Genomic DNA, 71,534 nt, shown 5'->3' on the forward strand with positions numbered 1-71,534 from the left:
AGCTCGAATATAAACGCGGACAATACAGACATAGGCGGGACAGGCGCTAACTTCCAACTTTATTTTAGAAAAAAATTACCGCGTTGAAAATATATAGGAACTGATCATCACTTTCAGTCGGTGAGCATACGCAAAGAGCACAATCAAGATAACACAAGGTGGAAAAGGAAAATAAGAAAAATACGGTGCTGAGGGAACACACACACAGAAAATGAGATAAGCCCTGTCAAACGAATTAGTTTTAAAGGCGCTTTATACGAAAGGTTTTTAATCTTTATTTCCTATACTTTGGTAGTTTCATTTTATTTTATATTTCTTATATTGCAGATATTTTTATTTTTCCCATTCTTTTTCTTTTTTTTTACTAGGCAGAAGTTTGCGCCTCTTCTTTCTAATTGGCTTTAATCTCTTACTACTCATATGGTTTCCCTTCGCCATTTGTCATCTTGTGCCTCTTCACCATATGTTGGTTTTAGCGTGGAGCCTTGTGCACTCCTGTTTTATTTTATTTTATCGCTTCTCTCATGATTGTTTAGTATGAGAGCCTAAAACACTTTTCTCATTTTTCTATTTTTCACTTATTCCTGATTCTTGTTTGGTTTCTTCGTTTTAGCCGTGTTAATTGTTGGGTTTTGATGTTTCGGGACATTTAGTATAAAGCGCTTTTAAAAGGCATTTGTTTCACAAAGCTTGCCTCACTTTTGTTTGTGTCCCCCTGGCGCTGAGCATTTCTTTTTCCACCTAGTGTTATCCTAGGTGTGCTCTTTGCGCATGCTCACCAACGGATAATGGCAAAATGTAGAAAGGTAGGCTTAAAAATCAATATGCAGAAGACTAAGGTAATGTTCAACAGCTTCGGGAAGGAACAGCAGTTTACGCTAGGTAGCGAAGCACTGGAAGTAGTAGGCGAATAGTATGTCTATTTAGGACAGGTAGTAACCGCAGATCCGGACCATGAAAAGGAAATAAGAAGAATATGATTGGGATGGAGCGCATTTGGCAAGCACTCGCAGATTATGACTAGCAGCTTACCGGTATCGCTCAAGAGGAAAGTATACAACAGTTGCATCTTGCCTGTACTCACCTATGGGGCTGAAACGTGGAGGCTGTTACGACCAAGCATCCGCATTTGCGCGCTCTATTGTTCGCCTGTGGGCATGGATAAGTGCTGTGAATATGTGGTGATGGCCCAATGGCTCTAAGTGAGCCTGTTTCCAGGAATCCTGTTTTGTAAGCCTGTTTTGCTTTGTGGACACTCTGCAAATGCCAAATTGACCCTGCCAAGAGAACGTCTGGAAAAACACAAAGAAACGTCCCCCTGCGGGAAATGCAGGAAGTGCTTTCTTTCTTTTGTTCACCCTTCCAGTCGATAAGCCCTATCGTCCAGTGAGGAATGCCTACTTTCCAAAGGAGACGACAGAGTGACATGTCCGCTGACGTGCAGGACAAGAAAGGAGCATGACGCATACAGCCATTAAGTGATTTCCCAGGAATGCAGGAAAGATTTGCAATTGTCGAAAACGGACAATGCTGGGAGCGGATGCGGCGCCACGTGCACTCGGGTTTCTGAGAAGTAAAACCACTTGTCAGAACCAGCCTGTGGTTTCTTTGCCGAAGAATAGAAATGTACCTCCTCTCCTCGCCGTTCCCAAGCTTTTCCCGCCAACAAGTGATCACGCCCAACGAATGAATGCCGGACCAGTCAGTGCTTCAGACCATCAGTGCAGTGATGTGTTCGATTGGATGCCGATACCTGAGGGGCGTGCCCTGGATTTGGTTGGTCAGCATCTTCAGAGAGGGGCTGGACATAGGGGGTTTTAAGGACGCTGCAGAGCACGAAATGTCGCTCTGGGCCCTGGGTAAACGGCTCATCCAGTCGCTTCTCGCTATGAACTCTTAACGCTTGCCATTTTGCTGATGTACCCTTCTTTTTCGTGTAAATAATCTTGTAAATAAGTTTCTCAAAGTGCCATTAAACCTGCTTGTACATATTTCACCAACTTCGAAGATTCAATCCTACTTCAACCCCGAGTCTCTGCACGCTACCAAGTGAAGGCCGGATCGACGTAGCCCCAGCGTCACGACAACTGGTGACCAGCGTTGGGATCTGAATCTACAAGCCACAACATCTGATGACTGGAGGTGGGATCTGAATCTACAAGCCACAACATCTGATGACTGGAGGTGGGATCTGGATCTACAAGCTACAACATCTGGTGATTCGAGGTGGATCAGAATCTACAAGCCACATCTTGTGATCGGAGGTGGCATCTCAAGCAACAAGCAGGCGCAACAATCGGCCAACAAGAGAGCAGCTCGGAACATCGATCGCATGTGTGGGTGAGTGCTTGGCTTTTCTTCTGATGTGGACCAGGTTCTAGAACAGGGTTAGATTTTAGAACTGGTAAAAAGTGTTGAAACGCCTTTAGGTTTGGTAGTTTGCACGGTTGTTTTGGAAGTAGCCGACACTCGGAGCGATCATGGACCTACAAAAGCTGCAGAAACCGGAACTGTTGCAATTGTGTGAGGAATTGGGAATTGATACAAGAGGTTTGGCACGAAAACCTTTGATTATAAAGGCAATCACAGATTTGGGAGCCGATGATGAGGAGCTCAGTGAAGCATGGAACCTCATCGCCCAAAAAAAGGAGGAGCAGCTCAGACAGCAGAAAGAGCGGGAAAAAGAGGAAAAGAGGCGTGAGCGTGAACTTGAGAGGGAAAAAGAGGAAAGGGAGCGTGAACTTGAGAGGGAAAAAGAGGAAAGGGAGCACGAACGTGAGAAGCTTGAAAGAGAAGCAAAAAAGCTGGACCAAGAAATTGAGCTCCGGAAATTAGACTTAGAGTTGAGCAAGAGGTCGGGCAATTGTCCCCAGCTAGCGGTACCTCTTCTCAACAAGGAGGCAGATTTCAAGATGTCAAAGTACATGCAGCCATATGTGATATCAGGGGATATCGGTCTGTATCTGGCTAACTTTGAGCGAACCTGCGAAAAACTGTCCTTCCAGCGAGACACTTGGTCTCAGAGATTATTGACGGTTCTGCCCTGCGAGGCAGCGGAGGTTGTCGCGCGGCTAAGCAAGGCGGACGCGGACAACTACGAGAAGGTCAAAGCTTGCCTTCTGAGAAAGTATAGGCTTAGCGCCGAGGCGTTCAGACAACGTTTTCGGAACGCTACTAAGTCCAGGGACGAGAGTTACCCTGAATTCCTGTACAATTTAAGAGTAAATTTGGGCGAGTGGCTAAAGAGCACAGATTCCTACAGTGATAGGGACGCTGTAGTCGAGCGAATTCTTTTGGAGCAGTTTTATAACTGCCTCCCAGAAAAAGAAAGAAATTGGTTACAGGACCGAGGCGAAATTAAGTCGGCAACTGAAGCTGCCGAACTTATTGAGGAGTATGCTTCGCGCCGACAATTCAGCAACCCAGCAGTGGATAGGCCCCGCAATCCCAAGTTCAGTGTGAAAAACCGTCAGGAAAGGCACTTTGCTAGAGTTGGAAACGAAGAAATGAAGGTTTCTTCAGGCAGATTCCCTAGAAAGGACGGCAGTGAGAAAAGTGGGGAAGTGACCAACGTGCAGAACACAAAGAATAAGCTTGAGGCTAGGAAGCCGCTCACATGCTTTAGGTGTAATGAGCAGGGTCACATTGCCGTCAACTGCCGGAAAGAAAAGATTGCTTTCTCGTATGTCAGTGACTGCGATGAAAATATGCAGCTTTTAGAACCCTACCTGCATGACCTAGTAGTCAACGGGAAGCCTTGCAAGGTACTGCGCGATTCGGCCGCAACGATGGATGTTGTCCATCCGGCGTATGTGTCGCCTTCCGACTATACAGGACAGTGTGCATGGATCCGCCAGGTAGTGGAGGAACAGAGTGTGTGCTCGCCAATCGCGAACGTGGTCATCGAGGGCCCTTTCGGCAAGTTAACAACCGAGGCTGCCGTTTCAGGAAAGCTTCCTAAGTGCTATCCGTATTTGTTCTCCAACAAATCGGACATGCTACTGCGAAAGAGGGGCATCCTTTTCGGAGACAGAGTTGTGCAAGCCTTAACACGTTCAAAGGCGCGAGAACTAGCTACACTGCTCATTCCAGAAAAATCCACAGCGGAGGAAACGGCAGTTAAAACAGTGGTCGATGTAGAAGATAGCGGGTCAGAAAACTTTGAGAGCGAGGCATCTCAGATAAGTCAACATGAAAGTGAGCTTGATAAGACACGGAATGAGGACGTTCTTGAGAGTAACCTCTTGCCGCCGGTGTCTAGTAATCTCACGAGACTTCTAAGTGGAACCCGAGAGGACTTAGCTATGGAGCAAGCCAATGATCTCAGGAATAAGCTCGAAGTACAGTGGGAAGGACCTGATGAAGTCGTTGCAAAGCTTTCTAACACTAACTAGGAAGTGAAATTCCCCGGTAGGCGTAAAGAAGTGCGCATTTATCATTGCAATCTTATGAAGCCTTATGTGCAGAGGGAAGCCGTGGTAAATCTAACGTTAAACCTTCCCGAGGAGATGGGGGACAACTTGATTTGCCTCAGCGGAAAGGGAAGCAACGCTCAGGAGCTTCTAAAAAAGACGGAGCAGAGAGGAGAACTAAAGAAATCCCAGCTGTCCGATCTGGGCGAGATAATAACAGAGTTTGAGGCCTGCTTCGTGGACAGGCCAGGCAGAACTGATTTGACTGAGCACGATATTGAGCTGACTTCAGACGTGCCAGTGCGATCAAGGTGCTACCGATTTTCTCCAAGGCAAAGAGAAATTCTGGATAGGGAAGTAACTCGCATGCTGGAATTGGGAGTAATAAAACCCTCGGAAAGCGATTATGCTTCGCCTATGATCTTAGTAGAAGCTCCAGGTAAAGACCCTAGGCCTGTGGTAGACTACCGAAAGCTAAATTCTCTCACCAGGGATCAAGTGTATCCTATTCCGAATATTGAGGAGAGAGTAGAACAGGTCAGTACAGCGGCATATGTGACTACGCTGGACCTTACTCGAGGATACTGGCAAGTACCGCTCACTGAACGCGCCAGCAGATACGCGGCTTTCGTCACTCCGACGGGCAGCTACCAGCCAACAATGATGAGTTTCGGGCTCAAAAATGCTCCATTTTGTTTTTCCCGACTCATGGATAGGGTTTTAAAGGGGTGTGAAACATTCGCAGTGCCTTACTTAGATGACATTGCGGTTTTTTCCGACTCATGGGCGGACCATATGGTACATCTAAGAGCTGTACTGAGCCTTTTGCGTCAAGCTGGACTAACCGTAAAGGCCGAGAAATGTTGCCTGGCAAGGGCGACCGTGGACTACTTGGGTCACAATGTAGGTCAAGGTTTCAGGAAACCCAGCGAGATTAAGATTTCTGCGGTAGCAGACTACCCGCGGCCGAGCACGAAGACGGAAATTCGAGCATTCCTGGGTCTGACTGGGTACTACAATCACTACATCCCTAACTATTCAGCTTTGGCTAGCCCTCTGACCGACGCTCTCCGCAAGACAGAACCGACAAATGTAGTCTGGGACGAACAAAAGGAAGCCTCCTTCGTAAACCTGAAGGCTGTGCTGATTAGCCGTCCGGTATTGCGAGCTCCAGACTATGGCCGAGAATTCACGGTCCAGTGTGATGCCAGTGATCGAGGGTTAGGTGCTGTTCTCTGCCAGAGAGATGACGACGGTAATGAGCACCCCGTGCTCTACTTGAGCAGAAAACTGAGTTCTAGAGAGAGGGCTTATTGCGCGTCAGAGAAAGAATGCGTTTGCATTGTATGGGCCATTCAAAAATTGCAGTGCTATCTTGGAGGGGCCAAATTCACCGTAGAGACGGACCATTGTCCCCTGGCTTGGCTGCAAACTGCGACATCGAAGAACAGTCGCCTTCTTAGGTGGAGCTTGATTTTACAGCAGTACAATTTTGAAATAAGATACAAAAAGGGGAAGTTAAATGGGAATGCGGACGCGCTTAGCCGCTCTTTCTAAGCGGTCCGAGATGTTCCTCACCATGTATCCAAATTGATAATCAGGTTTTTTTTTTTTCGTGCGCTTGTATATGTGTGGCTATGTAAAGCAGCACGTTTGGTTTTCTAGGAATACGTGGGTCCTGAACGTCTTGAGAGTGGGCTTTTCTCGAACAACAATGGCAGTTTTCTTTTAACCTGGTCTCTTCAGACGGGAGCCGAGTGCTTGCTTCGACATGTGGTTGAGTTTCAGACAGCTCGAGCAATTTGGCCTACAACAATCAAGACAACGCGACAAGCAACAGCGAGCTTCAAGCGTTCACGTGCAGGCCATTAAGTCGTCTCTTCATGCAGCAGCTGGGACTGCTGCCCTCCGAGACTCTTCTGGCGGGGGAGGAGGCTGTTACGACCAAGCATCCGCATTTGCGCGCTCTATTGTTCGCCTGTGGGCATGGATAAGTGCTGTGAATATGTGGTGATGGTCCAATGGCTCTAAGTGAGCCTGTTTCCAGGAATCCTGTTTTGTAAGCCTGTTTTGCTTTGTGGACACTCTGCAAATGCCAAATTGACCCTGCCAAGAGAACGTCTGGAAAAACACAAAGAAACGTCCCCCTGCGGGAAATGCAGGAAGTGCTTTCTTTCTTTTGTTCACCCTTCCAGTCGATAAGCCCTATCGTCCAGTGAGGAATGCCTACTTTCCAAAGGAGACGACAGAGTGACATGTCCGCTGACGTGCAGGACAAGAAAGGAGCATGACGCATACAGCCATTAAGTGATTTCCCAGGAATGCAGGAAAGATTTGCAATTGTCGAAAACGGACAATGCTGGGAGCGGATGCGGCGCCACGTGCACTCGGGTTTCTGAGAAGTAAAACCACTTGTCAGAACCAGCCTGTGGTTTCTTTGCTGAAGAATAGAAATGTACCTCCTCTCCTCGCCGTTCCCAAGCTTTTCCCGCCAACAAGTGATCACGCCCAACGAATGAATGCCGGACCAGTCAGTGCTTCAGACCATCAGTGCAGTGATGTGTTCGATTGGATGCCGATACCTGAGGGGCGTGCCCTGGATTTGGTTGGTCAGCATCTTCAGAGAGGGGCTGGACATAGGGGGTTTTAAGGACGCTGCAGAGCACGAAATGTCGCTCTGGGCCCTGGGTAAACGGCTCATCCAGTCGCTTCTCGCTATGAACTCTTAACGCTTGTCATTTTGCTGATGTACCCTTCTTTTTCGTGTAAATAATCTTGTAAATAAGTTTCTCAAAGTGCCATTAAACCTGCTTGTACATATTTCACCAACTTCGAAGATTCAATCCTACTTCAACCCCGAGTCTCTGCACGCTACCAAGTGAAGGCCGGATCGACGTAGCCCCAGCGTCACGACAAGGCTAACCAAGAGAGTTCTACTTAAGTTGAGGACAATCCAGAGGGCTATGGAACGAAAAATGGTAGGGGTAACATTAAGAGATAGGAAGCGTGCAGAGTGGGTCAGAGAAATATCTCAAGTTACCGACATTCTAGTGGAAATTAAGAAGCAGAAATGGGCATGGGCAGGACATGTAGTGCGAAGAGAGGATAACTGATGGTCGCTTAGGGTAACAAACTGGATTCCAAGGGAAGGAAAGCGTAGCAGGGGCGGCAGAAAGTTAGGTGGGCGGATGAGGTTAAGAAGTTCGCAGGGGTCAAGTGGATGCAGCTAGCACAGAACCGGGTTAAGTGGAGAAATATGGGAGAGGCTTTCGCCCTGCAGTGGGTATAGTCAGGCTGATGATGATGATGACGACGATGATGGGGTTTGACGTCCGAAAGCGACTCAGGCTATAAAAGACGCCGTAGTGAAAAGCTCCGGAGATTTCGACCACTTGGGGTTCTTTAACATGCATTGAAATCGCACAACACACGAGCGCCTTGCTTTTCGCCTCGATCGAAAAGACACTGCCGCCGCCGGGATTCGATCACGCGTCCTTAGGCACTGTATAGGCGAGCGCCTTAACCACTGTGCTACCAGGGCGTTTTTTTTTTTTTTCAGGAAATGGGTCCAAAGGTTTTAGAAGGCTCAGAATGAAAAACCAACGTTTGATACTGCTAATTAAGAGAGCGTGCTATTGAACAATTAATTGCAATATTTGAAATAATGAAAATACGTTCAAAGTGTACTAACTGCTCCTCATGGAAAGTCATGAACGTTAGCTGATGCTTAGTATTGGTGTATGAAAAAAATATAAAAGAATAAATAACAACAGAAGTAATAAAAAGTGAAAAACATCGTTCGCGTGCGTGAAACACTGTTGCGTTATACCCCTAACGACGGAGATTAAGTGCTTTCAAATTTTTTGTTCTTCAGTGGAAATCTACAGGTTCATCTCTTCATGCCCATTTTTAGCAACACCATTTCACAGTGTTTCCTAATACTGCATGCGGCAAGCTTTTTATTCATCTATTCAGATCGATGTGGATCTCGCCTTGGGTTTATAGGATTTACCGTCCTCATGCAAGTCAGGAACCAGATTCCGACCACTTGGTGCTCTTTAACGTGCACCGACACACCCAATACATGAAAGCCTTGCTCTTCGCCCCTGCTGAAAAGTTGGCTCTGTGGCCGGGATCGAACCCGTGTCCCTGTGTTCAAAACTCGAGTGGCATAACCGCTGATCCATCGAGCAGGGGCCGGTGTGGATCTGTGCAAGCAGCCATTCTGATTGCAATTAGGCGCTTTATCACTTTATACCGCTTCATGTTGTACAGATTAAATTACAAAATACATTAAGCCGTAATCAAGCTCTTGCAGGAGGCGTCGAGCATTTTGGAGTAGGTAAAAAGTACGAGTAAACGAAACATGCATGGGGTTGCAAAATCCCCGATAGTGCTCTTTTATCGTTTACGGCAGTAAAGCTTCTTCAGCCATTCCATGTGCCTGTTTATATAGCGGTAGAGCTCACGTGAACACGGTGTACACATAGGCCCTAGTCTCGTGTGGCATCCGATCGTCGGCTGCAAAGGTCATCCCGATAGCGTAGGCAGCGTTCTTTGCTTGCTTCTAGCAAGCTCTTTAGATAAGGCTCGCCCCGAGATCTCGCCTTGTCTCGCTATTGAACGGCGCCACGCACATACCTGAATAACGTCGTCTCGCGCTATCAAGCGTCGGCAGTCGCACATTGTTTGTCCCTCGGCAGCAGCCAGCAGCGACGCCGCGACGACGATCCGCTCCAGGCGACAGCATTGGCGGCATGCGTTTTTCGTCGCCGTGTCTCCAGTTGTCACGCCGTCGTGGGCAACGCATAGTGGCATCCTTCTCGTAGACCGCTGAAATGCAACAGGACGCTAATAGGCCAGGCCCCCAGCCTACCGTCGCCGAAGGGCTACTCTCCGACAAAGACCCCAACCCTGACAATGGTGACGGGGATGGCGAAGCCAAAGACGTGTACGAGTGCGCCTTCGGCAAGCTCCGCATACCCCTGTTACAACGCCTAGTCACACCAAGATGCTTCCTGTTGCTTTTCTGCATCCTGGGCATCCTCCAGAGCGCCTACCGGACTTACTTCATCGGCGTCCAATCAACGGTGGAGCGGCGCTTCGCGATCCCGTCCAAGGCTATGGGGCTCGTGTTAACAGCCGAGAACATCAGCCCCGTGCTGGCTGTCATAGCCGGCTACTACGGTGGCGGTGAGAATTACAATCAGCCCCTGTGGCTCGTGTTCGGCATGCTGACGGTGGTGATGAGCTGTGGACTCTGTGTGCTACCGCACTTCGTGTTTGGCCCCGGGCTGCCGCTAGCGTTGTCGCGGTTCGAGCCCCAGGATGCGTCCACGCTTCCTGGTCGCATCGGGAGCGCGTTTTGCGGGCAGCCGAGGGATGACGAGGACTGCCTATCCAGCATCAACCTGGAAGGCGACATCACAATATTCATCATGTTCATAGCGAACCTGCTCAATGGCTTTGGGTCGGCCACCTTCTACGTGATTGGCATGGCTTTCATGGACGATAACGTTAGGAGGAAAGACTCTCCGCTGTACTTTGGTGAGTGCCAATGCGTTCTTTGGGCGTGAGGGCGGAATTATTTAGTACAGGGCGCTTGCTTGGCGCCTTTTTATTTGCTTAGATTTGCGTGTTCTCCGTGACCTGTCTGCTGATTGCAGCTAGTACCACCGAAGTGCTGTGCATAAAGTCTCCGTTCTAACCAATCTCTAAATATACCTGGTACGCGGAATGTACCCGCGTGTACAGGGAATAGCTGCTGCTGACCATTCTGCAGATGTCAGTGGTTTTCACAATGGCTACAGCTACTCGATGCCGCCCACGCTGGCCGCTGTGAACGGGCATTCAATGCAACATCGGTTTTTCGTTAGCCCATAGCTAATGTCTTTTCCAGACACAATTAACTTCCTTGAAGCGAACACACAAGACAGTGTGGCATGGAAACTAAGCATACATATGTTCGCATATTATTTTAAGCCAGAGCGTACAAAAACAAACTACGCTTGCTGTGACTCTAAATAACAGAAACCACAAGGATCAGTGAAAAGTTAATGGGATTAGTGCGGGGCAACATATAGGCCTCACATCTGGTATCGTCTTTTAACTATCCGAACAATGCAGGCTCTTTATTCATGATTCTGTAATAAGGGAGTAATAACTCAGTGGCATCCACCCAAGCGCAGCCATACGGGTACAAAGGAAAGCTATACAGCCTTCTCAGAAACTTCGTAGTTAAAATTCGCCCTGGTCCGGTGACCTAAGCGTCCCCTGAGGATTCCTAAGTGTTATCAGACCTAAGATCAATAGTCGTGACTGATTTAAGCGGACGCTTTGCGAACTTCCTTAAAATTATTTTTTGTTTATTACCGCCGTGAATTCTATTATTTTAACGATGGGAATACGGCACTTGTAAAGTAGTGCATCCAGCCATGACGCTTACAAAAACAAAGTCCTCTTCAGTGCAGTATTTTGCATATTTGATGTTTTACCGTATTGCATCCGAGACGTTTACTCCCTGATTGCGGAAACACTGCAAAATTACTTGAGGAAGCGTGAAATTGTCGTGGTTTTTAAAAATAAGCCCCCGCTTTTTTTGCTTGAAGCTGCGCATATAGCTCTTTCATTGATGCAATGTTTCATTACCGAAATGACGGATAATAACGCTGTTCCTTCTAATATTGAATTCTATTCGTAATGTCAGGACTGACTTGAAAGCATTTTCTCAGCGGAAAAAGAGGCAGGCCCACAGGTGGAAACACAACACAGTAGCGATATCTTTGTGTTTCTCCTCGCGGTCCTTGCTTTCTTGAGGTCAGAATCAGTATGCCTAAGTTGATAAAATTCTCGTTCTACTCGAAAAGCTCACGGACCACGGCTAACCAGTGACATCTGTCAAGAGACAAACGAGCGAGTTTCTTGAGAAATCAGCATAGAACTTTAATCAGCTGTGTTCATGGCGGCAATGGTATGGATAATCCTGACATTCGTTAGACTGGGGTGAACCTACAAAAAAAAAAATCTACAGCCTCTGCCTGTACCGCTATGCTACACACCCAAACCAATCGTGATACAAAATGAAGTGGTCTTAGAGGCAGATAACGAAGACAAAACTTGGAAATGCAAAGGAGGAGGGGGGGGGGGCTATATAAACTGAAGCAGCAGACGAGGGGAGCGGTCCCTAGAAGGATTCGCTAATTTCCCCTGGGAAGTAAGGGGATGGAGCGAGAACTGGGGAAGTGTTTTGGAATGAATTAAGCTAGTGCACTGTGGGAGTTAGGAGCGAATTGAGACAGCGTGGGAATTTTTGACCAATTATCCCAATTGGGCGAGCTCTTTATTATTATTATCCTTAGCCTCCAAGCAGGCTCCCAATGCCACTATACGTTCTCTGGATCTCCGACCTTTTGAAACAGGTTTTCTTAATTGAGAAAACAATTCGGGTTCCCTATCCCCTAATCATATTCCACAGTCGAGATGGCCTTAAAAGTGCTTAAGGATTTTATTTTTCATTCGAAGGGTAGTGCTTAATTAGAAGTAGCGTGTATTGAAATAGATATGTCGACACCTTTTTTAAGGCGAAAGCCTTTCTAGGCTCATGGAAACAAATCTCGTGCGCGAGAGTTGTGCGCGAGATTTGGGCGCCAGATCTGTGCGCAAGAATATTTCTTGTCTAGCGTTCCCGCCATCTGCAATGCTACACTTGAACGCGCGCCAAGGAACGCCACGCGCGATAGGAGCGATGGTGTACCGTTTAAACTCATCCTTTCTGGAGAAAGTGTGGCAGACACTGCAACTTTCCTTTCCTGTAAACCAATTATAATTATATGAAGCACCGCAAAGAACGCCGATAAGACGCAAATGATAGGAGAGGAAGGACAGGCTTTCGTCATTCTCCTCGTAGGAGACATCTAGTGACCATGTAATTATTTTTTTCTCTCGCTTGGATGCCAGAAGGTCGTTGTAGCGCTATCCACGTAAAAACGGTTGTAACCCTTCCTTTTCGACCACGACGTCACGAGTCTGAATCCATTTTTCTCTCATAAATACGCCCTTCGTTGTCCCACAAATGTAGAAAGAGCCAGATAATCAATTTTACTGAGAACAACAGCTGCTTAGAGCTGTCCTTATTGTCTCTTTACCCTGAGTATACACTCGGAAGGTATGCAAGCTGGAGTGTTTGAAAGAAGGAAGAAAAACTGAGATAAGATACGTACTGGACGGCACTGTCCGAGAAACAAGCGAGGCATAAATGACTGTACTCACGCCGTAATAAAATTTATATACGGAATGTGGGGTTAGTGACAAAAACAACTGAATTCATCGCTGTCTTTGCACGCACTTTATAGAGCTAAGTGCGAATTACACAGTGCATCGTTAATCCCGAAGCAGTGTTGGCTGTGAAGAAAAGAAGTACGTACATTTCTTCTCCAAATTCGCTTTGCGCTAAATTTGGACCGTCGATTAAAGCTGCTTGGGACACCACCAGCATGTGTTTTTTTTTTCTAATTTCCTGTCAGTTATCTCCACGATTAATTACTATTTCACATTGGCTAATGGAAATATCCTCTATGATTTCCATTTTGCCAGTGGCTGCTGGCTCCCTAATGTATCGCAACGTAGTCCCTCATTTACCTTGCTTTTCTTAGCTGATCAACATATAGCGCAAATGTTAATCCCGAAGCAAAATTAGAAAGGTCCCACTTTCCAGTTATCGTCAGCTCGTAGAATGTTAACTAGTGAAGTTAGGTTTATTCTTTTCTATCACACTGCCAGCAATACGTTTTCAAAACTTCTAGCGAATCCCATTACATTCTCCAGTAGGGGCGTATTTATGGACATGTTCATGGGTACGGAATAAAGGGGATGTGATTACGTTGGCACAATGCATTATTTCCCGTTTTGTTTTTTTTTTCTTCAGAAATAACAAGAATGTTGGCTTTTTTTTCATATCAAATTTCTCGTATGAGGAGGTGACAGGAAGGTATGGAGAGTCACGTCAACTTAACAGGTAACTTGCTTTTAACCTAACAGGTAACTTAACAGGCACTTCCCTTTTAAACCACCGTGTGGCAAAAGCTCACAGCGTTCTTCTCAGATACTATATAATGACGATGATGATGACTTTAATTTTATCAATTAAAATAGGGAGGCTGGAGAAACCAGACGGCCTGGAGCCCCTCAGTCTCTGCTGTCTCCGCGGTTGAGGCCACTACCGAAGCTTGAGCGACATGGCTAGGGCTGCGTATCAGTGCCCTCCACTGCTCCGTGGTGGGCCTATTAAAGGATGGGGTTGACATTTTTGGATATGGACCAGATTCACTGGTTCTTTGCAAATCTTACGTTCATTTGTGTAGCGAGTGCAGTAAATGTGGGTAGGGGACTGACAGCACAGATGCCGGGTCCTCGTCTTCCGCCAGCGCTCAATTTCGGTGGCGAGACCTGCGGTCGCTGGCTTATCGCGCTTGCTTTTGCAAGGCATAGCAGCGAGTGTCTCACCCGGTGCTTCCTCCAGCGAATGAGGGAGAGAAGGGCTCGGCTTGGCACAACAGCCTAAAACTGTTCTCCTGTGCTCTCCACTTGTGCCTGTAGGGAAGGACGAAAGAAAAATGCGACGCACCCGAGAGCGCGGCGCCGCGCTAAACTGCGGTCAAGCCCCGCTCTTTTCTGCTTATCGAAGTCGTGTCGTGGGAGATGCCCCCCTGCCGGAACACTATAAAAGCTCTCTTTCTCCTCACTACCTCCCTTTTCTTTGCTTCTCTCTACACCCTCCATCAGGGCTCACGCTTGCTTTCTTGTGCTCTTATCCTTAGGAAGCGCTGCTTTCAACAAAATATATAAATATAAAAAAAACACGACTACTTTGTTATTGTCGTTATCCGCTATCTCGCTTCCGCTGTCTGGAGAAACTTCTGCCGCGCCAGCTCCCCGCTTGCAGGAGCCATTCGCGCGCTCCGCACGTGGAAGCTCAGGCGAGAAACATAACGTGCAGTTTAAGGCCCTAGCATTAACTGGAGACGATGCCTTAGATAAATAAAATGATGTCCGGCTCCAAAGTTTCAGTATTTCAGTTAGTTGTGATGATAAAAAAAAATACAGCTAGCTGCCCACACAGTGACTCCTAGATCAAAGTTCGTGATCTTCTGTTGCAAATGAGAAACTGTTAATTATACGCGCCAGGTATACCTTGAACGGCTTTGTATGCGCGGCTATTTCGACGTTCATACCGTGTATTATACAAGACGCAGACTGATGATAAGTAGTTAGGGTTATTAAGCTGTTGAGCGTGCAAATCTGTGCACATTCCTTCTCAGTACGTCAACACTGAAAAACGTAGACCCTGCAACCTTTTTCGAGACTCTAAATGGCAAGTGGTTCACTCGTGGACTATGGTCTGTGCGTCGTTATGCACTGCCAACAATCTAGACCCTCTGAACGTGAGAAAAATTTTCACGTTCACACCGGCTTTCCAGCTTTCCACTGTCCCAGAGGACAGTGGAAAGCTAGAGGCCCCAGCGCTTTTGCACTGGTATAAGCGCACAGAAGAGTGTACAATCTCTGTCAAAAGTAAAGAGTTCAAGCGGCTTGCTTCTAAGCTACTTAATAGGGCTCTTTTAGCCCTCTTGGCAATCCTAACTTTCACCGGTGTGAAAGTGAAACTTTTAGTTGCATTCCACTGTCCTCTTGGACTCTAGTGGCACGGGCAGAGGCACATTATTTTATGTTTTTTTTTTTTTTGGGTAGCCTCAACATAATATATGTCCTCTGGGACTAAAGAGTGCATGGTTTCGTTTGGAGACATAGTGCTAACTTGAACCTACTTCACTTAGCGAGAGTTTGCGCACTGTTTGCCATGTAAGCCCGCAAGTTGAACTTTCACTGCATGTTCAGAGATCATTGCTCCCATTCTTTACTCGGATCTTTTTAGGCACAATGTTTGCTCTGCGCCTCTTTGGGCCGTCCATGGGTTTCTTCTTGGCTTCGTATTGCCTGTCCCACAACGAGATTCCATATGGTATGTATACGTCCACAAAAAAGTACTTGGCTAAGACTATCTGAAATGCTCTTGACCCGACTGTCTGCATTAAACATATCTTTTTTTTTTTTAGGGTGTACTGAACTGACCTAGCAGTACGCTGCGGTCATCCTGTGGGAGATATAATAAATATTTCGTGTGAGTGTGTGAGCCGATGTTAACGGTTAAGGCGATATCATTTGGAAGCCAAACATATCTTACCAGTGTGAGACCGGGAAGCTGGAAAACAAAATCATTTTCAAATGACAGCGTATGATTAGTTTACTGTGCAAGATAATGTAAAAAAAAAGCAGCATTTTGGCCGCCTCTTTTTACGTACTCTGCTTGCGCTGCACTGCTAGTGTGAAGTGCATTTTTTCCCCTTAATTTCGATTGAAAGTATGAAGGTATACAACCCACATAGTTAACGAGGTGCGGGTTATCAGAGCACACCACGATCTCCACTGCCTATCTTGCGAGAGACCACTACACATGGAAAGCGCGATGATGTGACCGTGTTTGCCATTTACATATTCAGGCTAAAAGTAGTACCGAACATTTTACTGGCTTTTACTGTCCAAAATTCTACCGACTTTTGTAACTGATTCCAGAAAGCACGAGTTACTGTTGCTTTAATATTTAATAGTTAAATGTTTACCTCTGTCCAAGAGTTTATAATTTTTTTTTCCTTTCACGTTCCTTTTTGGTCGTCCGTTGTGTGTTGTGGAAAACATGTAGGTAACACAAAACACGCCAGGTACAATTCTGTAGAAGTATATTTTCATCAGCTCCTTGTAAAAGCCTCTGCATTCTGTTCAGGCTGCGTGCTTTCCCTACAATACAGTAGAACCAGGATATCATATTCAGAGGGGGTCGAGAAATAGTTCGATATATCATTATTTCCATATAAAAATGGCGATAGATCAGCCTGACAGTACCCTGGAAGCATGTTTTCACGTCAGGGACGTGCTTCTTGCAGTGAAGTGCCGCCAAACGGTGTGTGGAAGCTCGTCGATCTATAGGCATTACAGTATAGCCTAACTTCCCTCGTATTGGAGCCACATCGCATTGTATTTTCGGAAGGAAACCATATTATAAGATGTGTAATTATTTTTACCTGTTCAATATAAATAAAGTAAGCGCTCGTTGAAATTAAGGTGCAGCAGGCTTCCTCATCGTCTTTGTAGCGAATAATGCCACGCGAAGGCCGTAGCTAGGCCGCAGCTAGGCCGCAGCTAGGACTTAGGTTGGTGTTGGGTTTGCCGCAGGACAGATTGCTGCGCGCTAATCTGGCGCGATATACAGAAGGCTACCTTCAAGTACATCCCACGTTCACTTCGCCACACGGCTTCATAGAGCTAAAGTTGCCAGCAGATGCTAGACGCCGCGCAGTTAACCCGTCTCCGTACAATACGTTAGAGCAGTACTCAGACGAGCGCCATATGAAACGCTGTGGCACCGCGTTCGATATATCGAACGGCCAGGATAATAAGAATTAGATCTACTGCGTGACTTTCCTATACACTTAGAAATGATTTTCAAGCAATCTGTGTTTTGGTATGTACAGTATTTGGAGATATCCCGGTTCGATATCCGAGCTCGAAAGTTAACTATTCCAAGCACAGGATAACAAGGATTACATATATCCTGCTACCAACGCGCCCTTGCATTCAATATGGGCTATATACGGTTGGTCTTTACTGCTACAGACATGAGCTCTCAACTGCAGATGCTAAATCGATGTAGTGTGAAAGCCATGGGATCATTTTTTTCGCGAAATATTTATTTAGTTTCAGTTGGCACGCGTCACTATTATGAAGGAGCCACTGCGTTTCGTGTGTGCACATAGGATAACAAATAAGCTTGACACCCACTTACAGTTCGTTCCCTGTTCGCGTTCTCCAGTGGATCCGGGTATCATGAAGAGGGACCCACGCTGGATCGGTGCTTGGTGGCTGGGATATGCTTTCATCGGCATCCTGGTCATTGTCTTCTCCATACCAATGCTGTTCTTGCCCAGGAAGATGTGGAAATCTAAACTGAGCGGCACGGACCACAGAGTCAGTCTAGCCACTGGTACAGCGGGTGTCGACACGGTCGGTTCGTACCTCTTGCTTCGGTTCATTTTTTCTTTAATAATGATGTAGCACCCCTACATACAACGTGAATACTTGTCAGATGAATTGCTAAGTGTTTACATGTGAGTCTCTGTTTAATTTCGTTTAATGTTTTGTGCCATCAACGCAGCGATGCGTTAAGTTTTAATGACAGGAAATGGACATCAAAGCTTAACTGAGGTTCACAGGTATATAGACACGAACACCAGAAAAGTACGGCTGGCAAAGAATGACGCTCGCTTTCAACAAAAATTACGAATTAATCGAGCATACGTGGGCAAACTTTGGTTACAATTGTTACAATTGGAGCTTACTTATCTGGCGCCTGCTAAATTGGAAAATTTCTGCTGCGAAGCGCATTGGGCACTTTTAACAGGGCATGACATGTCAAATAAATATTTGTTGCTTAATTCAGGATCTTTGTCTCTTATAGTTAGGTTTCTTTTTTGAGGCACGAATGTTTTAAGGTTTATTAAAACGAAATACAAATTAATCATAAGTGCATAAAAAAGTTAGTACGGTATAGGAGGTCTCAAATTAAGACTGTCTGAGGGACCTTCCATCAGGAATACATGAGTATAGATACACAAATGTGGCAGAGGATCTGCAAAAAGATATAATCATACTGAAACCTGTTAGTAAAATTTTCGGCAATGAAGCGTTTTCACAGCTGCGAATTCAAACTCATTGAGTTGGAAACAGCATCTAGTGTTGTCGGCACGGATCAATAAATTTTAAAAGTTTTTCTCATTCTAGTTTCTTTTGTTTCATGTATACAATAAAAATTTCTATAGTAGTAGGAATGCAAAGTCTTTAATATTCAGGTGAGCAATACTTCGTTTTCTGCCTTATTCAACTGCAAGCCCCAAGTCACGTTATCGCAGGACACTTTTAGAAAGGGCCTTAAGTGGTGACACCAGAATTACATTTCTAAATCTTTTACAGCAAACAAAAGTGCCGCTTTCTGTCAATATAACCTACTTGTAATGGGAAAGAAGCGTTCCGCTCATATAGCCCTAATTCAATTTAGCCTCAGTGTACCTTTGAAGAGATCGTAAAAGGCTTCAGCATATTGCCATACGCTTTTGAGGACTCACTCTGAATACGAGACCTTGGAACAAAACCCACAATTTGCGGTTAACTGATAAACATCGCCGTTTCAGGCCGGTTATTGTTCATCATGTAGTGACGGCTTCTGTAACTTCATGGTGCAGCCGTGACGTCATGGTGAAGAGAATGGACGCAGCCCGGCAATCCTAACAGTCCCGACTGTGCTCGTGCATGTCTTTCTGTCGGTAGTTCAGGAGTGACCCGTCATGTATTTCAGAAAACAAAGAAACGTTTTTTTTTATTATTTTTTTTCTGTAGTATTTTCGAGTTTAGAGGGAAGAGGAGGAGAATCACTTTTATTCGCCCCGAACCCTCCGTGGTAATCGAACTATTCAGTTCAAGCATTTGGCGTTGCTGGTGCCAGGATTGGAATACCTATCACTCCTATCTATAGTGTTTTCTCAACCTTGTTTAGAAGTATTTCATGGTCCTTTAAAGACGGCAGAAGTACGCGCCAATCTCGATGAGTCGCTGATCTTTCATTTTATAATTTGAAACCTTCTTCTTTTTTTTTTTCGGTAGAACTGAAGGAAGTTGTGAAGAGACTACTGGGCAGTCCGCTGTTTCTCTGCCATGCCGCAGCGCTTGTGTTCACCGTCAACGGCCTCATGGGATTCTTGCTTGCCACGCCAAAGTATATGGAGACACAGTACCGACGTTCAGCCGCCACAGCCAGCCTATTCTCAGGCAAGTGATAGGTCGAAACGACGCGAGTTCGAGCGCGTGCGTGTGTACAGTACCCTCACAATCTGTATCGATTACAGGGTTCGATGACGCACACTTTTGCACCATAGCCAGCGTCTGCATTCTTCAGTGCGCAGGTTGCCTTGAACTGCTGGCAAAAGCGATATTGCTAGTCAGTTGCTGCCAATTCGTTGCATGTCAGACCTGTGCAAATTTTCAATGCGAGTACGTCAGCGTCATAAGCGAGAGAATAATTCATCGGTACTCTCTGGGCAATGCAGCAACATGTATATACATGAGCAGATGTTAGTCACTTTGGCCTGCGGAGAGACAAAATGTTTAAAAATATTTCTGCCTCGGTGTAAAGGTGACGCAAGTTGGCACAAATAAGGAACAACCGGCAAATAGCATAAGCTCATCTTTCTATAACATCAGACTTAAATGTGCGCAGCTGCGGAATATTGCAAAACACTGTTATGAACATATTGGTGAGAGTAGCCCAGCATAAGATGCGTAGCCAAGCATTGCTTCTAAAGATTGCCCAACGGTCGTACCAGCTAGTTTATTACGATTGAAAAACGGTGCGTTGTGGTTTTGACAACGGATAGCAAGAACTACAAGCGTCTCAAAGAAAGATATGCGCATAAATACATTGTTACCATATATATATATATATATATATATATATATATATATATATATATATATATATATATATATATATATATATATATATATATATATTGTTACGAAGGGGGTAAGACGTCGGAGCGCTGAACTACAAGACAATAGGGTAGGGAGCTCAGCTGGTCAACGGCAGCGCGTCCGGCACGAGAGTCCTTTTTTCAACGTCTTTCTCCTTCACTTGTCTTCTAAACTTCATCTTCTTCCGTACTGTTACATTTTCCCCCTTTGCAGACGAAGCCCCCCGGGCGAGGTAGTTATTCGTTTCCACGAGAGTGACACGGCTTCATCCGGGCGACATGGGCAACTTCAGTTCTGACTGAACGACGACCACTTGCTGTCATACGTGCTATTTGGTAGTTCACTTCGCTGACGCGTTCAAGCACAACGTAAGGGCCAGCGTAATGCGCCAACATTTTCTGCGCTAAACCACGCTTTCGGAGAGGTCGCCAAAGCCACACTAAATCTCCAGGGGCGTAAGACACATGGCTATGCCGGCTGTCGTACCGAGCTTTTGAACGCTCTTGAGAAGCGAGAATTCGCAAACGGGCGAGACGGCGAGCTTCTTCGGCTCGACAAAGAGTTTCCGCAATGCACGGTTCATCATGGACGGAGTAAGGAAGAATGGTATCTAGACAATACCGAGGAGGACGGGCATATAGCAGGAAGAACGGGCTGTAGCCAGTAGTCTCATGGGTTGCGGTGTTGAATGCAAACGTTATAAATGGCAGTATAGTATCCCAATTCTTGTGGTCAGATGCGATGTACATAGATAGCATGTTTGTGAGTGTGCGGTTTGTGCGCTCCGTCAAGCCGTTGGTTTGAGGGTGATATGGCGTGGAATGCCTAAAATGCGACGCACACAAACGAAGAAGCTCTTCCACAACATCTGCCATAAACTGGCGACCTCGGTCACTTATGATCACTCGCGGAGGTCCATGGCGGAGGATCACAGAACGGAGCAAGAACAGGGACACGTGGTGAGCGGTGGCTGAAGGAAGAGCTGCCGTTTCGCAGTAGCGGGTGAGGTAGTCGGCACAAACCACGATCCAACGATTTCCGTCGGATGACTTCGGGAAGGGACCCATAAGGTCGATTCCGATTTTCTCAAATGCGCCACGTGGTGGAGTCACAGGATGCAGCAGGCCCTGTGGCGTGGACGTAGGGCGTTTGTGTCGTTGGCACTCAGTGCAGCTCGCCACATATCGCTCAGTTGTCTGGCGCATCTTTGGCCAATAAAACCGGTCGCGGGCACGATGGAGCGTTCTTGTAGAGCCCAGGTGACCGGCAGTGGGGTCGTCGTGCATGGCGCGTAAGATGCACGAGCGGTAGCTCTCGGGAACCACAAGCAGAAAATTCGTACCGGTGCTTGAGTAAGCCTTTTTGTACAAAAGACCATCACGGAGACAAAATGGGCTGGAAGCAGTGGAATCCCGCGCCTCCGCAAGCAGGGGCTCGAGGCTTATGTCAGTCTCTTGCGCAGTCCGCAGAGCCGAGGCGTCGGGAAACTCGGGCACGACGGAGGCGATGTAATGATCGAAATCACCAGAGTCACATTCGGTCGTAGGAAGAGGAAGGCGTGAAAGACAGTCTGCATCGGCGTGTTTGCGGCCACTCTTGTACGAAACAGTGAAGTCGTACTCTTGCAGACGAAGGGCCCAGCGTGCCAGACGACCAGATGGATCACGAAGGTTGACAAGCCAACACAGGGCATGATGGTCCGTCACAACCGTGAAATGGCGTCCATATAGGTAGCACCGAAACCGCTGAACAGCGAAAACTACAGCGAGACACTCCTGCTCCGTAACAGTGTAGTTACGCTCAGGTTTGCTGAGGGAACGGCTTGCATACGCAATTACATGCTCGCCTGTTGTCGAACGTTGCACAAGCACAGCGCCAACACCAATCCCGCTTGCATCAGTGTGGACTTCAGTCGGAGCGGAGGGGTTGAAATGCCGTAGTATGGGATGTGACGTTAGCAGAAACTTTAGTTGGCGGAAAGACGCGTCGCAATCTGGGGTCCAGTCGAAAGGGACGTCCTTTTGTAGAAGGGATGTCAGAGGGTAGGCGACGTCGGCAAACCTTGGAATGAATCGTCGAAAGTAGGAACACAGGCCCAGAAAACTGCGGAGCTCCTTTTGAGTCTGTGGTCGTTGGAATGCTGCAACTGCTGCAGTCTTCTGTGGATCTGGCCGAACTCCATCGCGGTCGACGAGATGCCCGAGTACCAGCGCTTGACGTTCACCAAAACGGCACTTTTTAGAATTCAGGACAAGGCCAGCCTTCTGTAGGCAATCTAACACAACAGCGAGTCGCGTGTTATGTTCAGTAAAAGTCCGGCCAAAAATAACAACATCGTCTAAATAGCACATGCAGATTTCCCACTTGAGACCACGAAGTATTGTGTCCATAAATCTTTCAAATGTGGCCGGCGCATTACATAGGCCGAAGGGCATCACATTAAATTCAAATAGGCCGTCCGGGGTAACAAATGCAGTTTTTTCCTTGTCAGCAGGATCCATCGGAATCTGCCAATAACCCGATCGCAAATCAACTGAAGAGAAATAAGACGCGGAAAAAAGGCAATCTATGGCATCGTCGATGCGTGGTAGAGGATACACATCCTTTTTAGTGATGGAGTTGAGGCGACGATAGTCAATGCAGAACCTCCATGTTCCGTCTTTTTTCTTCACCAATATCACGGGAGCAGCCCAAGGACTGGAGGATTCCTGTATTACGCCCCTGTTCAACATGTCTTGGACTTGCTCGGTGATGATCTTACGCTCTGATGGTGACACACGGTACGGCTTTTGACGGATCGGATGGGCAGATCCCGTGTCAATCCTGTGGCGTGCGCGCGACAGCGGAAAACGTTGCGAGCCGTTGGACTGCGTGAAATCAAAGACGGATAGGTGCTGGGACAAGAGGTTCTTCAATATCTGTCGTTGTGAGGTGTTCAACGATGCGCTGATCATCGGAAGAAGCTTTTCGTCAGCAGGTGAGTTAGTAGCGGGGTTGTCTAGGGAAGGAGTAACGACAGCTACACAATTCGGGAGAGTTGCGCTACATGAAGCTAGTTTGGAACCCGCTGGAAAAACAACTGGTTCCGATGAGCAATTCATAGTCCACAGTCCGGTACGGCCCTCTTTCACGCGAACCAAACAATGCGGCACTAACGCATTTTTCTTTACGCACTGTAAATTAAGAGGCGCCACAGTAGCCTCAAAAGAGTCGTTAATAGCACGGGAGCAGGACACCTGGACACACACCGCTGAATGTGGCGGTATGACGACTTCATCACACACACACAAAACGTCTTCATAATTTGATGTCTCTTCCAAAAGTTCACGAGGAAGAGAACCACTAACACTTAGCTCACCCGTTCGACAGTCAACTGTAGCGCCGCACATACGCAGGAAGTCAATTCCCAAGATTACGTCATGTGTAGATCGGGGCAGTACTGCAAACTCCGCCGGAAACACTGTGCCCCCCAAGGAAACTTTAACGCTGCATACCCCAATCGGATACAATAACTCTCCACTTACTCCATAAAAATTTGAAGTTTTGTCCCAAACAAACATAACTTTGTTCTTCAAAAGGTTCTTAAAATTTAAACTCATTACTGAAACTGTAGCACCAGTGTCTACCAACGCCATCGTTGGCAAACCATCAACAATCACATTGACCTTGTTCTTTAACATGAACACAGACGGAGGAATAATAGGTAGCAGCGCACATTGTCCAGCGACCTCACCTCCATTGGCCGCGCTGGCTAGTTTTCCTGCGTTGGTGGTGGAGATCGGCGCCGTGGAGACAGGGAGCGGCGCACACGAAATGACGGAGGTGGTGTCACACTACGGTCAGACGCTGGCGAATGGCTGCGGTGCCCTTCGTTTTGAAAACGGCCCCTCCGGGAAGGATGTTCTGGCCGATAGTTGTCGATGTAGGGCTGGACGATGCGTCGGTTCGGTGCCGTCGGGGGATTCCGAAACGATGTGCGCCGATTACAGTAGCGGGAAATGTGACCCGCGGCACCACACCGGTAGCACACCGGAAGAGGTCGCTGAAAAAGTGGCGTGTCAGCTGGTTCCTGCATGGTAGGCCGCGACGAATATCCGGATGGTGGTTCCGGAACGATGTAGTTGTCCGGCGGTCGGCGCGATGTGCGACTGGAGTAAGAGCGAGGATCTGTACGCTGATGGCAAGAGAATTGTTGGAAATTCTCTTCAGGCCTTGGTCGCGGAGTGCATAGGTCTTCGCGGCAGACAAAGTCGGTGACATTCGCGGACATCGGCGGGCACGCACCCCCACAAGTTGGACGAGCATATACGTCCCCTCCGAAGCCATTGGGCCGGACAAGCTGCTCACGTCGTGACATCTCATCTCGAACAATTTCACGGATGGCGCACAGGAGGCTTTGAGATGGCGACTCTTCAATGCTAGCCACTGTAGTCACATTTGCGAGCCGTCCAAATTTCGGTGTAATGCGGCGAGTCTTTAGGGCCTCGAATGTTCGGCAGTGCCGGATAACGTCAGAGACCGAACTCAAGTTTTCCTTGGCAATTAGGAAGTGGTAGACATCTTCCGCAATGCCCTTGAGCAGATGGCCTACCTTATCATCTTCAGTCATCCTGCTGTCGACGGTCTTGCACAACTTGAGTATGGCCTCTATGTAGGTGGTGCAGGTTTCTCCGGCTGCCTGGGCCCTCTGAGCAAGTGTCTGCTCTGCCTGTTTCTTCTTTGCAGATAGGTCACCGAAACATTCCTTGATGGCTTCGACAAAGCTTTCCCAAGTTGTCAGGGAGTCCTCGTGGTTCTCATACCACATCAAGGCGGTTTGCGTCAAAAAAAAGACTACATTGGCTAGTTTAGCCACTGAATCCCAGCGGTTATAGCGGCTCACACGTTCATAATGAGTGAGCCAGTCATCAACATCTTCCCCTGCTTGGCCGGCAAAGGAACGAGGCTCGCGAAATGGTAGCGTCGCATTCGTGGTGGTCGGCGGTGCATCGCGAGACGAGGGTAGAGGGTCCCGTGTTGATGTTCGGGGCTGCTCGGTAGTCTGCTGCATTCTTGTTGAAAAGGGTGGGAGACCAGCGAGGCGACGGCTCCGACGAAGCTCCAGCGATTGAGGATGCGTCTTGAGGGTAGTCGTACCCAGCACCTGACCACCAATTTGTTACGAAGGGGGTAAGACGTCGGAGCGCTGAACTACAAGACAATAGGGTAGGGAGCTCAGCTGGTCAACGGCAGCGCGTCCGGCACGAGAGTCCTTTTTTCAACGTCTTTCTCCTTCACTTGTCTTCTAAACTTCATCTTCTTCCGTACTGTTACAATATATATATATATATATATATATATATATATATATATATATATATATATATATATATATATATATATATATATATATGTATGGGAAATAAAGGCCGTTCATAAATCGTTCACCGTTGAGAAAAATGCGCTTTTCCGGGTGTGCAGAATGCGGATGCAAAATTCACAAACAGTATTATGTAAGCTGTGATACCACTAGCTCTGCGCGCTGAAGTGGTATAATCTGCACTCTTTCCTGAAACGGTATAATTAGCATTTACTACAATTCGATTCTTTATCACTCGCCCGCCGATGATTGGTCTCGGGCGACAACGAACATGTTGGGAGACCTAAGCCAGTAACGACGGATGATAAGATATTGACTCTAACCAGATTTATAAAACTGTATTTCGACCCTGATCGCCAACCATTATAGCAGCCCTGCAGCACACGGTCACTGCAAACGACCTCTGGTTGCAGGCTCGGCGTCTCTGGTGACTATGCTCCTGGCTGTGCTGTTCAGCGGTGCCGTGGTGCGGAGGCTGAAGCCGAGTGCGGGCATCGTGTCCGCTTACATCCTCGTCGTGGACGTGCTGCTGTTGGCGTGCTTCGCTGCCTCTCTACTGATGGGCTGCCAGCAGTTGAACATGGCCGGTACGGCGCTGCCAAACGGCGAGTGGGTAACCTTCTTCATGCGCGAGTGTGATCTCCTTTGGAACACGGCAATGGCTTTTCGTTATTTAGATGCTCTAAAATCTGTTGGAATTGTTCAAATTACGCGGGACGTCCGAGATAGTATATTCATATGCACACATCGTACAAACGCCCCGCCTCGGTGGTGCACCGGTTAGGGTCTCAACTGCTGGGCCCAAGGATGCGGAATTGAATCCCGGTCATGGCAACAGCTTTTCCACGGAGGCAAAACGGAGTGGCGTCCGTGCGCTGTGCGATGTCATTGAACGTTAAAGAACCCCAGGTGGCAGAAATTATTCTTAGTCTTCCACTACGGCGCCTCTCAGGTTGAGTCACTTTGGGGTGTTAAATCCATAAACCAACCAACGAAGCCTAAACCTTCGTGTAACCATGGTTTGTAGGATTTGGCAGGTGCACAGAAGTGCACCCATGATGCTCGAGCTCGTCCGCCGGTGCCCAAAGGTGCCTCCTCTGGAACAGGGAGTCCGCACTATGCATACTCTATAGGAGCACCCATAGCTATATTCTCCGGAATCAACACCACCCGCCCACGTTCTTCCGACTTTACTCTCTGGCTGCCTGGCTTCTGCCGCCTCTGGAGGGTGAAGATGGGTGGCGCAGAATTGAGAGACATTAGTCGAGGATGGTGATGTGTGGGTAGCATCCCTCTAGTCAAGTGGGGGAGGAGGGAACTGGCTGTCTGGTGGTTCGTTTGGATGGTGAAGTTGGAAGGGGCTCGCTTGTGCTGGATACTTCAGTTCAAGAAAACAAGCAAACAAAAAGATCCTGATCGCAATTCAAAAGCCCCGGCATTGCCGCCCTGAGTTTCTTCCCAACACAGCTGCTTCCAAGTTTGGCGGATTTTTTGTGCTGCTGGGGGATAGGAGGGCACGGTCTTACTGGGGGAATGTATGTCTCGGAATTGTTCCTGAAAACAAAAATGGATTCAGTGCCTCGTTTTTCTCAGACATTCTGGCTCAGGAAATAGGAGGTGGTGGAAATGGTGGAGTCGGTGTTGTGAATGAAAATTTCAGCTGTACCACCAACACGGTCATGTTTTGCTAGAAAAAAAAAAGTGCTTGCGTTGTTCCAGAAAAAGTAATCAATCAATCTGCCCTATACCCTCGATTTCCCATCCATATCATCTTGTAGCCGACTTTTGACGCTTCAGTAAAAATATGAGCGGTGTGGTGCAGTATTGTTGGTAGAGTGACTGCCCCAGACAGGTGGGGTTGGAACTCCGCACCAGGGCAAATTTACCTTCAACTACAGCACTTCCAAGAATGCTGAATAGCTTTCCTTCGTACACATAAGGTTGCTGTTGGGTGGATGCTCATGTTATTACTCCCTTATTACGGGCACAGTCTGGTGACCGGTTTCGTTGATGTATTCGGTCGGACACCCGCGCATATTCCTTCAGCTGATCTTTGAAGAGTGTAATGAAGAAACACGATGCCCTACAAATGCAATAAATTCCTTCTGCTTATGTTTTTGGTGGTCATCTTCACCATAATAATCACCATTTACTGACTTATATATACAAAATTGTATGCTTGTTCCCCATCCTACATCTAGGGCACTACTTCTGCGCTTCATGCTTCTTCGAATACAGGTTGAACATGGTCAACGAGTGCAACTCCAGGTGCTCCTGTACCACGGATGTATTTGAACCAGTGTGCGGACCCGACGAAGAGACGAACTACTTCTCTCCCTGCTTCGCAGGATGCCACAATTTCAACACGTCGGATGGCAAGCAGGTACATCTGTTCTATAGATTTCTTTTGCTTTTAAACGGGTGGTGGAAAGTGAGGGTTTATGGAGTGAGGAGAATGCTCTTTTTTCTTTTTACTCCTGCCAAAGTATCATGCTTGTAAAAAATTGGTGGATATTTAACTCTTTTAAACCCAGGTACAGAGCGATAGCTCTATTTGGGTTGTTTCCATGTCAGAGATTAAGGTCAAAGGTCAAGCCCAGATGTCAAGGTCATTGGGGGAATTGATCAACGCAATGTTAAGCGGCCAACGTGACTTTAAATCAGAATGTTATATTCAATGCAAGGTCAAGTTGTTCCACTCGATGACCGTGGCGATACCATACGAAATAGAGCTCTCGCTCAAAACTCATTTCTTGGGGTTCACTAAAGAATTTGATTGAAGAAAAGCATATATGCCATGCTACCGCGGAAACAAAGGTAGAGTAAATGAGGCGCTCGTCATGAGATAGTCCCATTGATATGCATGCTACAGGGTGTTTGTTTATCCATATTTTATGTTCCTCCATTCGTTTTGGCTGCCAAGACCGTTCTGTGGAAATTGACAGTGTTTCAAATCGTTTCACGCCTGCCACGTAGTCAAGATCACTTTTTGCAATACGGCGATCAAGAATTCTAGTTTATTTGTTTATTTATTTGATACTGCCAACTGCCTCGAGGCGGTTGCATGGACTGCCAAGATGTAGGCCTGCACTGCCAAGACATTGACAGTCCATACAGGAGTGAGCTCATGAAGAAAACAGAGTTTGTCCTACATAATGGGTTCACAGGAAGAGAAAGGCGCAGTATCTGTGACACTTGCTCTGTGGACACGTGAACCGCGCCGTAAGGGAAGGGATGAAAGAGGGAGTGAAAGTGGAAGGATAGAAAGTGGAGCCGTAGTGGAGGGCTTCGGAGTAATTTCGACCACCTGGGGATCTTTAATGTGCGCTAACATCGCACAACACACGGACGCCTCTTCGTTTCGCCTCCGTCGAAACGCAGCTGCCGCGGTCGGGATCGAACCCGGGTACTCCAGCACAGTAGTCGGGCGTCTTACCACTACATCCCCGTGGCGGGGCTCAGTTCCTCAAAGAAGCCAGTGTTTTAGGCAAACTGAAAGTATCAGGAGATTTCGCTGATACCAAATTCTAACCATGTATTTGGTGCATCATATATAGCCTTGAATGCCTTAGCGCCATAAAATTCAATATAACTGGCTATTATTGCCGAATCACACTTCAGCCGTCCAAACGATGTTCTCATTACGCGTTTGCTTTTCCGCTGATTTCTTTAAATTTTACTGAATAATTAGATGCGGTCGCTAGGTAGCGCATCGCTATGGCAGCGCGAAGAAAAGGCAAGGAGGATGAGGAACGAGGATCGTCGCGAGGACAGCGGAAGCTCGCGGGTCAGAAGAAGAAAGTACGCCGTACAGGCAGCATCGCCGGGTAGCTTCCAGTTGAAATGAACGGGAAACCCACTCAGCAACCTTCTATGCAGAGCCTGCAGCAGTCTTGGATGGCGACACCCAAGAATTCAAAGGTGCGGCACAAGGGCTCCAAACGAGAACGGAAACACCCCGGCTTCCATACCCCACCATCTGAGATGGGGCCGCCATTGCAGATGCCGCAGGAGAGTGCACCCAGTAGCAGCTTGGCACGGAGGACGCGGTCGTTCCAAAACTTGGCGCCGCTATCACCAGTAGCACAGCCAACCAGGAGGCGGTCTCTGCCGTCCGTATCACTGCAGGCACCAGTAGCTCTCGGCGCAACTGCACCATCATCCACGCAGTTCACGCTTCCTCCACCACTGCAACTGTCGAACCCGCCACCGTCCACAGATAAAACAGAACCACCAACGTACCCCTCAACCATCTCTACTGCGCCACGACAATCTCTCACTAGGTTGCAAGCGAATCGCATGTCCCGGACTACGCTGTATCCAAATCCCACCCGTTCGTCGGTGTCCTTCCAAACGCCCCTCGGACTTCCATCGTCTACGTGTCAGTGTCCGCAGCCGGTGAACCCCCGCGGCTCCAACCAGTCACTGAAACCTGGTGCGTCTTATCCGACGGAGTTGAAGAGAAGCGCAACCCTAGGTGAGCTTTTGGCCTTGCGGTCTTTCCGCCAGCGCGCATTTTCGGGCCACTGGGGAGGCGGAGGCCAGGGCCTCTTATCACCTCTGCTGACCCGTCTGCACCGGCCCTCAGCCAGTAGCAGCCCCCACCAGACTGAGCAGCCTATGCAACAGCGGCAAGACACAAGTGGGGCTCCTGCGACCACAGCACCATCAAGCATGGGATCCGAAGAGCACACGAGACCAACCTGGATGAGGTCGTGGCCCCAGCCACATTGGCGAAGTGAGCAGCACGACTTCCTCGACAGCGTTCAGTCGGCTGCCCAAAGCCGGCGCTCCCTGTCGCGCACATCGCTGAGTTTGCAGCAGGACCCTTCTCATGGCGTACCACTGCTAGTTACATCTGGCGCTTCGCAGCGGGAAGAAGCATCGCTGCTTCCGGGGAGGCACGGCCCGTTCCAGACTACCACGTTGCACTTTGGCCTGCTAGCCGCATTCGTGCTGCCTTTCTACACGCTGCCACTGCAGATCGCCCAGCATGATATCGACCACTGGTGCGCCAGGCCCAAGACCATGCGCAACATCTCAGACGAGGTGTGGAAGAGGCATATGATACCACGCACCGAAGACGGCCGCTTCAGTCGATGCCGCATGTACGTGGAGTGGAATTCATCGGGATTGTCCGCGGCGCCCTGTGCAGGCTGGGAATACGCGCCCTCCGCCTATGGTCCCAGTGTTGTCCAACAGTTTGACCTAGTGTGCGATCGAGCCTGGATCCTGCCGCTGAGTTGCTGTGCCTTTTCGGCAGGTGCTGTATGCGCGCTGCTTGTCACAGGTCCTCTGGCAGACCGGTTGGGTCGCAAGCCAGTGGCTCAGTTCTGTGTAGTCGTGGTTCATGCCGCAACCCTGGTACTCCTGCTGTCTTCCATCGTAAATAGCTTCCTCGCTATGCGGTTCCTTCTGGGAGCCGCCACGAGCACGCTCTTTAACACCAGCTTCGTCCTCGTGGTGGAAGTTCTTGCGCCTGAGCGGCGCACGCTTTATTCAATGGTAGTGATGATGGGCAGAGTGTTCGGCGCTGTCGTCGTGACGGCTCTAATGTGGCTGCAGTTTAGCTGGTACGTCATGCAGCTGGCCAGCTTGGTGCCGGGCTTCATGATGCTGCGCTTTTTTGCGCGCCTGCTGGAGTCTCCACGCTGGCTTTTAGCGCGAGCCCGCATGGAAGAGGCCGAAGCAGTCATCTTGCGCGCGGCCACACTGAACGGCGAGAACCTGTTCGAAGTGCGCAGACAGTGGGCGCGCGCGCGTCGTGAACTAGAGCGTTGCTGCTCAGAGGGCGCTCCTGAAGCCATCAGTCCGGACACATCGGGTCTGCGAGGCCGCTGGGAAAACAGAATCATCCTCTACTACCTCTGGACAGTGACTGCGTTTACATCGCAGTGGACGTCATTGAAGATTCACTACCTGAACGTCTACCCGGCCGGCCTGTTGTTTTTGTGCGCAGTGCTGTCAGTCCCCACAGGGCTGGCCGCAATTGTGACCGCAGCGCACCTGGGTCGCAGACTCTCGCAGGCTGTCGCGCTGTTCCTCGCCGCCGCCTTCAGCTTAATGGCGAGCTCAGTCAGCGACGACCACGTAGGTCTCAGCGCTGTCCTGCTGCTTTCTGCGAGCATGAGCGTGGACGCGTCGCAGACCATCGGCACGCTGTACACGGCAGAGTTGTACCCCACGGTGGTGCGTTGTTCGGGCCTGGCTCTCTGCACATTTTTCTCGGCTGCTGCCAGCATCGCCACACCACTGGCCATGTACTGGGGTGTTTTGTCTTCGGTTCCGCTGATTGCATTGTCCCTGCTGTGCGCCACTGCGGCCTTCTTCGCGCTTCGCCTACCGGACATGAAGTACACCACCTTGCCAGACCAGTTATCGGAAGCAGCGTTCTAGGCGTCGTCGAATGAAACTGTGCCAGTGTTCATCCAGTCTTTACATGCCGTTGGATGGACGCGAGTTTCGCGAAACTTAACACCTTGTAACTCCCTGACTGAGTCGTCGTTGCCTGAGACAAGATGCGCCCTTTTCTGTTATTCATATACTGACTTTACTTTCGAAACATTTATATTGGATTATTCTTCAGACATTGATGCGTCAACATTATGACATTACGGCAGCTTTGGCATCGAATTGGCTTTTGGACAACTGAATCAGCATTATTTGAGACTAACCGTAACTAACATTGCATAGCAGACTAATTAATAGAGTGACGTGTTCTTATGTAAAGATTATTTCGTGCAAACTCCTCATTGTTGAGAGCCTTAGGACTGTGTGGTTTGCGCACATTAGTACTTAATTTTATGGAACCGCGTATAGTGATTATCTGTTGATTGTCACGATGAAAAATCGCTATCAACGCAGGGAACTCAAATTCATCTTTCGGTTTTGTGTTGTAGAGTGAGTTCCATTGAGAGATTCTGATATTTGCGCCGTAAAGGGTGAAATATGGTACGTCACTAAGCTAGTGATAACATGTCACCGATTTACATTGCAATGCTTACTCATGCGACGGCTGCTGTAACCAAGACTATTCTTTTAAATATTTGAGAAGTGCACGGATTGAAGCTTAATGAAAAATTAGTGCGAACCTGAATATGGTGATGTTCTTGACAAGTCAGTGTCTCGAGGCTTAGTGCGGCTACGTTGCATGCTTACCCATGGTGTACTGTCATTGTAGACGCTCGAGTCCTAATCGTGAGGACCGCAGGACCTGTCCAAAATTTTCTCGGGTAGCATGGACTCAAAAGCTCCCCTGGTTAACAGCTGGGTAATTTTGCTATTGGATAATATTTTCTCGCCTGCGTTTACTTGCCTTGGAAGCAAGAATTGTACAACTGACCTCTCATCGTATTTTCGCTGATTGCCATACCACAGAAAAACAACTTAGATACCTTAGGCGTGACATAACGCGCAATGCTTTCTCATGTCATTTTTCACAGCCTGAAATACCCTTCTCCAAATGCTGATTCCCAGCTGGCATACATCCCTATGCTTTTTGTCGATAAACACATAAGAGTAACCTGGGTACTGGGCGATTTCTGTGTACTTTAACAAGCACGTCTGGTGTTGGAGGCTTTCACTACGACGTCCTTCACAGGCTTCTTTGCTCGGGATATTTAACCTCTTATGCCATAGATTGTCACTTTGATATTTCTGCCTGGTACAGGTTAGAATCATTAGCTACAGAATGAGACGGTTTGGTGAATTTACTAATTTTACAGTATATTTCGTCCAGGATGTCCGGGCTGGCCGTTCTCATCAGCTAAATGCACCATCGGCAGCAACAGCTTCCTTGTTGAGAGCAATCTCCTCGTTTAGGAGCCCTGCTTTAAATAACCTATAGAAAAACCTCGATTAGAAGGCGTCTTGCACATGCATCGCAAGAACTGTTGCTGCCTCAGTAACAGCATCATATAGTACGCACGCATTCCTCCCCGAACATTAGCCATGTTCCTCAAAAACTGCGTTAAACGATCATGCTTGAACACGTGCGTGCTTCGTAACATATGTCTCTATGAGTGGCAATGAAGGATGCAGGGAAACACCTACACTATCGCGACAATTTTGTAGTTGCGAGAGATCTTGCGCTGGAAAGCGGTGGGATATTGGTCGTCATGTTGGAGGTAAGTTTAAAATTGCACCATTGCCTCATGCGTTATAAACGATCGCTGCCTAATGCACTGCTTATGATCTGCGCTGTAACAGCTGCACCTGCGACGACAGGTAGCCACTTGTACAATTTAGGGTTAAACACAGCGACGGCAAATGGACAAACATATGTGATACGGTCAAAGGATAAACAAAGAGAAGGAAATAAGTAATGTAGTAATGAAAGAAGAAAAAAAAAGAGAAAGAGGACAGGCAGACAGTGCCATTGCGCTGTCTGCATTAAATACAAGAAAAAAACTCACTCATCGCATCTCGTTACTGGCTCCGCCGCGATGGTGCAGTGGTTAGGGCACTCGACTGCAGTGACCAAGGTTGTGGGATCGAATCCCAACCGCGATGGCCGCTTTTCGGTGAGAGAAAACATAGGCACCCGAGTGCTGTACGATTTCAGTGCACGTTAAAGAATAGCAGGTGGTCGAATGTCCAGAGCTCTTCATTACGGCGTCTCTCGTAGCCTGAGTCGCTTTGGGACGTTAATAAACACCACAAACCTTGTTATTCATCTATATAGTCATTTGAATATTTCTTCCATAGCGTCATAACTGAAATCAAGTTAATGCATAGTGTGTGAACCAGTGGCACCACCATCGCAGCTGCTGGACTGCCAGTGCCTATTACGACCGGACGGCAGCAGCTACACATCTAATGCAAGCTCGGGATTTTGTTTCAACGAGTGCACCATGTTCGTGCCTTTCGTGGCCGTGCTCGGCTTGGCTAGGATGGTCTTCGCTACTTCCAAGGCAGGCAGCGCCCTCATCGGCATAAGGTTGGCACTTATGTTTATATGTTTATTGAATTAATTTGTTCATTGTGTTTGTATCTTTGTTGCTTCCTCCCCTGACCACCTATGAATATATTTTGCGTCCCGGCCTTTCATAGTAACTACACAGTTCAAGTGTTTTAATTGATTGAAAAGTTAGTTAAGCTCGGCTTGTGGGCAACCTTTATGTGGTCAACCATTATGGGCAACCATTAACAAGCAGCCAAAAAGCTAAGACAACGTTTTTAACGCCTACGTTAAAAGGTTGCCTCAGTTAGGCGGTAATGAGGCGGGAATCAGATCTAGACATGGTCACATGCAAGGTCACGAGATCTGCACATGATATAGGTGCGATAGGACACAGAGTAAGGATTTTCACTATTTTTTGTGTCAAGTAAGTGTTTCGATGTGAATAAGCGAATGCTCAGTATAATATATACAGTATCTGGTTTCGCTTTTATCAACGATAGCGTTAAAGACGACGTTCACCAGAAAATGCGGCGTCGGCGTCGTGAGCGAAAAATAACGTGTATGGTGCCAACAGGCGGTAGCTGGCAACTGACATGGCCATGCACTGATGGACGTAGGCTTGCCTGTCGTGACGTTATGCAGTAGCTGCCAAATTATTTTATATAGGGAGATGATATCGGAATCTGCCTGCCAGGACCTTTGGATTCTCAATCAGACACGTTAACCATACGACCTGAACCACGCTCATACGGCTTTGTTAAAGCGGGGCTCTATATGTGGTAGCCTACGCTATAGCGCCATACCTTTAAAGGTGGAGTTCAAGTGTCCCCCGTATTTTTTCGCCCAAACATGCACGCTCTCAGAGCTCCGCTGGCGGCCAGTGACATCTGATTCTTCAAGTATAGGTCGCTAGAGTTCGTATGACGTCTGGTACTACCTTCATCGATCGAGGCTTTGGTTTCCTTTCTGTTTTCTGTACGTGCTCATTGTTTGCATTTTTCCTCACGACCTTGCGACAGTAAGCCCAGCAGCATGTCGGTATTTGTAGCTTATACTCGCAATCTTACAGCGCGCAGATTCCAAGGGCAACAAATGTACTATTGGAGGGCGCCCCAGTAAATGGCGCGCACTTATTAGTTCACCTGCAGCTGAGTATTGATAGTATGCACCTATGACGCAGTGGTGGCCATTTTATGGTACATGAAATACGGTGAAATGCTTCAGCAACATCTAATCGGGTTATGGACCTCTTCTGGCTTGCGCTGCTGAAGCTGTGCTACGTGCTACAAAATGGCGCCCATGACATCACTTGAATACCTCTTATAAGTAATATGCATTGCGGGGCTAGTTGGTTCATGCTCGTCAACTTGTATGAGCGCAACAGAGACGACACAGCAGGCAAGAAAAACGGGACTGTCCTGTCTTTCTTGCCTGCTGTGTTGTCTCTGTTGCGCTTATACAAGTTTACGAACCTCTTATAAGGTTGTTACCGTAGAGCCGTGAGACTGAGCGAAGAGGGAGGGTACTTTCTAACACTAATACATTACGCCGTAGCGACTGTAGCGATAAGCATGAGCTCGCAGGACCTGTGGGCGTAATCATTAATCCATGTTCTGCTACCTTTTTTTTTTTTAGGCCCAACTGTATGCACCCAAAGGAAGAAAAAATTGCCATCGCTGTCCTTCTCACCCTTGGTTCCATCTTCGGTGAGCCAGTATTTTATTATTACTCTTGTCTGCTATGACAATGCTGCTTTTTTTTACCGCATTTGTTTAACTTCTTTCTAAAAGAATCGGATGAGAAATGAAGGAATGAACCATTGAGTAATTGGGCAATTGCTGTCTTGGATAACTTTAAAGGATGGCAACAGTCGACAAATAAAGGGACAAAGCAAATCCTGTGCACGTGCTCCTATTTCAATTCTGCTCCGTGACATACTGTGCGATGTTTTTCTTTTATAGTCTTGTCGCCAGGCCGTCAGTGCTGAAGACGCACATTAAACTAAAAGAAATTATAGCACCATTTTATCAGCTTGTGAAATCGCTTCTTTCTGCTTCAGAGCAGTGACTTCACCCAAATGACTATATGCTAATTTATGCGTATTATGTTGTGTTTTCCATTTTATGTACGACATCCTCTTATTTCACAGGCTTCTTAATTTTACTCCCATTGGAATTCAGACATTGTAGCTACCTCTGCCAGACGGCGCATTTACCTTGTCTGCTCGACATAGGTCGGCACCATGAGAAGTGGCTCACTCATACACACCACCAGTGACATTTATCTCCACCCGCTCATGCTCACTCTCATACCCACTCACATTGACATCCACTCACTCGCACTCATACTCATCGCCGCTCGTACTCACACTCATGCCCTCGCACACTCACGTTCAATCGCTCGCACTGACATTCCTACCCGCTCATGCTCATATCCACTCGTCGCACTCACACTTACCCCGTCCACATTCGCATCCACTCGCTCGCACTGACACTCATGGTCACTCACACTCACGACTCCTAACACGCGCTCAAACTCATGGCCACTCATGTTCATATTCACTCACTCGCACTCACACTCATGCCACATCAAACTCAAATTCATTCAAGTTCACACTCACATCCATCCACTCACTCACACTCACATTCATACCCGCTCACAATCACGTCCACTCGCTCGCACTCACATTCAGTTACTGTCACAAACCCCCGCCTTTATGGCCAAAAGAGGCGCGGGATCCCCTTTACGGTTACCCGTCGTCACTCTATGAGGTTTGAGAACACATTTAAAAGTTAGGCCGGTCATCCCGTGAAGCACGTGTGTCGGTGTGTGATTGAGGAATAAGTTCTAATAGGTCCCTTTCTTTTACAAACAATTGAATGTTTATAAATTGTAGTCCAAATTGCACTGCAATATAATCGAGTACAATAAAAAAATAAAACGCCACGACAAGATATTGATGAAAGTCGAAGAATTAAATGACAAGAGGAAAAAAAAAACCGACAATGAGCAAAACACTGGGATAAAAAGAAGAGTATAAAGATAACAAAGCAAGTATTCCAGGTATAATGAGTATGGACAAAAGTTACATAGGAAACACAGCGTAAAATATTAATAAGTGAGGTAAAGGTTAACAAAAAGCGAAAAATAGTGTTCGATTGAACAACAGTCTGTGGCGAATGCAATTCTCACGGCTTTCTTGTTTGTTGAGGTGTCGAAGGTTGGGTTCCTTGGTGTTGGCGGCCGTAAAGGTGCAGGGAACGATGCGTCGATCGCGGGCCCGAAGAAACACAATGCGCTTTCCCGGAGCGCCGCGAGAGTGACCGTAAGTCTGAATCTCCCCAGGCGCACTGGCGCGGTCGTTCTAAGGTCGGTTATTTTATGTACTCGGCTTGTGCGCAGCGTCCGCGTCAAGGACAGGCGGTCGCTGCCCCTGCCGGCAGGCTGAATCTTCCCCAGAGGAGCGGCGGGGTTCCGTGAATATCGCTCTATATCTGGGGCAGAAGCTCCCGCAACTTCCGCTGTATAATAGGTGAGGCAGCTTGCGACACTCACTCATCCGCGGTCACACTCGCATCCACCCACTGACACTGGCATACACTCCCTCGCACTCACACTCACATCACTCACACTCATGCCAGCCCATATTCGAATCCATTCACTCACACTCAGACCCACTAAATCGCATTCAAACTCACGCCCACTCACATTTACGTCCATTCACTCGCACTCACGGCTGTGAGTGATGCGATACGAGTGCCCTCATCAGTGGATGTGCCGACTTATAGTGCTAACAGTTGCTTGCACAATGTTTTGCTTTTCCTATAATAAACAAAAGGCTGTTAGCCTGCAGCCGAAACTTTTTTTTTTTTTTTTGCCCAGCAGTTAGCTGATAAGAATGCAGCATTCATTAAACCCCGTCATTCATTCCTGTTACGTAATACAATAGCATAATGTCCCGTTACAAATCACCACGTTGGCGGCGACAGGCCCTTTCGCTTCACACTGTCACAATCTTGCATGTCACCAATCTATGACTGGCGTATCTGAAAACAATGCTGTAGCCTCTGTTCCTGGTCTCCTACAGGCTTCATCCCGTACCCGGTCATCTACGGGGCCATCATGGACCGGTCGTGCCTCGTCTGGGAGGTGAATTGCGGCGCACGCGGCAACTGCTGGGTCTACGATGCGGCCACGTTTCGCTACCTGCTGCACGGCGCCTCGATGGGCTTCATCGTGCTCGGGGCGCTCTTCAGCCTCGCCATATACGTGTTCAGTCGCCACTCGTGCCAGCTGCGCGCCGACCAGGAAGCCAGCGATGAGGACGAAGACGTGGTCTTCATGAGGCACATCGGACACCCCGGCATAACACATTCCACGTGACGAACACTCGAAGCGCGGGCGTATAGGTCCATTCATTACTCGCAAACACTTTTTTTTCCTGCTAGCAATCATCAACTGGAACTTTTCCTGTACGTTGAGCGTTAAACGTGTTATGTAGGTGTATCGTTTGTGAAGTCGCTGAGGTAGAGGCGGGGTACGGAAAGCGTTAGTGCACATGGCGCTAATTTGTGCGTTCACTTTTCCGCGCGTTGCACTGAGGTATGATGGAGTTATGATGGAGGGAAGTAACATGATGCTGCGACTGCTTGCCAGAGTAGAGTTCGCAGTAATGGTGAAGTTACTGTGTTGTCAAGAGTTCATTTGAAACGATGGGGCGGACTATGGAGCTGGTACAGGTTCAATCAGCGAATAGAACCAATGATTCTGATTCCCCAGGTCAACGTCACTTTGTTTGTTATGAAAAAAAAAATAGTGCCCTAAAAAGTTCAAGGACATAGTGATACGAATATGAGCGTGCAGGCCGTCGCTTCTCACAAAGCGCAGTACTGTTGCTTGTACTCACAAAATATATAGACTTGCTTTGACTAGCAAATATTTGTTTTCGTGAGATAGGCGAAGATACATGAGCTCTGGACAAATACCATTAAAGGCAATGATATATGGGTTTCTGTGGTACGCAAGGATCGTATGCGGGAATAATTCGTTGCGAAAACATTTGCCTGTCTTATAAGCAACCCGGCCCGGAGAACTGCTAATACATTGTGTAATGCACCTTTGGGCGACAACACGGCCTTTTAGGTTGTCTTAAAATAAAGATTTTAGATATTTAAGACAAAAAAGCAAATACGAATATTTTGGGGTATTGGCGAGCTCTATCGAGCTCCGTTTACTTACTAGACTTGACTCGCATTTGTCCGCACTGGGAACTTGTATACACATTTGGTACGTAACACTTCACCACAAACGACTGTTATGTGTCACCATAAAACTCGACTTGCCTGTTTTCTTCGTAAGAACATTATTGATTTGCTCACTAGAGGTCACGAAGGTCGCGTAACATCCTCGCACACACAGCCATTAAATGAAAGGTCTCACGCAGAAAGAGAAGGCGTGTCGCTACATCGCAGTCTTGTTCTCGCACATGATTTCAGAGTTGCTAAATGGACCTGTGGTCCTCACTTCTTTCTTGGGTACATCTGTAGTATCGCATTGGCCGTCTTGGGCCGCCGCACTGGCACCGTCTTCAAGCACGATGGAGCCCAGGAGTGGTTCGTCATTGTCGGTGAGCACGCCTTCCTCGGCGTCCGGAACCGCACCGCTCTGGACGTACTTCCAGTCGCCGGTCTTCTTGTAGTAAGCGTCCGACTTGGCATCACCCGTGGCAGACCAGGCGCACGGATAGTGCCTCAGCGAGATCCAGTAGTAACTGCAGATAGCCGCCAGCAGGAGTCCCAAGAACAGCGTGCCCCCGACGATGCTAAGGACGAGCGCCAGGTACTGCATTTATGCTTCTGGGTGCCGGACCACGGCAGATATTGAAAGCCTTTCGATGTGTGCTTGCGAGCAGCGTGCTTGCTGGTGGACTCTAGTAGATCATCACGTGGCACATCGTTCCTGTCTACTTCAGTACAGCAGCTAACATGATACCTTCTTAGAATTGTGCGCTAACACATCACAGCTTTCGTTAAGGGCGCACTTGTAGAAGCTGAGACGAGTCGGCACCCACAAACCAGTTGGGGCATGGATTAGAGAACAAGGTGTAGAATGAGGTATGTTGTGGCACTGCTCGACGTAGGGTTGAACACTGGGACTTCCAAGGGGCTCACACAGGTGTCGTCGTCACTTTGACTTGCTCGCGGATTGCCACAAATATCTGTGGCAGTCGGAACACTAAAAGTGATAGCGTTCGCAGCACCAAGATGACGAGCGCGCAGGAGTCAGCACTTCTAAAGGGATCGTGGCAAGGAGCTCGAATTGTGAAAGTAATCTCCGGACACGGCCCTTCTTGCCTCCGTCACTCGACGAATCTCGAAGAGCAATCAGCTTCGAAGCAGTCAGCACCGTGGCCTTCTTCCGCCGCCAGTTTTGACGCTACGCTGCTCGTCCGGAACTAGTGTTCTCCTGCAGTCTGCGCCGTCTCCGTGGCCTGCTTGCCTCTGCAGCGCTGCGCGGGGGCATAGTGTGAAACGGCTTCCTAGCGGGAAAACGGCGATCCATGCGTACTTCGCTCGGCTGTCGTTGGTTGTTCCGTCGCCGGTCTGCAGCGTGAAAAGAGGAAAGGAAGTAAGCAGTCTTTTGGGGCGCACGGAGGCGAGTTAATTTTAATCCCACGCACCCAGCTGTACCGGGCCAGCGGTGGAGCGTTGAATTCAGAGCGGACGACTAGAGGAAAAAAGAAATGGGAGGGGGAGGTAAGGGAAAGGGTGGAGCGACGCGCGTGCCGCTCATGTCGAACAGACCAGCTGCAGCGTATACGCCGGATGGCTGGCACACTGGATGACTGCTTGTGCGCGCTTCTAGGGCGGTTGCGGTAATTTGCGCGCCAAGAACAGGCCTTATGTCAGGAAGGTCGCTGGTGCATGCAACAGCGGGATGCAAAGGCTCGCCCACATATAGCTATGAGGAAATCATTACGTCGTCGTGTCTTTTACAGTTTTTCTATTTCGTTTTCATACTTACCCGACATGCTAAAGCCTTTGTAGCATTTGGATGAGTTTGCCTAATCGCTCACAAGATCAAGGAGAAACTCAAACTGCTTTCGAGCACCTGACTCCCTGGTTACATTCTTTAATGGAGTCATAACATTAAGGTATAACTGATTTCTCTCTAGTAGAGAACGGCGAAAGTGTGACAACATGTATTATATAATTTGATATAACACGTCACTTGTTTTCATTCACGATACTCATGTACCGATGTTCTTTCTGTCATTTCTTTCAGTGAAACCACGTATTGTTTTCATATTATAGGTTAGTTAAAACGCGTCTAGACAGACGAACACCGCAAAAAGCAATCCCTTGGAAAAAGACATTTGCACGCTAGCAGCATTGACTGCACCTTTCAATGCGGCATGCCAGAGCAGGGCCTGCTTTCGGTGCTAAAGCTAAATGAAATGTTCTGGCTTAGTGTGTGAGAATGTCTTTTGTTCTTTATTTATTTATCTATAGCTTTTTGTTTTATGCATTTTTAGCACAAAGTCGTCTTCATAAGCGCACAGCCATTCTTCTAATTTATCGCGTACCAAAAGAAGATCTTGGCGCGCTTGATGCACAGCTAATAGTTACTTAACCACCATCCATCCGGGCTGCTACCGGGAGAAGACCTCGCCGAAATCAAAGTTGGCCTTCTTTTATAGGGTACCATTTTTCGGTTGCAAAGAAATTGCCTCCACCAAATACTGAGCCTTCGTAGGCTGGAAACGGAAAAATAAATTGTAGAAACGAAGTAGAGGTGTAACCATCAGCGGCCGATGTCGCACGTAAACCGAGTGTGTTAACACAAATTTTTTTCTAGTGTGACAACCAATCCTATTTTTTGTAGACGTGATGATTTCAATAGATTGAGGACGTGACACTTCTTAATTCGATTTCTCGAAGCCTTCGTGGAAAGAAATATTTACTCGGAAATATATTTAGATGGAGTTCCCCGGAATGTGTCTCGATATAGTCCATCTGCTGCAAACCTTCCGTTCTGGTATCGGTAGATTGTTTTTCAATCTAGCTGATGCAGAATCAGCCTACGTCGTGGCTGTGAACCTCCTTGGTGCGTTCACTCAATATCTACAAGAGCGGTGGAGACAATAGCGCGTTCGGTACAGTATATAGCGCGAGAGTTAGTGCGTAGCTCGGCTAACGCGAATGAGGAACAAAGATGGAGGCAAAGAAATAGAGACGGGCAACAACATCCTTCATTTTGCCTTCCGAACCTTCTGGAGTTTTTGTTTTTTTCCTGCTTTCTTTTACATCTTCCTGGCCGCGCCGGTTCCGAACAAGTCGACCTTCGGCACGAAGGTTGTCCTCCCAAGGAACTGCGTCGAGGCCCTGCCTAGCCGAATGTTTGGGTCACCGACTCTCTGCCTACGAAGGCTATAACGCAGACGCGCAGTCCAGAGGAAAATGGGACAGACGAAGCATAATGACTCGCTAAAATCGCTGCTGTTATCAATTGACACAATTCGTCATGGTTTACCCATGTTTATACCGGTTTGTTTGGTTAACAGGGCATGCATGGTTATTGATATACGTGTTTTACGAGGTGTGGTCAAACGGAGCACCGAACATCCTGATTAGATCAACACTTTGAGTAAAGTGCGTGGGCAGATAACGCGTCATAAATATACGAAGGAGAAACAGGACTGCCATCATCGGCAAAAAAAAAAGAAAACAAAAGGAAATTGGAAAAGAAAGCGGACCACTCTAATATCTTGAGTTTCCTGCAGGTAGAGGCTTAAGCACTTACGCTAAAGGCAAAAAAAAAAAAAAGTGTGAAATGGCAATAATATTGAACTAAAACAAAAATGGAATACGAGACGTACTCCAAGGTCTCACATTTTCCTCATGAATATTACATCGCACGTTTCCAGACAGGCCTATTTTGATTCTAACGTGCTGACTATTTATGGCGCCGCGGCCTTGTGTCAAACGACAGAGAATATTTGCTTGAGGAAACAAGTTTCTGTGCCACTAAGTGTAAAATGCTTGACGCTACTAACGTTTAACTCTAGGGAGATAAACTAGTACGTAGAGTGCCAAATGTCTTGTTCATAATTATTCTGCCAAATGCAAGTGCACAATCATTAATCAGCCAGTCAGCGGGATATGCGTTAAATGTGTCTGAATTAAGTTGTGCGGAGTTTTCGCAATTCGTATTCGCCTCGTGAGAATATATATTCTGCGGCTGCCGCTACAAAACTCCTCTACCGAAGAAGGCCTCTATTCTTGGTGGATCGCGCAAGTTTCTCCGTCATTTCGCGCCGATAGGTCTGAAGACAGTGGCGTATCACTATTACTAATCTGCAGAAAATTGAAGGGGAAATGAGGGGCTCATTATAATACATGAAGGAGACAAGCTAACAGTCGGTGAGATGAAGGAAAACGTAGGGGATTTTTTTTTTATTGCTATAGACCTGAAATAGTATTGCGATAAAGAGTGAAGGATAATTAAATACAAATTAAAAGGAAAAAACACGCCGATGATGTGAACCGCGTCCACGACGTCCTAATAACGCGTTCGGTGCTCTTGCCAACTCAGCTACATCGACGGCTGTGCAATCTTCTACCTTCTTGGTCCATGGCCATCGTAACGAACCGCGTCAGCCCGCTTACTCAATAGGACTAACACAACACTTAGGGCCAATTAGAAAAAAGGCACGCAAGCTTCCGTTTGGCTTTCCGCGCTTCTTCGTCTCTCTATTTGTGTTGGGGTTCTAGCCTTGCAAGCCCTCGTGCATTATAGGATAGGTTTAACCTGCGTTCAGAGGCGAGTAGAAGATGGAACATCCAGCTGAAGCAAAACTTTGATGCCACGCGTGCTTCCCGTTTAGCTGTTGTCGCGTTTTAAACATACAGCTATACAACTGTACAACGTTTTGAGATCATCCAGCAATGCATAAGCTGCCAATGCTTCTTTGGTAGAGTTCGCTGATCATTTATCCTGCTATAGTCTTGTACTAGCAGCATCTTCTGCCAGAGATTAGCGGAAAGAAACTCCTTTCGTCATCCTATAGGATGACCATGGTTTTAAAAATAAAGACAAATAAAATTTATTACATCCCACTATACACACGTAAACTTCTTTAACAGTACCGTGGTGACGTCGAACGAACGTCAGTGAATAAATGGTGCGGCAACACTGGCTGTACTACATGACAAAAACTCCGAGCCTAGGCGCGCCCTTTTCGCCGCCTCTCTTTGTCATCCAACGAAGTAAAGCAGTTTGTTTGGTGCTCGAAATATAATATTAGGAAAGCGGTCGGGTGTACTTTCAGCTCAGCGTGGTTCTTTATATTTCAGGAAAATGCGCACCTTGAGAGTGAAGAGAGGCAGTAGCAATAAGAATGCCCTACCTAACTTTAGCCAGGAAAAACCACACGAGTGCTTTGCGTAAAGTTTGGAAAGTCTGAGCTTCTACCCTGTTTTATGTCTTTTCCTTTTTTCGCCGACGCAGCGCTGATGTAAGTGGCTAGAGAAGAACACGGCTTGATGCGACTGCATAGAACTTGGCTAATGCAGCGTGAAACGTTCGCTATACGTTAGGTTCTTGGTGTGAGCTTATTCTTGTTTATTTTTTTTCCGGAATGATTCAAGTTCTAAATAAAAATAACGTGGCATTGTTTTAATGCACCGTTACGGCACACTTCCTATATGATATGAATTTGCCTAAAAACTTTATCTCTTTTTATAAGCATTCGGAGTTGATAATCACATCGCGCACCTTGAAGACCCTTCACTTTGTTGGAATCCGTTTTCTTTAAGATGTAAACGAAACGGCGATTCCAAGTTTAGCAGTGGTCGGGGCGCTCTACTGCTGTGGTTTTCAAACTTGCTCACCTTTCACTGTACTGAAGTATACTATTTGTTGGTCAGGTCTGTGAAGTTATTTTTACGATTATTGCGAAAACACAACAGCAATCGCCAAATGAAAGCGCATCGTTCAAACTTCCCGCGGCCCGCGACGGCGCAAGAGAGGAGGAGAGTGAAGAGAGAAACCTCACCCGCCCCGGCGTGAGTGACGTCACCGTGAGAATAGGCCAGGCGTTCCCAGCAGCCCGAGTGCGTTTTTAGCCTGTGTTGTTGCTGTTCTTTCGAGGTTGCGGATATTCAACGTGTCGCTTGAGTTGAACACCCGTCCAAACATGCGTTACTGCTGTGCCTTCGGGTGTACGAGCACCTTCGAGTGTACGAGCACCTCCGGCCGCGACGATGTCAGTTTTCACAAGTTCCCGCAAGACAAAAACCTCCGAGCGCAGTTACCACATAAGAGACGTCATTCGCTTGATCAAATGAGGAAGGAAATATTTCTGAAAACGAGGTATCTATGAAATACTTTTTTTGGTTCCTAAAATTGAAAACAAGATCCATAACTTATTTCGGCTTCTGACAGAGCCATACACATTCCAAGACACATGTCAGCGAATATCGCTCACCCATTTCCCCGCGGAAGCGGTTCAAAAAACTCATTCTAGTTTGTCATTTTACGGCATGCAATCGATGTCATTGTGCACATCGAGTCCACTGAATTGCTGGCAAGGAGGAAACGCGGTGGCAGTGCTTCTGTTATCCTCATGCGAGACTAGAAAATCAATACCTGCCAAGCAAGGGGCTTACGCACATGGACCACCACTGTGTGATCTGTGAATCCCATCCATGGTTGGTTAGATATATATTCGAATAGGCTTTCAGTGCCATCGCCATTTTTGGAAGACACGAAAATATATTCTGAGAGATGGCCCTATTATTGGGGCGGTGATGTCACGGCTGCCAGTTATCGCTCTTCGACCTAATTCAGTCCCGATACCAGCGAGGAGTTTTCCGTTTTTCACGACCGACTCACGTTTGAAGCGAATACACTAGCGCATATGCTACCACTATGAAAAAAAAAAAAAAAAAAAAGACTTTTTACGAATATAGAAATGGCTTAAAGAATTGGATGGCCGTACTGATGACGCCCGAGCTAGATGAAAGACGGTGCACTAGTATCGAAAGTAGATGAGGCTGGGCTTTAGAAAAATGTTGCAGCAGGACTTTTTGACGGGTTAGTTGGTACATTATCTTGATTCTTATAGCGCTGAAGAAACACCACAGGAAGAAAGACACAAAAGGACAGAAGCGCTTCTGTCCTTTTGTGTCTTTCTTCCTGTGGTGTTTCTTCAGCGCTATAAGAATCTAGAAAAATGTTGGCGGGTATGCACTCCCCGAGCACCCTGGACCATCCTTAAAATCACCGCCCGTACTACATGGAAAGAGCATGGAGCCCATTTACTGAGTGCCGTCTGATGAAATTTGCTGAAGCCACACATGCTGCCGATATGCATCCGAGCTAACAGGGAAAGCAGTATGGAGCTCAGCCATGCGACGATGCAACTATCGGATCGCACGTCCGAAAATAGCTTCCGTCAGAATTTATTGGGTCGGGACAAACCAGAGACCACGTTTTGAAAAATTAGAGGTTCAAGATTGACTGATAAATTTCCTGTCCCAGGTGTTCTAGATTTAGCACAGTCAGCTGATGTACGTTATGTGCGGCTTTGGCAGGCAGCACAAGTTTAATTGATGCCTGTAAGCGCAAGCTGATGGCTTGAAAAACCGTTATGACGGCGCACTTCAAATTCTTGCTTTCTCGCCCTTGGTTGTGTGTTACGGAGCTGATATTGATACGGCAATCTTCATTTTGGATTCCCTATAGTGCTCGAATAATCAAACATGAAAGTGCGATGTGCACGATGGGTGCCCCGGTTTACTGCCTACGGACCGAGAGGTTTGGCTTGGTTTATGTGGTTTAACGTCCCAAAGAAGTAGTGAGAGGAGCTGAAGGGGTCTGAAAATATCGACCACCTGGGGTTATTTAACCTGTACTGACATTGTAGAGCGCACAGGTGCCATGGTTTTCGTGCCCAGCGAAAAGTGGACGAGACCAAAAGGATATGCGAAGGGACATTATTATGCAGTGTTTGAACGCGGTTATCTAATCTGTGGGATTTTTGCGCCGATTCATGGCCGTGGACAAAAATTGAATCGCAACCGCAACTTAAGATAGAAGCAGCGAAACAGTGGACGACGTCTGTTTCAAGTGTTCTACATAAAAGCAGTCATTTTTTTGGACTGATTAGGTGATAACCTATATATGTTTTTTTTTTATTGGGGGGGGGGGGGGGGGATGCATCTTGCAGGCTGCTTGCTTTCAAAACCGAAAACAATAATGATCGAAAGGCATAATACTATTCGACTGTATGAAGCATAATACATATAGTAAATGGATCAGACATGTATCACCAGGTTACACTCTTTTCGCTTGACAACTCGCTGTTCCAAACACTCACTGTCGCAACATCACAGTATTAAGAAGTCAGAGTCGAAATTTATTAGTCACTCTCTTCACGGCCACCCCAGTCTCTCGCCCTTTCAATTTTGATCTGGCCCTGTTTGATTCCTTCTTGTTTGCGAATGTGAAACTCTATTTATTTTTATTTATTTATTTGCAAGTACTGTTAGCCCTTGCGGGCTGTTACAGGGTGGGCAATGTACATTCAAGCAGTACAACAAATTTCCAACTCTTTCTCAAAAGTTTCTAAAGAACAAGTTTTTTCAATAAGAAGAAATTCGTGTATAGTAAAAGCGGCACCATCGTCGACAGCGTGCATTTTTCTTACTTTGATAGTGGGATATGTTCTACACTATAAATAAATGGGCAAGAAAACAAAAACATTCGTTTAAAAAATGCCTATCGCTAAGGTGTGACTGCACGCTGGAAGGTAACATATATGGTCCTTTGTTTCGTTTTCTAAAAAAGAAATGCTTAACTTACATTGTTAACGCACGTATCAAACCACAGACGTGTGTAGAATTTGCGCATGCTTTCAATATTTGGTATTAAATAAGGTATGATGGTGTATGGTCGTGCGTCGTAAGAACGAACCTGCATGTCTTCCTTGAAGCGACAGCCGAGGTCGTTCTGCGGTGTAAACTGTACATGATGCATTACCTCCACACACAAGGTCGCTCCAGGCTGCATAATTCTAGCGTGCGAGTATTGATAGGCCGGAAAAGTTAACTGCCCAAGTTCCTTCTTCGGACACGGTGAATTTGCACGAAAACCAAACACACCAAAACAGTGGCGCTTGTTTCTTAACCAGCCCTGTGATGGCCTTTTCGGACAAATTTACCGGGCTCGAGGAATCATAACAGCCCGAAAACGTGCTTCTAACCAGTATTCTAATACCTATCTTATGCATCAGTTAATCAGACGCATTGTTCGGATTCATTCCCTTTAATTTTCCCGTATCAAGCTAGCGATCAAGAGCCAGAAGTTTACGTCGTCTTTACAGGGAATGAAAATCTTAATTAACTTGACATAAAAGTTGAGCATTTCTGCCTGACAAAGAAAGACGCCTTCTGAGGTGCATTGCATCCTATCTGGCGATCATTGCCTGGTGGTCGAGTATGCGACCATCGGGGTTAGTCTGTAAGTGCCGCAGCAACCTTAGCCCCCCCCCCCCCCCCCCCTTTTTTTTTTTTCTTTTCCTGCGGAGATGCGGCCTATTCAAAACGGAATTGGTATAGCAGCAACTTACCTGTTTCTAAACGTGGCGTGCGCGTCGGCAAGCGACACCTGTCGATCTCAAACGAGAGGCGCGCACAAGCTCGGCAACGTCGTCGTCTATACGCCGTGGCTCTGGCGGCATTTGGAAACGCTCCATGTCATGGGACGAGGGCCGACGCAACTGCTGCGGCATAGCCAGATCCATCTGCTGGCCGCCGTCTAGGTCGGTCTGCGAAAAGGTGCGCGCACCCTCGCCGACATTTATGAGCGCCAACCTAGTTTTTTCCTAGCGGTTTCCCCGCCACGGCGCCTCGTATACCATGGTCGAGAAGCGTAGGGCACGCGTCGTGTATACCGTATTTGCACCTCTATAAGCCGACTCCTTACTTCGAAGTCTAACTGTAATCACGGGTTCTTTCTTTCTTTCTTTCTTTCTTTCTTTCTTTCTTTCTTTCTTTCTTTCTTTCTTTCTTTCTTTCTTTCTTTCTTTCTTTCTTTCTTTCTTTCTTTCTTTCTTTCTTTCTTTCTTTCTTTCTTATTGCTTGCATACAAACATTTAACGCAATAGCCTGAAGCACCGTTACCCAAAAGATCAGGCGTCAGAGTTGTGAGCGAAGCATCGCGAGCATGGCGCTGGTAGCTGGTAGCTGGCAACTGGCATGAACGGGCATACTCATTGGACATATAGGTTGCCTCGTGTACCGCATGGCAAGAGCTGCCAACTCGGGTCGCTCCTTTCATATGGGAGGGGGATATCAGAATCAGCCTGCCAAAGCCCTCGAATTCACGTTCATGCAGGCGCGTTCATGGGGCTTGGTTAACAAAGGCCTTACATGTCGGGTGGTAGCCTACACTATCGCGTCGCACCCTTAAAGGCGGAGCTTAAGCCTGTCCTATAATTTTGGGCGGCGGGTTGTGTGACGTAACAATACCACATCACAACCCTAAGATTGGAGCATCTACCAACTCTGGCTGCTCATTAGCGAGTTGGAGGCCGAATCAGGCACGCTATACAGGTATATTCAAGGACTCTGGCTATATACTCCTAGGCCATAGAGGCACGCCAGTACGGCTTGGTTAAAGCGGGGCTTTATATCTATGTCGTTCGAGTGATCGATTATACAACCAGGATCCGGATAAAGTGGAAGCTTAGGACTGCATGCTGCTAAGAATATTTGAGATATTAGAGGCATAAGTTAAGCGATTGCTAATCATGCGAACAGAAAGTACATGTCATGTCAAAACCACGCCCCCCCCCCCCTCCCATCCCGAAACTTTCCGAGCTCGGCATCTCTGTCACTTCATCCCCCTCTTTTCCTTTTTTTTTTTTTTTTTTTTTTAAACGGCACCTAAAGGTGGCTGAATGAAACGTAGGCTCACAAGTTAAATTCTAGAATCGGCTTCGTAAGTGTGCCTTACAACTCAGATCACTTAATGCAAAATATGCGGATTGGCAAGGTCTTCTTGGAGGTTCCTGTTATACTCTTGAAAATATGGTATCCACTGCCCCTGCCGTTGTTGTTGGCGTTGTGAGGGGCCCGATTTCCTCCTTTCGTTTTTAGTTTTTAGCGTCATTCTTGAGTAGCGTCCACCCCGTGTTCCTCCAGATGGCGCAGTAGGCCAAAGCTTTGAAGTGCTGCCCTTCGCGGGGGCCGGTACCGGGAGCTTTGAGGCAAGTCTTCACGACAGCGGGCTTCTGCGGCCGGCGCGTGAGGTCACGTGCGCGCAGAAACAAGCATGCGCCTGCTTTCTGCGGTTGTGATCGGAGATGAAGCGTCCCGGCACCGAACGACCTCCTCCGGGAAGGTACTAATTAATTCGTACGCTGCAGTGTGCAGTATTAAAGTCTTAATGAAAGTCAGTTTTTTCGGCTAACAGCGACTGACGATCATGACGCCGCGGTTAATCCGATTAGGGCTTGGTGAATCTCCTTTCATCTGTCTCAGCCTCTACTTTTCTACTTGCAGGTCCAAGCGGATTGCTCACGACAATGGGGTGACGCCGTTAGCAACGAAGGATGTATTGAGGGACATCAGCAGCTTTTTTCTGAAGTTGAATCCGACAAGTAGCAGTGCGAAAAAACGCGGACATGAAAGGGAGAACACAGCCACTTTGCGTCCGTGTTTCTTATTTTCATTTCTTTTTTTCTTTCTTTTTTTGCGCTGCTACTTTCAAGATGACGCTACACCAACTCGCCCAAATCTCCATCCTTCTGTATCCAAATTTTCATGTACGACGGGGCACTGGAAATTTTACTGGCTTAGCGCATGCCCACCGTCATGGGACCATCAGTGCAGGAGCACTGCCGATGGGAGGGATTCCGCAACTCCAGTAACGCAGACAGCAGCACACAACCCGAATTGCTAAAGGTGTATATTGGTCGTTCCAGTGGCCCCGATGCATTTGTTTTGAAAGAATTTTAACATATCAGCACCATCTCATGAGAAGGTGTGAGCGATGCGTTTGAGAACTGTTTGCTTCAGATTTGAATTTTAAGGGATTGCTCCGCAGCCTTACTGCGCAACCTCGAAGCAGTGAGTCGGCGGAGCCGACTCACTGCTTCAATAGGCGTGCCGTGCGGCACACCTATTGCTCGGAGCAAGCGCAGTAGCGGCTCTATACGGCAACATTGGCTATACATGGCCTGCTGAAGCTATCGCTTCAAAAATGTCACTTCCATGTAGTAGCCGCACGTCACCACAATCGGAACGAAATATGGGGGCCACTTAAGCTCCGCATTTATGTGCATGACGCTGGCCGCTGACATGGCCATGCATTAACTGGACACAGGGTTGCCTGGCATTGCGTGTGGCAGGAGCTGCCAACTCGAGCCTGTCCTTTCACGTGGGAGGAGGATTAGAATCAGCCACCCAGCATCATTGCATTCGATCCCTTTATCCCTAGGCCACGCGGCCACGTTCAAACGGCTTGATGGTTGGTTGGTTTGTGGGGGTTTAACGTCCCAAAGGAACTAAGGCTATGAGACGCCGTAGTGGAAGGCTCCGGAATTTTCGACCACCTGGGGTTCTTTAACGTGCTCTGACATCGCACAGCACACGGGCGCCTTGCTTTTCGCCTCCATCGAAAAGCGGCAGCCGAGGCCGGGATTCGATCCCGCGTCCTTGGGAACAGTAGTCGAGCGCCGTAACCACTGCGCCACCCCGGCGGGGTTCAAACGGCTTGAGTAAAGCGAGGCATTATATGCGGGCTGGTAGCGCCGTCGCGCCCTACCCTTATATTAAGGCGGAGCTTAAGTGACCCTAATAATTTTTCTTATCTTGCATCTCGTAAGGATAGCCAGAGAGGCAGGCCCAAGAGAGAAAAGAGGCGCTAAATGCTTGCATGTCTCTCGACGGCGACTGTCCTCGGCGTGAAGGCACCGCTGATTATATAACCTCGCAGTCCAGAGGGAAAGGGCTCCGAAGAGAGCACGGGTCGGCCCACAGGTCGGCCCATCGGCGAGGCAGACAATACGGTACCGGAAATCCTCCACGCATTAACCGAGGTCGACGACTCTCTCCCCGAGAGCCGCGCACTGGCAAACCTTTCGCGCGCACACACGAAGGCACGTGGCAATCGAACACGTCGGCAAATTGTCCGGGCAAGCTGTGGGTGGTCGTCTACAAAGCGCTGAAATCGGCTCAAAGTATGCGCCGCTCTGGTTGATGCCTCTGTGCCTGCTGCAGCCATATTGATGATCACGCAAGACGGGGTCGAAACGTAACAAGATGTTGCCGATGCTTAATCTAAAAGTTACAACCTTGTTTCTTATAGCTAGCGAACATTATCGTGGATTGAGAGGCCAGAGGTAGCCCTCCTGATAGCAACTGGCTGATTTTAGTTTAAATAAAGGCTTCCTTCAAATCTCATTAAAATCCAGGATATTTTTTTTTTTTTTTTTTTCACGCAAGGGCTTCAGGAGCGAAGCGAGACGAGAGCCGGCTCGCATAGAAAGCTGCGTCTTACACTTGAAAAGTGTAATTTCGAATCTCTGGCTAAACTATTTTACGGCAGAACGCCCAATCGCACATGTCTTAGTCTTAATTATGATTCGCCCCTCCCCGGTGATGAAGTAGTTGGGGCGCTCGACTACTGTGTCCAAGGATGCGGTATCGAATTCTGGCCACGACCGCCGCTTTTCGATGGAGGTGAAAAGCAAGACGCCCGTGTGCTGTACGGTGTCAGTACGCGTTAAAGAGCCACAGGTGGTCGAAATTTCTGGACCTCTACACTGCGGAGTCTCTCGTAAAGCTGAGTTGCTTTTGGACGTTATATTCCATAAACCATAAACCAATTTATAATTCACAACAAGTTGCAGTTATATCCGGTTTCTGTCACAAAGTGCCCTGCTACGCTGGATAATTGCGGGTGGACCTCGTCAGTCATCGCATTATTCAGATTCACAACACTTTGTCTCAATAAATGGGAAACCAGGCGCCCCCCATATGGGCTGTCGCACCCACGGGTACCCATAATTTGGATTCCAGTGTAGCTAGGAAAACTGAGTACAAAATGATACTTTCTCGTCGCCTCCCCCCCCCCCCCCCCCCCGCTCCTCCTCCTCAAAAAAAAAAAAAAAAAAAACATGAATCACGAGAAAGGGGCGACCTTTGAAACCTATGCATAAGGCCTATACGATCAATATAGCATCTTCAAAATTAGATTTAGAGGGATTTTGTTTATTATTATTACATCCAGTACTCGAAACATATCGCACGAAGGTTGTGAGAGCAGACGAACGCAAAGTGAGACTTCAAGTACCTAATTAACTGACTAAATTTCCTGAGTTTTAGCAATTACAACGCCTATACCGAAAACCTAGAGGCAGTCGTATTTCCAGCCTACTCCAGATAGTGGAATTTTACTGGCACGCGCGTGTTTCAGAGATAATCGACTAATTTATTTTTTTCAAGTCCAATTTCGTGACTACACATGCAAGGCAGTGGATACACAAGCAATGCGAATCTCTTCCCACGCTAACGCACACGTTACATATGGCGTTTCTTTTTGGTGTTCCTTCTTGCCACAGATGAACGGAGGTGGAGGAGAAAACATTTATTTACGATGACATGATTTGGGAAGGGAGGTGCGTTTTGTTGTGTAGCTGAGTGGCAGACCCTATTCTGGGACGCCATTGGCCGCCGCCGCGGCCCGAGCTCTCTGGACCAGGACACGCTGGGCCTCCAGGTCCGAGCTGGACAGGGCCGCCTCCCAGCCCTCCCTAGTTGGCTGTTTTATTGTATTTAGTTTTGTATTCTGCTGGCAGGCCTGCACCATGTGGTATAAGTCAGCACGCTGCCCGCAGAATTTGCACTTACCTGTGAATGTCGCGAGTCCATGTGTTTTAGTACGGCGGGATTTACAAAACACCCGGTTTGGGAGCCGTCTAAGGTGGCACTCCTCAGATCTAGGATGAATTCATATGCTTCACCTGCTGCTTGATGCTGCTGGCTGATTAAAGCACATATTGGCACAAAGTATTGCAATTTTTACTTGTTGCTTTCAACAGCCGGCAGCACGCGACCTCAACACTTTTATCACTTTGCTCGTATCGCGCGGAACAATCTTCTGCTCTTTGTTCATGCACACTCGGCGTCACAGAGAGCGGTCTTTATCATTTTCTCTGCCACCCTAGACGCACAGAGATGTATCTGGAAAGATTACCACTACGCGCGTCTGTTTCCACATTGTTAGAGGTTGTTCTCGTCACCTTTGGCCAAGTTATCTAGGTATTTCTTCCCAGAGTTTAACTCGAGAACTGCTGAACGCAGCGGGCATTTCGACGTCCGCTCAACGCGATTGCTGCTATCGCCGCCGTCGAGATAATTATTTTGCGGGCGCAAGTCATCCCAAAAAAAGAGTTTAAATGCGACCTGTATCGCCACCTGTTGCCTTCGGCATTGTCACCATCATGTAACAATATGCAGCATTTATGTGGCGATGCGAGTCTCACACTTATCGTGTGCGAATGGAGTTGAAAATTTCCAGAACATTCTTGCAGGCTAGTTAGTGCATGAACACTGCTGGAAACTAAGCGCTGTGTCCTGTCTGTTTTCAGTGTTTTTATTGTCCTTGTTTTTCCGCGCTAAGCTTCTATCGGAGTTGAAATGCTGCTGGAGAATATCATCTCGGAATACGCGCGTTCTTTGACGATGGTATCCAGTATGAACCAGCGTAAAAATGCCATCACCTCATGTTTCCAGGATGAACGTGCTCTAGTTCAAAGATGAAGAGCTAGGGATTTTAGATAATGAGCGATGTACTGAATATTATTCTCTCAAGCTGTATCCGTTTGCCTGCGTATAGCCTATATGCGAGACGGACTATCATCGAACGCTCCTTGTTTGTTTTTAACACGTCCGGAAGACCTGATTTTAAAGATATTTTTTGTACAATTTGCAAATTTTGTGTGCTTATTGTATACAGCCTGCATTTTTTTGGAGCTCAGTGGCTGCAGCCCTATTCCAGCTGTATACCTGCCTGTTTTATCTTCTTCATCATTGCCGCGTGCGCCTCTTCTGGTCACCCGAGCGACAGATGTTCGCTTCGCTTTCAGGTACCAGTTTCATCAGTGGAACAGGCTGGCAGCGCAGTTTATTATTATTTTTTTTTATCTTCACTGGTCGTGCTAGTAACTAGTTCGTTTTAAAAATGCATTTTGGCATCACTGTTTTCCTTCTTTAGAAGGTGTTTGTAAATCTTACTGCTCAGGTGCACTTTGTCCCCTACACCGGAAAAAAAAAAATGCAATGGCTGCAGACGCAGCTGCCAAGCAAAAAAGTCTGTGTCAGACGCAAAGCTCGACCTGTGATTTGATTGCGCGAATTTTTTTCACTTGGTGATCTTAAGCGGAAAAAATGGTGGAGGGTTAAGCATGGATTGATTCCAGTTATACGAACGAAAGCTGTTAAGCATGGTTTTGCATGGTTTTGCATGGTTTAGCAATTGAGGTTGTACGCGGTTTGACTGAATTACGGGACGCTTAAGCTTGATTAGACGTGATAGAGCCATTTTAACACTGCGTTTTCATTTTGAGGTTTTCAAATGTTTTTTTTTTTTTTTTTTTTTTTTTTTCAGGCTGCATCTTGTAAAGAGGGGGAGGGCGATCACTGGAGATGGGCTAATGTCCTTCCATGACATTACAAATCACTACAAGATGAGCCGGATGGTTTTACCGCTTCCGGATAAGACATCGGTAAAGGAGCACGAGTATGCTTCGTGAAGACTTCAGACAAGACCTTTCCTTAATCCCTATATATACTAAGCAAATTATATCCGCAAGAGGTGACGCTGGAGTGTAAATAGTGTAGGAATTCGGCGACGTAATCCTGCGGGAATGCAACAAAAAGCCACCTCCGGTGACTCTGCTGTAGCATTCTCTTCAACAGCACGTGGGAGGTCGTGTTGGCCAACTTAGACCCGGCTGCCGATGTCCGCGCCGGGGGGTGGGACGCGCAGGTCGCCGTTAATCGAAAACGAATGACCACCTGCACGCACGCTTGATGAAATAAAGCTTTCCCATCCATGGAAAAAGGAAAGCGCAATATATTTGTCTCGCTCTTCGATGGACACCTATACTTAATTAGGTGAAGATTATTCGGCCACAGCGAGGAGGAATCCGAAGTTGCAACCTGAGTAGACGTTCTAAAAGTGCCGTATCGGTTAAAAAACTGGGCGAGTTGAGTGGAACAGCAGCGCAGAACACAGAAGATCCTGACCAGCAACTGAAGTGGTTAAAGCTGAAGTAAAATTAAATTCGTATAAGAAATTAAAATGAACAGGCTAAAAGATTAAGGGGGGATCTTAGGCTTTTACAAATACAACTTTATTCAGAATCTAATTCGATGTTACGATGATGATGCTACCAATAGCTTGAGCAATAGCTTGCCATTTCCGGTTTACGGGTGGAGCAGAGTAACGTTGGCAGAGACTATATGACAAGGTGGAGTATAGTGCGGTTAATTACCCCCCCCCCCCCCCCCCCCCTCTCATTTAGTTGAACAGTACTGTACGAGTTCGGTGGTGGCCTTGCCTCACGTACTGAAAAAGGAAACACAAATTTCACCGAATAAATAAGAAAGGCTTTCATTTGGCACGCCTGTGCCGTATTATTATTATTATTATTATTATTATTATTATTATTATTATTATTATTATTATTATTATTATTATTATTATTATTATTATTATTATTATTATTATTATTATTATTATTATTATTATTATTATTATTATTATTATTATTATTATTATTATTATTTTACAACTAGCAGCCTTCTGTGCTGAGCGCTTTCGGCAACAGATTGCCTGCCGAAAGTCCACGCTCCCTATTACAACGTATTTTGTCTCGCGTGATGGCATGTTAAGTTACATATAGCGATGTAAATAGTTTTACCGACATGACCAAAGTATCAAGACACGCTTACTTTAGCTCATCAGAAAGAGCTCAGGTAATGTTCCTTCGCGGTCTCATATTGCATCCGAGATATTTTTATGGAATAATAGGTGATCATTATTATTATTTTTTCTTTCAAATTGTGAGGACACGTGAAGACTCTTAAGAACCTTAAAAAGAAGTGGTCAACCAAACATTTGCTGTTTCCAAGCACTAGCAGTATTCTAAACATTTTCCACTCAAATGTTTTCTTCATTCTGTTTACCTCTCTAAACCAATTAAGTGCTAGAAAATTCCGCAAAAAGTTCACTGGCAACTGCTGCAGCTGTGCTAGCCAGCGCGTCCCGATGATGGGAAGCGGGTTAGCCGCGGCGACGTGCTCGCGACAGTTAGAGCCGTTGATTATTTTTTCGGCGTCACTGAGTTGCAGCTGCCTATTCTGTTGCTATTTAGTCCGGCAAATTGCACCCCTCTTTACAAAAACTTTAACGTTACTTAATCCTTTGCATATTTCTGCTTCGCAATATTCATATAAAGCCATATACCGACAAAAAATCGTGTTCTTCATTTAACTTCTATACACAGGCTCTTGTCCTCAGCAATTGGTGAAATGTTACTGTGGGATGAAACTCAAGAATGGAGGAGAACCGACCCTCCGAGCAGGCCCTTTACACCTTTGCGCCGACGTGTAATCGCACTCAACTGATTTGCCCTTTGTGCAAGGCGACTGGCTTCGACAAGTGGAGTAGGAATTGGTTGGATAACCACGTGTACTGTGAGTCCAAAGTTCGCAATGTGCCCGGCGTTCTTGCCAAAATTTTACATCTCATAATTATTCAGCGCAGTAAGACAGAGCGAATTGTCCTGGCCGGATTCAATACTTAATAACGTTCCTTAGCTGACAGCGCACGTGGAGAGTGCTTGCCTACGGCACAGTTCTTACTGATGAAAGTATTATAGAAAGGCTAAAACCTGGTATATCATTAGGACCTCGCGACGTTAGCAGTGTCTAGAAAAGGGGTCCCGAAAAATCAGCGTGACGTCATCGGGATAAACACGTAGACACAATGGTTCATTATAGATAGTGAATGTGTGTAGTATAGCATGTAGCTACTAGTAATCTACCTGAACCTCTATTACACGTCTGTTTGATCCACTATAATCGACCTCTTCATTCACATCGATCCATCTCTTAATTCACCTTAATCCACTTAGAAATCAATAACATGCTTTCGCATTCAGAGCACGCAAGCAAATGCACCTCCGTAGCTTTTCAACAGTAGCAAATTCGGCGACTGGTGGAGCTTTCTTTTTAAAAAAAGATCAGGATCGCAGGAGAGTAAAGCGATGGCTTATTGTGCGGAAGGGAAGAGAACTGGACGGTTGTGAAATCATTTGTCCAGAAGCGTGGACTGCAACACTATCCTATTCGCTACCGAACTAGGCAACGTGACGCTGAAAAGGTGGTGCTGCCGCCTACATGTTCTTTCCGTCCGCCTTCTTTGCTTAGCCTGCGAAGATTGAGAACTCCTCCCGCCATCGTGACGTAAACCGACCAAAATGCCCATAAAACATGCATAAGCTTTTTGGGAAACGGACTCTAATAGTCCGTATAGGCGTGGCTATGTTCTGCAGTGACATCGGAAACATAACAGACAGGTAAAAATGGCTGTCGAGTCTCTTTTGGCTTACTGTCGGAAGTTGCAGCTCGGGAAAAATAAACCAAGTGTTCGAAAGCTCGGCCGGCCCTTTCCTAATTTCGGAGGTCAGCTGCAGTGGCTGCAGGCAGGACTGATGCTTAACAGTCATGATGCATCGGCGTTTATTTCGCCCTCTGCAAAATGATCAACGTTTCCTCGTTCACCTTTTTCATTCTTCATTTTAGAACCTGATAATCGCTTACAACGAATGGTCGTTCATTTAGTGATGGTGGTGGTTTAGAGAAAGTAAAAGGCGCTGTAACTGATACCTTTAGGGAAACGGTGAAGAAAGGAGTGAACGAAGGAAAAGAGGAAGAGCAGCCGCGGTGGACCAGAATTAGGTCTCGAAGTAGACATTTTAATTTTTCTAGGAATGGTGGGATAATGAAATTCTTCTGCGTTAAAAATCCAAAATTTTACCTTTAATGGAACTAAGGAGATTGCTCCCCCCCCCACCCCCCCACCCCCGCCCCTCCCCTTCTTGAGGCCTTCCTGATTTGCACTCCTCATTCTTTACAAAACTGCTAGTGTGTTTGCAGTGTTAACTGTACCTAACTAAAATGTCTTTCTCCGGGGTATGGGGCGTAGTCGACGGGTGGCGTAACCGAAAAGTACCAGTTCCACTTGGCGGCCGATATTGATGTTATCCAGATGACGGTAGTTGGCGCTATCGAGGATGTGCCTTTAGCGGTTACCCATTGAGTTAATGCAACGAATGCGGTCGTCTTCACTGAAGGTTACAGTGAAATGTGTGAAAATTCTCCTTTTCCACTTTCCTCTTTTAGATACGTGTTCGCGGAGCTCCGCTTTAGTGCGTATTGAATTGGACAGCCAACAGAACAAACGCGTAAGAAAAGGAAAGGCGCAACATCTACAGCACCGTGTTGTGTCTATGAATACCCGCGTTTCCAATGGTAGGCCCTAACCACCTCTAGTTCAAGTTGTTTTGTTTTACTGGACAACCCATTTTCTCTTATATAGGCACGGAGATCGCCTTGCACAAGAAAAACAAAAATAAGAAAAAAAAAAGGAATAAAAATTTAGCTGCTATCGCAGATTTCAAGGCAACCTCTCTGCGATCGCACATTCATGCAGCTTGGAATCCGCTTCGCAGGCCCTTATTTTCACTTTTTGCTTTTTCACCTTCATCATTCATGAAATTTTTGTCTGCGCCGCAACAGCTTCCTTCCCTCCCCTTCCTTGCCACAGTTAAACGTGTGGTTGCCCAGCATCGTGGCGTTCCTCCTCTCTTGAGCCTCGGAAACCGCATCCACCGCTCGGCTGTTTTCTTTTTCAAAGCGCTTGGCAGCTGCGACTGAGCGTAATCGCCGCCGGTGTGGGTGTCCGCTGACTGCATTCCTCTCGCAGCCGTACAGCGAATCGGCCGTGCGCGCTCATTCTCTCGTTTGCTGGATACTCGGCGAGCGTCGCCGCTCTTCGCTGCAGAAACATGAGCGCCTGGGCACTCGAAACGGGTGAGTCCTTTCGCCGGTGCGTGTTTTGCGTCCAGGGTTGCATGTGTTTGCGTCCAGTTTAGGAAGATTGTTGAGGCCTTGACAGCTCTGCTATGTGGTAGCGCGCAAGGCCAACAATTAACTGCGAGGTTTCTGCAGAGTAGGCGCTTAAGCTGTCGACGAAGCCCAAAATGAAATGGTCGAAGCTGATTGTAATGGCTGCCTATTTCAAAGCAGCGCAGCCGGTGGCATTAGCACACGCATCTGTGAGCGCGTGCAATAAGTGACCCATGTGCGAGGATGAGGAGAAAAAACGTTTATTTAAACCCAATGTGTGAAAACAGCTATGCAGTTGCGCTTTGTTCGTACATGGTCGAACACATGTGGCTGTGTCAGCCCGTTGCGTCGTAGCCGCAATAACTCCTGTGATTCTAGAATGAATACCTCCTCTCAGTCGGCATTCTGTAGACGGCACGAAAGCGTTTAAAATCCTTAGGAAGCGTGGTTCCGCTGTCAATCCAGCTTGCTTATTTTCCTTGCGTTTTGCCTGGAAACAAACACCTTTAGAGGACTTTACCTTTAGAAGGTTGGTGCTGCCATCTAGGGAAGTAAGTGTGAAATATTGAGAGGGTAGGGAGAGAGCGCGCGCGTGTGTGAACCAACGCTTCCGGACATTCTAGGTGTGATCAGTTGGAAAACAGTGTGGGCAGCTGGGCGCGCCGCAGTACCACGGTAGCTCAGTGGAAGCTTTTCATCGAGCGGTCGTGCGATAGCGTTACTACAGGCTACTTGCAATCTCTTGGGCCCTCTCTGTACAGCCCATTTTTCCGACTGGCTTAAACCTGAATAGCAGAAGTGACGAACATCACGGAGGGCTATACTGCGATGCTGTTATGCAACTGTGTTGGTCGACTAAAGGCACACATATCTTACTTTCTAATTTATATCCCATGGCAGTATAAAGCAGCTCCATTTAGAAGCAGATACAGGGGGGGGGGGGGGGGGGGCGAAAGAGCAGCCGACGCAAGCCACGGAGAACTTCAAAATAGTGAATTAAATTTTTGCCCTAGAACTTCTACTAAGAAAAATACTTATCAGAAAGAAATGTTTTCTGTTTCTATTTTTGCTGTTTTTGCATAAACTACGAATGCACTAGCACTATCATCTAGTGTGTTGCGGGTTTTTTCTCCGCTAAACCCGTGCAGATGGTGCTGGTTTGAGGTGGCACAGCATGTAACGATTTCTCATTTTCACTTGCGAAACGTTTCAGGCTCCAAGCTCCCTCCACTTGTTCCTGGAAAGCTGCGTCTGTACAGCATGAGGTTCTGCCCGTACGCGCAGCGGGCTCTCCTCATGCTGAAGGCCAAGGGAGTCGAGTGAGTTGAGCCGTTGAGGATTATGCGTGGTCTTTGCTGCACATAGTATAGCGGTCGGGTGCGTTCTGGTGCTGGTTCCGGGCGCGCCTGACAGCGTGGTTTAAACGCCCTCGAGTTTCTTTTTTTTTTTTTTTTTTTTTTTTAAGTTCTTGCTGTAACATAATGCGGTTTACTGTCGGTGGCAAATGCCGCGCCCTTGATACATCTTTGCAGGAAGGGGGAGAACAGTATTAAACAATTTGAAGGCACATTTTCTCGTACTATTGCGAAAACAAGACTTCTTAAATACTGAACTTCACGCACCGTGATAGTGATCTCTAAATGCACGAAGAACGTTTACCACGAGTAGAGGAGTGCAGCCATCAACGTATAACCTTACGTCCGTATTATCTCACAACGTGAGACGCCAGAGGAACCTTCTCCGTACTGTTTGTCGTTCAATATATATGCCATTATTCTTTGAAAGCAATGCATGCAACAGATTATAGATAGCATATACGAGAACTAACACCGTAAACTGCAACCTTCTAGCCACTTGGTCCTGCCAGACGGTGAGTACGCAAGCTTTTTTCGATGGCTGTACTGAACTAGTATGGCTGAGAAAAGGAGAGATATTTGCGCGCTGGATAAGCTGCAATCACCCGATAAAGATATCCAGTGCACGAGAGCAAATTCATAAGAAAAAGTTCAAGGAATTAAGAAATGTGAATCGAGATTGCCAAGTGAGCGCCGACTGGTGGTTACCTCACCGGTATCGTAGTTGCGCAATAATGCGTTATGGTCTTCGACAACAAAACCCGGTGACGTCACAGCCGCATGACCTCACGAGGGAATCGCAAAAACGCGTCATCACTATCGTTCACATTAAACATGACATCACGCGTGCAGTGAAAGTGACTAAGACAAGACGTGCAATACGAAATAAAGGCCGCAGCCTATCTCAAATGCCTTTACATTGTTAGGTAATTGATTTTGATTTTAAAAATTGTAGAGGCTCATATCCTTCGCTGCTCCACACTGAAGGCCCAAACGGCTCTAGTAGAGCGGACGCGGGAGGAGGCCTCCATTGTGCGGGGTCTCAGACTAAGGATACCGTTCATGTAGAGGGGTCTTCGAACTCCCAAACTATGTTTCTTAACATCAAAAATTTTAACCACCACCTAGCCGCTGCTGCAGTCTCGACCTTGACTCGCTTTCGCCCTCGGTAAGCTTCTCGGCAATGATATAATCTGGCGTCTCATTGTTCGGGGCTCTCGGCAGCCTGCCTGGCACAGCTGAGGTTTTTACCTTTATCGAGAGTGGATGGATGGATGGAATATAGGAGCGTCCCCTTTGAAACGAGGTGGTGGCAGTTGCTATCATGCTAATTTTCTCCCCCTATATCTTAATTATTATTTTAGATTAGTTAAGTATACCATCATTCTATTCATTAAGTTTTTGTTTCTACATTACTAACATTACTAACATTATGTCACTTTTCTGCTTTTAAACCACCAATCTTCCAATGGTTTTTTGCTAGCTCCTACCGCAGGTTCATTCACCCGGTCACTGGTATCTCTAAACCCCAGAGCTTCAGGAAAAGTTACTTCCTCTACATCACGCCACCTGTTGCATTCGCCCGACACTACGCTCGAGGACCGCGGCCGCACTCGCCAAGATGGCGCATGTGTATGACGTATTTACTTGGGCTAAATGCAGGAGTGGCGTATAAGAAACGTCATGAAGACAACGATATTCACTGCACAGTGATAGTGTCTGCAGAATGCACAAAGACAATTTTTCTTCAAAGCGCGAGTGTTCAAGGTCATATGCTCAGACCCAGATGATCTTGAGGTGGCATGGGAGAAGTACAGCTCTCTAAAATTTTTGGTTATTAGCGGAATTCGAAGCCACGCTCATTAAATTGAAAGCCAGATTCGCTAAAAACATGGCCGCGCAACGCACGTTTGTACGACTAGGCTAGGGAACACGCAAGATTTATGTTTACGTCGTGTGTTTAATGAGCCTCGCAACAAAACCTACGATGAGACAATGATGATTCGAAATTCAAATACGAATGCCACAGAAACAGCACATCGTGTTAAGCCTCTCTTCAACAATATCACCGCGGAACTAGAGCCCGGTGTTGTTTCATAGCCTTCATCACCCGTTTCGTGGTCGAGAGCTGCCTGCTCCCTTGGCAGTGATGAAACCGCGGTATCGTTTGAGGGGATCGATGAGATGAACAAAAGGCGTCTTTGTACATTATTTACAGTATAATATCGGCGCACGGGCTGAAGGCTGCTAGCCATACACAACTGTACGCACACAGTGACGGCCGGGGAAATACGAGGTGCCCCTTCCTTGGGAGCGCATTGCACTCGATGAACGCGCGTGGAGGTCTTGGTCTCCAGCGACAGTGCGCCCGCTTATATAGACTGGAAAGTCGTTGACACTCAAATTGTTCAATCCAGAGACAGCGGTTGACGGCGGTCCGAGAGGTTCAATCATCGAGCGCGCTAATTCCCTCTTAAAATCTGCCCTGGAAAGTCGTTGGCACTCAAATTGTCCAATCCAGAGACAGCGGTTGACGGCGGCCCGAGAGGTTCAATCATCGAGCGCGCTATTTCCCTCTTCAAATCTGCCGCGGCGTCAAGCTGATCGCCGCTAAGGGTCCTGGCGCCAGGTTTTCTGGAATTTCGTGGGCGTGTTTCTGCGTGACGCTCGCCGATGCTTCTTTGTAATGCGCGCTGCCTTGCGGATCAGCACCGGAGCTCGCAAAGGGGGCGTTAAGTAGGAGAAGCTTGACTTTCGGCTGAGCGGAATCCACGCGGCTTGCTCAATACAACATCGGTCACGAGGAAGCAGAGTTCGCACCTCGAACCCAGGCCGCTGCTTGCTCCATAGCGTCTCCATAGTTATCTATATGCCGGGCCTGGCCGTTGAGATTGCTAACTATACATAATGCATAACATTTAATTTCATTTTATTATACCTTAAAGACCCACGAGAGGTATTACATAATAGGTGAGTATATATATTTTGATGAGAAAGTGTTATAACAAAGGAACGTGACTGGTAACATTATTGGCAAAGCTGGATGAGCACGTGATGATTTCGATGTCGTTGGGTACGTCGTTCCATTCTGCTGCAGTACGGGAGAAAATTATGCGGTAAAAGTGTAAGTACGGGCACGAGGTCTGGAAACTTGAAGAGGATGACCAGTGCGATGAGACACGCGGGCTGTAGGGATGATGTAGGGTGTGTGGCCTAGTGAATAATGGCAAATTTATGGAACAAGCAAAGGCTGGCAGTGCGGCGACGGAGTATTAAGGGCAATAAGTCAGATTCAGCTTTCAACGCTGACACACTGATGTCGTAGAGTATGATGAATGGATGAATCTGCCTGCTCTGTTTTTAACTGATTCGAGTGCGTTTATAGGGCAAGGTAAAATGCAAAACCCTTTTCTGTGCCAACCTGAAAGTGCAACATCCTGAGAGCAAATAAAGTGTGCACGTTTGTGTGTGGATGTGGCGTGTTTTCAGTGCAGAAAAAATTGCGGAAGTTTATCCCGGTGAAATGTAGTTTTTTGAGCCTAAGTTCCGTTACGCATGGCTACACTTTGAATGAGGTGGGTGACCGCGCCTTCTCTCCGGCGGCCCAGTGTCAAACGCCGAAATGAATTGCACTGGAGGTTCCAGTGCGAAGAGTAGAGCTCAGGCTCTAATTAAACCTTGCTATCGGTCCTCTAGTGGCCGTTTTCTACAGGCATCTAACAGCGCCATTCTTAACTAGAGAGCTCTGTTCTCGTCGTGCGAAGCGTATGATGTGCCGAACGTAAGTTAGACCGGCATTGTCCTAAAGTAAGTCTTATATATTGATTGTTATTATTATTACAAAAAGACATATTATTATTATTATTATTATTATTATTATTATTATTATTATTATTATTATTATTATTATTATTATTATTATTATTATTATTATTATTATTATTATTATTATTATTATTATTATTATTATTATTATTATTATTACAAAACGACACAACTTGTATGTTTTAGAAACCCTCTTAAGAGCCTAAACTTAGACGCTCCTTTAAAGTTGCATTCTTCAAATTGCACTTCGTGTCACTGTTCGCCGGTTCCCTATGTTGAAAGTGGGAAATATAGGGGCATGTTTCTGGACTGTGATCTCAGTTGGCGATCTCATCTTTCTTATATATGTAAACAGCTGAGAACGGTATCTTGCCTTTCATACAGTATGGATTTATATATGCTTGTATCTGTAAGAAAGATGATACTTCATTCTTTAGGCTACTCTGTGTGGCGGTATGGCATATGCTGTTTCTTCAATTTTGCTGAATTTTGGAAAACGCGGATAAATAATCTGTTAAAAAGTGCCTTAAAAAGTGTGGCCGACAATACTTCCTTGGTAAAAGAAGACTTGTTCTAGAAATCCTACTTTCCTACATTTGACACAGTGTTTCCGCAGTATGCTGTTGCCAGGAATATGTGGACTCACCAGTTCAACATTTCAACATTTCAACGAGTTTCTCCGCACTACTTACGTGCCGCCGACCTGTATGTACTGCCTACCCCTCGAACTAAGCACGGTGTAAGCCAGAGCATTTTTATGTCCCCGCGATATTTAGCAGACTGCAATTCAAGAGTAAGAAGGCGCTAATGAAAGCTCTCCTAAGTTATTCTTTCCCTGGATTTTGATTGGTCCGAAATGTTGTAGACAACTTCACTTTCTTTTACTTGCCCCCATCTTTTCTTTCCTACAGTGCAATTTTGGATATTCTTCATTTTTCTTTTTGGTGTGAAGCCTTTCTAATGGCTGTTTAGTTAGTTAGTGCCCTATCGTCTAGCTGACTTGGTTTCCTCTTCGATTGTTTTTAGTTTATTTTTTTTTTACACACAAATCTGAAGGACTTTTGTCAGAAAACAGATTATCGCCGCCTGCTGCCGGGCTTCGCCCAACAAGCCAGTGCTGGCTTTGGCATGCCCGGGAATGTTAAAATATGCGCTGCTTTGTGAAACAAAATCGGCCGGTCAGATAAAAGCATAACTCGCTGTTCAGTTTAAAAATTACAGGCGTTCACTAAGTCTGCTTACGTACAGAAATGCGAAAGCATTGCGAGTACGGTGCCTAGTTCCAATATGTATTCTGCGTTTCGTTGGGCAGTATTGTTATGCAGTAGCCATTTGTTAATAATAATAATAATAATAATAATAATAATAATAATAATAATAATAATAATAATAATAATAATAATAATAATAATAATAATAATAATAATAATAATAATAATAATAATAATAATAATAAATTGAAGTTAACTCCACTAAGCGCAAAAAGGCACTTACATTTGTCGGAAGTCGTATCGAAAACAAACCTTGCTACTCCGCTAACAAGGTGCGCTTTCATGACCCTACGCATTAATTCTACGTATTGATTCGCTAAGCTTTGGTGGTATTGTAATAGCCGCGAACTATAGATATAGAAAAGAAGCAATCACGTCTGTGAGACAGTTCGCTGCTTTGCAGAGATCCTGCAAGGTAGCCTAAAACTAAAGAAACCATTACACGTAGACGGCGCCTGTGCGCATGTACACAGTAAACTCCTTTGCTATCAGAAAATGTATAATATAGTGTACGAGAATAGTTGCTTTCTGTCAGCAATATTTTTATCGCGATTTTTCCCAAGTTCATGTATCTTTTCGCCTCTAAGGCAATTTTCTGCGGAAAACGCGTGTTTTAATTAAATGCTGCTCTTTGTCTTTAGCCACGAAGTGGTCAACGTGAGTCTGCGCAATAGGCCCGAGTGGTACAACGAAGTGCTGCCCGCGGGGACCGTACCGGTGCTTTACCAAGACGAAAAAGTAATCAGCGGTTCCATGCCCATAGCAGAGTACCTGGAGGAGGCCTACCCGGAACCTCACCTGTTGCCCACTGACCCGTACCTCAAAGCTCTGGACAGGAGCTTTCTGGACGTGGCCTTACCCGTGAGTACACCGAGAACTCTCAGGCTTATGCAAATGAGTAAGCTAGCTTGCTGGGGCAGTGCCTAAAAATCATCAGTCGGATGTTGACATTTTGGTTTTGCTGCATATTACAAGTCACACCGATCAGGTGCTTCCCATGAAGGTGATGATATCCATCATTATTAGCAGCAGCCTACGCCTACGGCGGGGCAAATATCTCCAGTTAGCCCTATACTGTCCTGCTAAGCCTCTCTCGTGAAAGTACTGTGTTAACACGTCTGTGGAGATTTTTCATTGCCAATATTTCATTCAAGCAGCAAAAATTTTAAATGAGCACTTAAGTCACCTCATGTGCGGCAAGGCCTTTTGGCCGCCCTGCTGCGATGCTTGGAACGCCACTGGCTCCTTATTTCTTGAGAGAGAAAAGGAAAGAGACTCTTTCTCTCATATCATTGTCTCTACTTGACATCTCTTGTTGACATTAAAATATATACAAAATGTAGTGTGGTAATCTTCCTCATCATAGCCACTGCCGTGCATTGCGTGCTGGCGCAATCGAGGACGAAAAAGTTGGTCGCTACCCAATTCTTGGCCGATCCCCCTCTGTGGGTATGCGCCATAAGCTATTTGGACAACAACAACAAACTGACGCTCTGCTGCGAGTTCCTCCTGAGCGGCTGAATCCATCTGGGTTTACTGAATAAACACACCCTGAGTGCGTTCCCATCCACCCTGGAACTCAGAAGCCGCAGATTGCCCTCTGCTTCCACCATGCCGAACGAGATCACCTCGACATCGCCTCCATACCAACCACGGTACAGTGTTCTGGCGTTCTACGGCAGCGTGATCCATGCCTCTTCAGTGGCACGGCCGACCAAGACGTCGACGACTGGTTGTCGGCGTATAAGCGTATCAGCAGTTACAACAGATGGGACGACACTATCAAGCTAAGTAACGTAATCTTTTACCTGACCGACGTGGCGAACCTCTGGTTTCGCAACCATGAGGCAGACCTGCCATCTTGGTCTGCATTTAAGAATTTTGCGCAAGTGTTCGGTCGTCCTGCAGTTCGCAAGCTCCGAGCAGAACAACGCTTGCGTTAGGGCACTCAGCATGCCGAAGAGTCATTCACAAGTTATATAGAAGACATCGTTAACCTGTGTGAACGTGTCGACCCACTAATGTCCGAAGCGGCTAAGATCGGAAACATCCTGAAAGGTATCTCCGAGGACGCGTGTCAGATGCTCTGAGTGAAAAATCCTGCCTCCGTCAGTGACGTGATCAAACTTTGCCAGAGCTACGACGAGCTTCGAAAGCAGCGCGCATCTACCCGGCGCTCCGGTGTTAGAGACGACACCATTTCTACACTAGCACTGGGTGGTTCTACTTCATCAGAGCACAGCCCTTTGATTCAACAGATCAAAGCCTTCGTTCGAGAAGTCGCCCGCCAGCTATCCCTGGTCCCTCAATTACAAGATACTGGCCGCCTTGTTCCTGACATGGTTCCATCTTTGGCCCCTACCATACGGCGTGTTGTGCAAGACCACATGGCTGATGTCCTTCCGCCCAGTCCCGTGCTCCCGTCCAGCCCTGCGCAGGCGCAAGTAACGGCACCACTGACGTACGCCCAAGTTGCGGCCAGGCCGCTAATGCCAATCGCTTCTGTTTCTTACCAGACTGCCCCTTCCAATCATCCTTTGCCGATTTTCCTGGGTCTGCATTTCATGTTGTTCCAAGAGTGGCTTCTCCAACGTTTCTACTGGAGCTGTTGAGGAAAACTAACAGTCGCAGTTCCCGGGGCAAGAACTGCTCTTCGTTCTTACTCTTCAAGTCCTCCGTCTTCTCCCGCTAACGTGATACAAGTATGTGTCGAGGGCGTCGCAATACTCGCTCTTGTTGACACCGGCGCTGCCGTATCCGTCATCACTGAACCTCTTTGCCGTCGTCTTCGCAAGGTGACCACCGCACTGTCCGACTTTTCGCTTCGCACCGCTCCATCCCATCGCATTCATCCCTCAGCGGCGTGCACGGCCCGTGTTCTCATCGAAGACGTCATATACACCATCGAGTTTATGGCACTGGCTCACTGCTCACACGACATCATCCTGGGCTACGACTTCTTTTCCACTCATCGTGCCGTTATTGACTGCGCCCGCGCGGAAGTTGCCTTTTTTTCCTGTTTCTGATACTGTCTTGTGTGACGTCCCTACCCGGTCGCTTATTGCCAAACCATATCCCGTAGGCGCACTGGAGCAAATGACGCTCTCTGCGAGCTAAATGGCGATTGTTGCTGAAAGATGTCTCTGAATGCAACCTAAAGGTAACATGCACTCAGTGAAGGCAGGAAATAATTACGGTGAAGGCAATAGCTAAGTGTAACCATTGTCATACCGATTGTTACCGTAATGTGTCAGTGAACGCAACTTAAAGGTAACATACACTGACTGAAGGCAAAAAATAATTACGGTGAAGGCAACTGAAAGAAAATATATAGAAAAAATATTACATAACAGGAGTCGAACAGATGTTTCAGGGGCATCAGTCCAGAGGTGGGTGGTGTTAATCCATTGCGCCACTTTTTTTTTTCTTTATTGCGTGAATTGGTACAAATACATCAGTAAAAGATCGTGGTTGCCATGCCCCTTAGCTGACAACCGTGTCTAATGGACTTTCATTACCACAAGTTCACCCATCAGACTCAAGACCTCCTCCGCAGCGTCTTGCTGCTTCAAAATTTCTTTTAGTTTATACACTTGTTCAACAAAATAATCACATACAGATCGTACAGATTGTACAGAACCTTATACTGTGAAGGCCCAAGGAAAGATGTGCTCAAACGTGTTAAAAACATGACTGTTGCACCGGGCGTAAGAACATTCTTTTTTAAATTGCATACAGGAACCCTCCCAGTCAAAACATGGATGGAAGAAAAGGGCCTTTTTGTACCTTGGGGCTCAAACTGTCTACTATGTAGGAAACCTGAAACAGTTGAGCACGTGCTCCTGGATTGTTGGGATGCGGTGTTTTACTGGGATGTGTTACAAAGGACACTTAAAAAAAAAAACCTGCCATTGGCGCCACGTGGAATTCGGTACTTGACAACTGTTAATGATTTTCAGTATGACCTCATCATGCTATTGGGCCTTCACAGTATTTGGAGCAGTAGGATGGCTTATAGACACTGTGATGTCAATGCACAATCCATTGCGCCACGAAAGCGACGGAACTTGGCCTTTAAATGCGTTATTATTCGTTTAGACAATATATACACAATTTATCGCCAGGTGACGTTGGTCAGAGAAATCGCGTCGTCTGCTCGAGTGCTCCTACGGGATATGGTTTGGTAATAAGCTACCCGGTCTGCAAAACTCCTTGTCGCCAATGAAACAGACAATCCTCTATTTTCTGCTGCCCTTGTTCCACTCTCCTGTGAAATTGTTACTACTTCGACTTTCTTTTTCACACCTTCCAAAGCCGCTTCACGCCATCCGTGCCTCCTGCTTCCATTTGCTGTTCTCAAGTTCGAAGATGGTCTTAGTTCAATGTACGTCTCGAATCCATTTTCTTGTCCATCCGTCCTGCTACGCGGCAAGTGTCTCGGTCGTATTGAACTTGATCCCGCGCTTGTATATACTCGTCCTGCCACGCCTACTTCATTAGACGTTAACGTTCTCAGCTCTTGCGATATAGCGACCGCTTCGACACCACCCGATGTTCTTCAACAAGCTAT

General features: G+C 47.0%; 4 protein-coding genes across 4 annotated transcripts in view; 3 read left to right on the plus strand and 1 right to left on the minus strand.

The window, feature by feature from the left end:
• The first annotated feature begins 9,029 nt into the window (after window positions 1–9,029).
• Window positions 9,030–39,642, plus strand: LOC146208069 (solute carrier organic anion transporter family member 74D-like). The gene is made up of 9 exons (XM_084591751.1): window positions 9,030–9,959; window positions 15,343–15,429; window positions 17,335–17,529; window positions 19,179–19,343; window positions 25,818–26,013; window positions 27,643–27,787; window positions 34,170–34,342; window positions 35,942–36,012; window positions 38,394–39,642. The coding sequence occupies exons 1-9, from the start codon at window positions 9,251–9,253 to the stop codon at window positions 38,687–38,689; spliced, it is 2,037 nt and encodes a 678-aa protein (XP_084447877.1). The 5' UTR covers window positions 9,030–9,250; the 3' UTR covers window positions 38,690–39,642.
• LOC146208070 (organic cation/carnitine transporter 2-like) lies at window positions 29,481–32,283 on the plus strand. Its single transcript, XM_084591750.1, has one exon. The coding sequence runs from the start codon at window positions 29,704–29,706 to the stop codon at window positions 31,798–31,800; it is 2,097 nt and encodes a 698-aa protein (XP_084447876.1). The 5' UTR covers window positions 29,481–29,703; the 3' UTR covers window positions 31,801–32,283.
• A 112-nt stretch (window positions 39,643–39,754) lies between the features above and the next one.
• LOC146208071 (uncharacterized) lies at window positions 39,755–40,903 on the minus strand. The gene has a single exon (XM_084591753.1). It carries the CDS (start codon window positions 40,151–40,153, stop codon window positions 39,767–39,769), a length of 387 nt encoding a protein of 128 aa, XP_084447879.1. The 5' UTR covers window positions 40,154–40,903; the 3' UTR covers window positions 39,755–39,766.
• Window positions 40,904–60,253: 19,350 nt separating this feature from the next.
• The window catches only part of LOC146208072 (glutathione S-transferase omega-1-like), a 23,128-nt gene continuing 11,847 nt past the window's right edge, over window positions 60,254–71,534 (plus strand). The window contains exons 1-3 of the mRNA XM_084591754.1: window positions 60,254–60,477; window positions 61,727–61,832; window positions 67,606–67,825. Of these exons, the coding sequence (XP_084447880.1) occupies window positions 60,453–60,477; window positions 61,727–61,832; window positions 67,606–67,825 (351 nt within the window). The 5' untranslated portion in view covers window positions 60,254–60,452. The remainder of the gene's footprint in view (window positions 60,478–61,726; window positions 61,833–67,605; window positions 67,826–71,534) is intronic.

Source organism: Amblyomma maculatum, chromosome 1 (genome assembly GCF_055883805.1).
Source record: "Amblyomma maculatum isolate TAMU_Amacu chromosome 1, ASM5588380v1, whole genome shotgun sequence".
NCBI lineage: Eukaryota > Metazoa > Arthropoda > Arachnida > Ixodida > Ixodidae > Amblyomma > Amblyomma maculatum.

Excerpts from the sequence above, each read along its gene's own strand:
- LOC146208070 (XM_084591750.1), top strand. The coding sequence starts at position 29,704 with ATGTCCCGGACTACGCTGTATCCAAATCCCACCCGTTCGTCGGTGTCC.
- LOC146208069 (XM_084591751.1), top strand. The coding sequence starts at position 9,251 with ATGCAACAGGACGCTAATAGGCCAGGCCCCCAGCCTACCGTCGCCGAA. Across the intron at positions 17,530-19,178 it reads AGCGGGTGTCGACACGGTCG|AACTGAAGGAAGTTGTGAAG; the intron begins GTTCGTACCTCT and ends TTTTTTCGGTAG. Across the intron at positions 34,343-35,941 it reads AGCGCCCTCATCGGCATAAG|GCCCAACTGTATGCACCCAA; the intron begins GTTGGCACTTAT and ends TTTTTTTTTTAG.
- LOC146208071 (XM_084591753.1), bottom strand. The coding sequence starts at position 40,153 with ATGCAGTACCTGGCGCTCGTCCTTAGCATCGTCGGGGGCACGCTGTTC.